General features: G+C 34.1%; 6 protein-coding genes across 11 annotated transcripts in view; 2 read left to right on the top strand and 4 right to left on the bottom strand.

The window, feature by feature from the left end:
• The first annotated feature begins 1590 nt into the window (after positions 1-1590).
• On the top strand, positions 1591-4147 carry GPAT1 (glycerol-3-phosphate acyltransferase 1). Its single transcript, XM_079026396.1, has 2 exons — positions 1591-2492; positions 3114-4147. Exons 1-2 carry the CDS (start codon positions 1737-1739, stop codon positions 4020-4022), a joined length of 1665 nt encoding a protein of 554 aa, XP_078882522.1. The 5' UTR covers positions 1591-1736; the 3' UTR covers positions 4023-4147.
• Positions 4148-36480: 32333 nt separating this feature from the next.
• On the bottom strand, positions 36481-37041 carry LOC145089967 (uncharacterized). The gene has a single exon (XM_079028339.1). It carries the CDS (start codon positions 37039-37041, stop codon positions 36481-36483), a length of 561 nt encoding a protein of 186 aa, XP_078884465.1.
• A 7503-nt stretch (positions 37042-44544) lies between these two features.
• Positions 44545-50241, bottom strand: PKDM7D (Transcription factor jumonji (jmj) family protein / zinc finger (C5HC2 type) family protein). 6 transcript variants are annotated; one of them, XM_079026400.1, is made up of 14 exons: positions 49687-50068; positions 49302-49447; positions 49101-49187; positions 48609-48973; positions 48461-48532; positions 48281-48358; positions 47701-48192; positions 47396-47617; positions 47149-47310; positions 46692-47060; positions 45658-46609; positions 45405-45508; positions 45121-45318; positions 44545-45046 (listed from the first exon to the last, which is right to left on the bottom strand). In XM_079026400.1, the coding sequence occupies exons 4-14, from the start codon at positions 48903-48905 to the stop codon at positions 44741-44743; spliced, it is 3252 nt and encodes a 1083-aa protein (XP_078882526.1). In that variant the 5' UTR covers positions 48906-48973; positions 49101-49187; positions 49302-49447; positions 49687-50068; the 3' UTR covers positions 44545-44740. The 6 variants fall into 6 exon arrangements, with proteins under 6 accessions (XP_078882526.1, XP_078882524.1, XP_078882525.1 ...); XM_079026398.1 differs by having other exon boundaries at positions 49292-49447; XM_079026399.1 differs by lacking the exons at positions 49302-49447; positions 49687-50068 and adding an exon at positions 50090-50241.
• Positions 50242-50976: 735 nt separating this feature from the next.
• LOC145089968 (uncharacterized) lies at positions 50977-51945 on the bottom strand. The gene has a single exon (XM_079028340.1). The coding sequence runs from the start codon at positions 51943-51945 to the stop codon at positions 50977-50979; it is 969 nt and encodes a 322-aa protein (XP_078884466.1).
• Positions 51946-56380: 4435 nt separating this feature from the next.
• On the top strand, positions 56381-58322 carry LOC145088171 (uncharacterized). Its single transcript, XM_079026404.1, has 6 exons — positions 56381-56846; positions 57016-57150; positions 57319-57397; positions 57486-57580; positions 57686-57853; positions 57929-58322. Exons 1-6 carry the CDS (start codon positions 56483-56485, stop codon positions 58087-58089), a joined length of 1002 nt encoding a protein of 333 aa, XP_078882530.1. The 5' UTR covers positions 56381-56482; the 3' UTR covers positions 58090-58322.
• A 12174-nt stretch (positions 58323-70496) lies between these two features.
• The window catches only part of LOC145088172 (uncharacterized), a 2082-nt gene continuing 489 nt past the window's right edge, over positions 70497-72089 (bottom strand). Inside the window, exons 3-4 of the mRNA XM_079026405.1 lie at positions 70829-71972; positions 70497-70750 (exon numbers count right to left, since the gene is read on the bottom strand). Coding sequence (XP_078882531.1) covers positions 70676-70750; positions 70829-71972 — 1219 coding nt within the window. The 3' untranslated portion in view covers positions 70497-70675. The remainder of the gene's footprint in view (positions 70751-70828; positions 71973-72089) is intronic.

The following is a 72089-nucleotide window of genomic DNA, read 5'->3' on the forward strand; positions in this document are numbered from 1 at the left end:
TGAAGCCCATAGTTTTCACAAGGATCAAAACAATGTTTCATATTCTTTATATTACATGTACTTATATAAAAGTCATTTTTTTAATTTACCTGAGTATAATATATGGTTTCATAAATTACGGTCCGATTTTTTAATTATATAAAAACAAAGAGGAAACTCATGTAATAAATCGAGAATTGAATTGAAGCGTATTTTATACTTGCACACATTTAAGACACGGATTAAGAAGGTGGTCACCTAACAAGTTGGTAAGCTAGGAAGAAAGCACTACATTAATCACGGTGGTCGGTATTCTTCAACCTAATTAATATGTATGGAGTTTAACGAATTGGTCGTCGAAAACTTGTTTTCAGGTATGTATTATCGAGATTCTATGTCAAAAGAGTGGAATATATATATATATATATATATATATATATATATATATATATATATATATATATATATATATGTGGTGAGTTGGGTGTAGGGCGTTTGAGTTGATCAATCAATAAAGTGTACAAATTGGTATTAATTAAAATAGTATAAATCTGAATAGTCGGTCTGAATCAACTAAATTATAATTTAATTGCATATTTTTCACAATTCGGTTTTAAAAGCTGGGACATTACAAAATATAAATATCTTTAACGTTACCAAACTTGAGTTGTCAAGTTAAATCCACAAATTATTCAATCATATGTCATCTTACTCAACTCTAGTAAAATATAAAAACAAATAGTTTAGTTATGACAACAAAGTATATTAGTACAAGCTTTTTATTTGGGAACCAATTAATAATTTAATATATAAATTATAAATAAATAAATGCACCGTTGTTATTAAGTTTGTTTGGACTGTTCGATTTTTATTTTAGTATCGAAAATCTATATACTAATAGTTCGAGTTTGGTTCAAACTAATCCACAAATCCAAATATATTATACTCATCAGATCAATACAAATTATCTGATTGAATACTTCGGTTTTATCCGAGTAACTGATAACCCTAATCGGTGAAACTAAGGCTTAACAAAATTATTTTGGTGTTCAATTAAAATTTAACTACATATATGGTGTAACTTTTATGTTGCTTTATTTGTATGTTTCACTTTCATGTGGCCATTGTTAATTTACTGCCCTTGATAATATATATATATATATATATATATATATATATATATATATATATATATATATATATATATATATATATATATATATATATATATCCTGTCAGGGTGGTTTGTTTTTTCCTTTTCTTTGTCTATATAAGCTTGATAATGTTGATTTTGAAATAAAATGTTTTTTGTTGTGTTTTACTAAAAGTCAATATAAGAAAACAAATCATTAATAAGATATAGTATAGAAAGTCAAACGCCAGAGAGTAAATCAAGATTATATTGAGCTAGCTAGCAAGCAATTAATGTTACTGGTATGGGTAACCAACTAACCATTATCCTGCATCTTTTAATTTAATTTTATATTAAAAGAAGAAAATTAATCAAGAAAACGTAAAACTAACTTCTTTTGTCAACTGCCCTTTGCACCCTTCTAATTAATAAGTACTCCTATAAATTATCCTCTTCATCTCTTCCTACGTTCCCTCATCACATTCACAACATACCTCCTTCTCTCTCTCTCTCTCTCTCTCTCTCTCTCTCTCTCTCTCTCTCTCTCTCTCTCTCTCTCTCTCTCTCTCTCTCTCTCTCTCTCTCTCTCTCTCTCTCAAGAAAACACACACACACACACAGATCGATGGATTTCCTTATGGTGTTTCTCAGGTTAGCAGACTGGGCTGTATACCAGCTGCTAGCTAACTCATGTTACAGAGCCGCAATGAAAGTTAAAAACCATGGCTTTTTCTTATTAAGAAACCACCCACCTCAAAAATCACCACACCACCAGTTTCCATTGTTCCCTAGCTTCACATCATGTTGTTTTAAAAAAGATCAACAACAAACCATAGTCTGTGACATTCAAAACACCATACTCTTAAACTCAAAGTCTTTCTTTCCATACTTCATGTTGGTTGCTTTTGAAGGTGGTAGCATACTCAGGGCATTCATCTTGTTGTTATCGTATCCTTTGTTATTTGTTCTAGATCATGAGCTAGGTCTAAGGCTAATGATATTCATCACCTTTTGTGGGCTTAAGTTGAAGGACATGGAGAACGCAGGGAGGGCAGTTTTGCCCAAGTTTTACCTTGAGAACTTGAACCTGCAAGTTCATGAGTTCTTTGTGTCAGCGAGAAGGTTTGAAAGTAGGGTAATGATCTTTACGAGGGTGCCAAGAGTGATGGTTGAAGGATTTTGTAAAGAATATTTGAGTGTTGATGATGTGAGGGGGACCGAGTTGCATAGTGTTGGGAAATATTTTAGTGGTTTTGTGTCAAGTTCGGGTGTACTTGTAAAGCATAAGGCGGTGAAAGAATTGTTTCAAAATGAGAAAAAACCGGATATTGGTATTGGAAGTAGTGGTCTTCATGATCAACTCTTTATCTCCCAATGCAAGGTATGTGTGATTTCTTGAATTATTAACTCAAACCAATTTTATTCAAACTATTCTTGATCAAAGTCTCTATTGCTTTCTTTTTATTTTTCAATCTTTTCATGAATGGTAAGTTTCTCATTCATAAGTTTACTGATCAATTAATAATACTTTTGCCAAATGACCCTACCATATTAATTTTACCACATTAATTATGCATTTTCTATGTGTCGAAATCTTGGAGGTTATACTTTTAGGCTTTAAATATCACTTTCTATATGAAAGTTGCCTTAACTTTATGAAGTCTTTTGTGAAAAAGTTGCAACTTTTTATTTACGTATTTTCTATTTAGGTTGTTGACAAGAAAAATCGAATAATACGTTAATTACATTCTATCTTGAACCTTCAAAATCCTTTTCTTACCCTAACCTTTTTGATAAAAGACCGTCACGGTTTTCTTTTAACCAAACTTTTTATTCATGAAGTCTTTTGATTTAACGATTGTCGGTTTGAGATTTGCCGATCCCCAAAAGCCAAAAAAAAAAAAATACTAGTAATAATTATAAATTAGTTATAGCCAATTGTGCTACCGAATTCTTGGCTTGAAGCGATATCCATTAACCTTTTTACAACAACTGATCACAGGAAGCTTATGTGGTGACAAAAGAAGATGGAAAGAAGAGTGCAAGAACAATTATGCCAAGAGAAAAGTACCCGAAGCCTTTAGTCTTCCATGATGGAAGGCTAGCCTTCTTCCCAACACCATTAGCGACCTTATGCATGTTTCTATGGTTTCCTCTTGGCATTCTGCTTGCAATTGTCAGGCTTTGTGCAGGCATCTACTTGCCTTACCACATCGCACGCATCATAGGAGGTTCAACAGGCGTAAATATAAAGATTGAAGGTTGTGATTACTCATGGGAAAAGAAAAACAAACGAAACGGTGTTCTCTTTGTTTGCACACATCGAACCCTTTTGGACCCTGTCTTCTTAACAATGACCATCGGAAAGCCGTTGACAGCTGTTACTTACAGCCTAAGCAAGATGTCGGAGATGATTTCACCGATAAAAACTGTTAGGTTAACAAGAGACAGAAAGATAGACGGAGAAACCATGCACAAGCTACTGAGCGAAGGTGATTTGGTTGTTTGCCCTGAAGGGACAACTTGTAGGGAGCCTTATTTGTTGAGGTTCAGCTCATTGTTCGCAGAGTTAACCGATGAGATTGTGCCAGTTGCGATGAACACACATGTGACCATGTTCTATGGGACAACGGCTAGTGGGCTCAAGTGTTTGGACCCTATTTTCTTTCTGATGAACCCTAGGCCAACCTACCATGTTCAAGTGCTTGGAAAATTGGCTAAGGAACTTACATGTGGTGCTGGAGGTAAGTCTAGCCATGAAGTGGCTAACTATATTCAGAAAAAACTTGCAGGTGCTTTGGGGTTTGAATGTACAAATCTTACTAGAAGAGATAAGTATTTGATGTTGGCTGGAAATCAAGGGATCGTTGAAGATCATAATAGTAAAAGTACAAAATGCCCATCTAGTTAATTAGTATCTTAGTATTTTCAAGATCAGTCTTTTGGTGTTCCCATTAATTATTATTTTGAATATATTTATTTGAAACACTGTTTTTATGTTCAACCTCTCATGTATTATAAAATTTTTTCTTTTTATTTTCCTTCGTTACACTAATTTATGTGTGGAGCAGTCACAAAATTATCAAAATTTATGGGCCCATTTAAGCCTAGAGGGGTGATGGTCAAAATTTATTTTCTTTCGTTAGCATGTCCTGTCAGAATTTCACGTCATCAAAACTGACACGTCATCATTTCACGTCAGCAAGTAACCGGGTTGACCGGTCAAGTGGTCAAAATTGTAATAAATTAGAATACACAATGTCAAATTTGAGACAAAAATAACACAATGTCAAATTTGAATTTTGATGTAAACTTGGTGTATTTTGAGTTATTTATCCCCTTATAATTTGTATTAATTTTATTAAAATTTTTATATTAATGTTATTAATTTAATGTAAGTAGAGTGAGCAATTAAATTTTGAAATTTTAAATGGTGAATAAACTTGTTGACAAGTGGCATTACATTAATTATGATATCTAATATGATGACACATGAAAAAAGGAAAATAAATCTAATCTTTTATTAAAATACTAGTTGTGAGACCCATATATTACATGAGTTTATTAAAAAAAATAAACATGAAGATCTAAAAATTTAGAAAATTTAAGAAAAAGAGAAAAATATTTAACTATCAAAATTGAAGTGTTTATTTATCTTTTAATTTGAACTAATAATTTAAATAAATATACAACTAAAATAATTTGATTCAATTTAGAAATTTAGAAATTATAAGGAAAGTTGCATTAATGAATTGGATATATATTTATTATTTCATATATTACTTTTAAGTATTAATATGAAATTTAATAAAATAGAAAAAACAAAAAAATGACACATAAATATAATTTAATATAAAATTATCACGAAATTACATGTGACATAATATATAAGAGGATGACAAATGGCAAAATTATTTTTATTTATTAAAGACGATATATATATATATATATATATATATATATATATATATATATATACACACACACACACACCCCTTAATAGGCGTTTAGCCTCAAATGATGAATTTTAATTAAAAGGTACAAAGCTTTATGCAATATTTACACTCATTTTATGCATTAAAATCTTATTTAGTCAACAAAAATCAAATAGTCAAATACTAAAATTTAAGTAGTACAAATGATAAAAACATAAAGTACAATTCTATAATACATGGTCTCATTTTATCGCTTAGATATTGCACCTAACTCACATTCATCAAATTAAATCAGTCAAAATAAAGACTTATTCAAAATTTGTTCCTTGATACGATGCATGAAATTGGGGATTTGAGTCCTTTTTCTCATGTTTCTCTTCTGTTTATAAAGAAACGTTGCAACCACTTACAAAAACAATTCTAACAAATCGTGAATTGTTTCTCATGGTTCTCTCTCGGTCTCTCTCTTTCTGTTTCTCTGCTCAAAACGACCATTGCCATATTCTCTTCCTCATCTCCCTTCCTGTACATCAACATTGCTACCCACCGGACCACTCACCACACCACTCGGACCTCACATCTGATCAAAGCACCACATCCCCGATTCAGTGCATATCCGTCAATCTATTCATCCGTTGTATTTCCTCTGTACGGAAATGTTTATACTCAAGGGTGAGAAGTACTAATTACTTTTAGTTTATGATGTTACGTGAATCACTTCATCTCTACCTTCATAGTTTATCATTTGGTTTATCGATTCAGATCCACCGCTTATACATGTTGTTTCTTATATTAGGTCAAGGTAAGTTGAAAAATCTTTATGTGTATAGCCATGATATTTGGTATTCTTAACTTAGGATTTTAAAGACTACCTTTGATGTTGATTCTTATATTTACAGTTTTAGCCTACCATGTGCCCGATGAAATGTTTAAGATATTTTTTTTATTAAACTCGGTTGGGTTCTGATTTTCGTCTTTTGTATGGTATATACCATGAAATCACATAAATTTTCACTTGAATTTACCTTCTTAATTTTTTGTAGGTTATTGTTGTAGCCTCTTGTGTTCGTGACTCATGACATGTTCTTGTTCTTACTTAATCTTCATTATGGCTTCAATGGGCTTCTGCCAATATTCTTTTTTTAATTGTTCATTTCTAAGAATTGTTGTGATTTTTATTTGCATCTGCGTTTTTCTGATTACAATTGGTTAAACAAGGGTGGGTTCAAAATAACAAGATCAAACACGAAAGGAGATATAAGTCTTGATGGGGTGTTCAACATTGTATCATATAAGGATGTGCCCAAGCTTCAAGTTAGTCTTCATTTTTTAAGGTAATCCCACATGATTCCAAGACTTCCAATTGCAATATTTTTCTGTTATGATTATATTAAATGGTCGATGTTTGATGATCATATTTATGTATACAAAGGGGATTGTGTACCACATGATAGTGTTGGCTACTTTGTAGTTTCTATGTGGAATTTTCCAAGATAAAACATATTGTAGCAATATTACCATAATTAAGAGTTTGTGATCATATTAAAAATGTGTTTGTTTGATAAATACATATTTAAGAAAAATAAGTAACATGTGCATATCTATTCGCTTTGCATCCCTTGGGATTTTGTCTTTTACAACTTTTTGTTAATAATGATTTCTTCATGCACGTTATGATTGCGGATGACTCATACTTCTTGAAGAATGCCCAAACAACAAAAATTTTTGCGTCTCTTCGTATATTATAGTTCTCTCTCTCTCTCATACACTCTTACACACGCTCTTACTGATGTGTTTGTTATTTTCATAAATGCGGAAATATAATTGTACTTTTTTGTGGTGACTTGGAATGCAAACAACAAATTTTAGCAACAAAATGCAAAGTTGAGACCAAAAGAATGCTAGAAACACCAAAATGCAAAGTTGAGACAGAAATTGAAAAAAAAGGGGACTGAGACCAAAAGTAACATAGATTTCACTAATCTAGGAACTCAAGCACAAGAAGGGCCTTTCATGTTAGGTGTTGGGTGTCATAAAGGATGAGTTTCTTTGAATGTATGCTCATTCTATTGATTCCTTTTTACCTAAAACACCTAATGTTTCAATGTTTTTTCCATTATCAAAGATATATTATTAGTATTGATTGAATGTTGGTTTTTCTTACATGTTGTGCAGAAACTTGCAACCCTACATGTTAACTGTGAAAACCAGAGAAAAATCAATGAAACAGAGAATAGATGAATTGGGAAGAAGCAGGTCATCCCCCTGGCTAGTGTTACAGGTAAATCACTATTGCTGCTATATGGATTTATTATTTGTTATCTACTATATATTTGTTTAATGAATAATTTGTATTATTATTTGTTATCTACTATATATTTGTTTAATGAATAATTTGTAAATTGAAAATTTTCTATTATCTCGGTGAAGAACACGTCAAAAGTAACAAATACGATCTATAATATTTATCAACTATGCTAAAGGTACGCTTTGATTTCATGTATCTACTTCTCGCCACTTTCTCATCCACCTGAAACTCATTTGTCTGGGTATCTATGTGTCTTTGACATTATGTATTGGAACTGATTTGGCTGGAAAAAGTTTATATCTGAATCTGAGGTGAATTTCAAGCTTAGCAGATCTAGATAAGTTTCATGTCCCTTTGAAATTATTTTTCAAAGCAAAGCATTTTCTAAACAATATTTGTGTGTATGTGTGCATCTGTGTGTTTTTTGGGTTTTAAACCAATAAGAAATGTGATATTGATAAAATTATATTTTTTTTAATCTTTTGGCTTCTTTTTTTTTTGCATTGCCTCTGTATCTCTTCAATTAATTATATCATTGATTTATTTCTTGTTTGATCTATGCAGTGATCACAATTCAAACAGTTTGTACCCTTATCTAGAAGTATGTACACTATGTTTGCAAATTATTCTTATTGTTATTATCACTTATATTAATTTTTGGTTAATTTAATTTTTCTACAAGATTGATGTTAACAATGATAGATGGTAAGAAGACACAATTGATTCTGCAATAAGATATTATTATATTAGGTGTAAGACTCATATATTATATGAGTTCATTTTAAAGAAAAAATATGAAATTCTAAACATTTGAAAAGTTTGAATTTATAAGAAAAAAATAGAAAAATATTGAATTAAAATTAAATTGTTTGTTTTTCTTTTAAATTAAACAAATAATTTAGATAAATAAACAAAGGAAACTAATGAAACTTTAATTTAGAACATTTGAAATTAGAATTGTAATACCCGTAGATCCGGGCTAGACAATTTAGAGGCAATAAGTGTCGAAAATGAATTTTTGAAAAAGTATTATTTAGAATAAATAATATTAACCAAGTTGTAGAACATGTCTCAGGGTTTCTGTAGATATAAAGAACGCCGAAATCCGAGTTATAACGAAGAAGTTATGGTCCGTCGAAGTTTCGCGGCAAAACCAGCATGGCACCGGGAAGCGTAAATAGTGAATTTATGATAGAAGACTTTTTTACTTTAGTAATCTAAACAAAAGTTGTAGTGTACGTTAAACCGAGAACATACAAAAAAGATCGCCCAAATCTGACTTCGTATGAGGAAGTTATCAATTTTATAAGATTTGGCTTAGTAATGCACGACCCGAAACTCGAATTTTAGTTCGAACTGTTTTTGGCTTACGTGACATAAATAAGAGTTGAATATCTCATTAATAGGAACTCAACGGTAAAAAGACAGACGAAAACGGAGTCCGTATGAAGGAGTTATGAATTCTTCAAGGTCATTTAACAGTCTAATCTTCTCGTACTGTTAAATTTAAGATTGGTTGAGAATTAGCTGACGGAGTCAAAACGAAAGTTGTAGATCTTGTTTTTACCTACATGTGGAAAAAAAAGAACGTCGAAAATGGAGCTCGTATGCAAAAGTTATGAATTTTTGAAAATTGGCTGATTTTCACCCTGTGTGCGATGCCACGTGTCAGCACTAGGTTGCGCCTGGCTGTAGCCAGCCTGGCTCACGACGTGAATATAAAAAATTCACGATGTGAACCTTCCTCCAGCCCCTCTAAATAAGTGGTGAGGCCTCCATTCATTCTCACACTTTCCTACTTCTTCCTCTCTCTCTAGAACCTCTCTCTAGCCCCCGAAACCCCCCGAAAAGCCTAGGAAACCTCCCTAGCACGAGGCGGAAGCCCCAGAGCGCTTTATGGCTCCGAGAAGAAGAGCATTTCGGCTCGGGAACGCTGCTCCAGCGGAGCCTGGTTTTGAGAAAAACCCGTTGTTAGTGAGCTGCGTCTACCCTAACTTTAGTATAGCTTATATTTCAATATAGTAAAGTTATTAGGAACTTATAATAAGTACTTAGGCTATTAATATGGGTTATATAAGTATCATATAATATCTTTTTAACCACTCGCGGTACGGGGGTTCCGGTTTGGAGGGCTGCTTGGGTTGTTGGATTTAGAAGTGTTTATATGAAAAAATGATCCTGCCCTCCGGTGTTCCATGTCTGGCCTCGTCTGTATATAGTGGGTGAAAAGTATTGTGTTAACGCTTATATAATAGTAATAATAGTAGACTATTAAATTAGTCACAGTTAACGTCAGACTAAACCCTAGTGATATTGATACTAGGTTTTGTCGAGGAAATTGTTTTAAGAATAACGAAGTGTTGTCCGAGTGCGGAGTCACCACCTTACCAGGTGAGTGCATAGTTACTTTCATCTTACACATAGATATGAAGTATTTAATATAAACTACGTGCTATGTGTGCAAATTGTCTGAATACTTGTTGTCTATGCTGATGAAAATTTTTTATACATGTTTTAAATGATTTAAACTATATACTTATTTTATATCTACAAATATGTTAGGTATAACATGGGTAGATGAATGACGAGAGATGAAAGATGATGTGAGTAAACATTGGCAGCTATAAATTTAGTATCCAATAACATTGGCGGCTATGGACTTAGTGCATATTGGACAAACGATGGTAGCTATGGACTTAGTACCTGATATATATATATATATATATATATATATATATATATATATATATATATATATATATGTTGGTAGCTATGGACTTAGTACCTACACTAGTAGCTATGGATTTAGTACCCGATGAATGAACTTTGGCAACTATGGAATTAGTGTATTGGAAGCCATGGACTTAGTGACTGTCTTATAAACCCTGGAAGCACAGGACTTCAGAATGAACGAATAGATGACTCTTAGGGTAGACCCTTGAGAGTAAGGAAGATAATAGGGATGGGTAAATGGGGTTGATTGTTTGTTGTTTAAATATAATAATTATATTATTATGGGTTGAAAACCTTATGTATTCACCAGGTTTTCCAACCTGATCCACTCCATCTTATTTGTATCACATGTATCGATACGAAGCTACTTTGCACCGAGAGATTTAAAAGAGATGTAGATCATTAGTGTAAATAAATGTAAGTTCTGTTTATGCTTATGTTCATGTATTGACGATGACATCCCAAAGTTTTAAAATGAATAAAAATACATTTCTTCGGAAATGCTTTGATAACGCAATTATCATGTTTTTCTAGGAACAAATTCCGCAACATTTTTATTAAAAGAGGTACTCTGATTTTTATAAAGCATAAACAAAATCGGTCTTTTCTGGCTGTGAAAATGAGGATGTCACAAGAATGAAGTTAATTAATGAAATTGATATGCATTTATTATTACATTTATTGCAATTATTACATTTAAAAATTATGTGGAAATTAATAAAATGAAAAAAAAACAACAAATGCCATGTGGAAAATTAATTGAAAATAACCACAAAATGACATATGGTCAAATCAATTAGAATGTAACATTGGGCAAAAAGTTCTTTATTTATTATTAAGGATGATTCCATTCCAGAAAGTGTTTGGTTGTTGAATGAATGAAAACTTTCAAAACTCGTGTTTGATGGCTCACCATTCCTAAAGTAAGGGTTGATTGGCTAAAACATAAATATGATGAAAATATAAGTAATTTTTTATAACTTCTACCCGTAACAAGTTATGCGTTCAATATCTATCTCTAAGACTTCGTAAAACAACAACACTCATGAGTGCATAACAAAATAGGTTTTTTTTTTCTATTACTTTCCACAGTCATTATTTATGGGCTTATATTTTATTATTTATGGTGCACAACATTATACGTTACATATGAAGAAGAAATCATTTTTTTTCTTTTTTTGATGTAGTCGTTACAGCCCCAAAAACCGAAATATGTGTTTTCTATAACCGTTTTTTTAAACCGATCCAGTGAAATCCTAACTGGCGGTTTAATATAGGTTTTTCAAAAACTTAAAACCTTTTTTTTTTCAGTTTTTCTAAAAAAACCCGATTTCTTTAACCAAGAAAAACATATTTTTTTGACATAATTTCACTTCTTAAAAACCCAAACTAATTATAACCGAATCCAGTTTTACTATAACATGCTTTTTTTTTTTAATTTGGTTTTCAGAATAACCAAATATGTGTAAACCGGTATTTATGTACCTCTAGGTATTGGAGGGGCTTTTGAAGGAGGGGTTGTTTGAATAACAATGTACTTATTTACTACTAGCACTATTGTGATTTTGGTCCATGTTTAAAGTGTTATGCCCTGACCGGCTAAATGTAAGAATAGCAATTTACATACATTTTTTGTGTAATATAACATCATATTTTAATTACTTCGCTTAAACTTTTTTAAATTAGTTTTCATTTTTTTTTAAAAATTGTACTTTAATTTCAATTTTAGCCGTGCAGTACAATCATAAGTAGGATGCTATAAAAAAACATATTAACTTCGTTGCCATTTCTTGCATTTTTCCACACTTTTAGAACCTAAAGTGTCCCCCGAAAAGAAGACAATCGCAAAAAAAAAAAAAAAAAAAAAAAAAAAAAAAAAAAAAAACAATTTCCTGAAACGATAATCGTATGCGCCATCCGACTCCGTCTCACATTAAATATATTTTTTTGTCAAACTAAAAGATACATTTCCATCATCAAATTTCATATTTCAAATAAACATTCTCAATAAAAAAAACTAATTGACGAAACAAACTATTCATCACCCACTGTTTAGCACAATTAATAACGACAATAAAGTCTATCCATCACATGTGGCGTATAAATAAGTATTGGACAATTAATAATGCACAATCAATTATATGTTCATGTACATTTGTAAATAATTATAACTTTTCATTTTTAATTATTATTGATTTCGAATTTGTTAACATGACTTTTATTGATAATTGTTTAAATGTAGGAATGTATTTGTTCAAAAATAGTAATCGCCTCTAAGAACTAATTTCTGAAAGAAATTATTCGTATCCATCGCTTAGCGCGGGTAAACGGATAATATATATATATATATATATATATATATATATATATATATATATATATATATAGAGAGAGAGAGAGAGAGAGAGAGAGAGAGAGAGATGTGAGTTCAATTGAGAAAATAAAAAAGGTTGAGAATGGGGGAATCATTCTCAGCCACTCATTTAATTTAAGCATAAAAAGACACGATAGCAAACTTGTAAATATGATATAATAGTCTTTAATCACAAATACGTAAGTGTAGAGAATTAGATAATAATTGAAATTCATTCTAATCGATCGTTATCATCCAAATTTCTCCTCCAACCTTCAACAATCATCCAGATTTCTTCAATTAAATCATCGATCAACGTCATCCTGTGTTAATCAATAATCGATCTTCGTCAATAACATGTTTATCAACAGCATTCAACAGTTGACAACAAAAATTCGTTTTTTGCTCTTTCAATCCAACCTTCAATTCTGCTTGAATACGAGCATATCTTCAACATCTATGATTAATTATACTTCCAACATCATTAGATCAACATCATCAATAATCAACAAAAAATTCAATTCATATCATTCATTCAACATCGATCATCAAATATAACATCGAAATTAAGGTTAGAAAAAGATCAAATCATTTTTTGTTTGAAAATTTTCATATATTTCTCTACCAATCTACTATTTTGTAAGATTTAAATAGTCAAAATATCATATTTATCACATTTTTAAAAAAGTTAACTTGTATGCACTCCAACTGTTTGATGAAATGCATAAACTAAATTACCACGTTATATTCATATATGAATATGTTTTCTCACCTGAATCAATATGTGATTATTAAAACACAAAACAAATATGCAAGTATGTATGTTATTCATATGTGAATAACATATAAAAATTATATATTTCTGAAAACACCTTCTAATATTCATATATGAATATACTGTGCAATATTCACATATGAATATATTGTGCAATATTCACATATGAATATACCAACTATTATTCATAAGTGAATATACGATCTAATATTCACAAGTGAATATACTATGTACTATTCTCATGTGATACACCATGTAATACTATGTAATATTCACATATGAAAATATCATCTAATATTCATAAGTGAATATACCATCTAACATTCACAAGTGAATATACTATGTAATATTCACAAGTGAATGCATCGTCTAATATTTAAATATGAATATACTATGTTTAGTATATGTTATATTCATATATGAATGATACTTAAATTGTAAAAAAAAATAATCATAGTTTTTATTCATAACTGAATAACGAATGTATTGTAGTAAAAACCTGATTCATTTTTATTCACTTGTAAATAATGATAGCTGAAAATATAAAAAAAATAAATTTTTTATTTTATCTTAAAACTATATCAATATGGATGTCTATTTGTAGAGAATAAAAAATCATGAATTTTGGTATATTTAAAATTATTTTTCGATAAAAATAGCTTCTTAAAAATTAAAAAAAAAAACGAAAAAATCTATGTTTTTGTATATATTAAGGTAATGTTTAACATAGTTTAAGGAAACATGTTTTGTTGGAAAACACATGTGCATTCGTTTCTCATTTCCGCTAGTACGTTAGAGGCTTTTGCGGAAAAAATAAATGATTGGTTAAGAATGATTTCCCCATTCTCAACATTTTTTTTTCTCAATTGAACCCTCCTCTCTCTCTCTCTCTCTCTCTCTCTCTCTATATATATATATATATATATATATATATATATATATATATATATATATATATGGTGATGTTCAATATAGAACCATAAGGAACCAAAGAACCAATATTTTTTTCAACTTTTATAACTTATTTTTTATCAAAAAAAAACTAAAAACAAATAAATTCATAACTTTTTATCATTTTCCCAATGATATCAAATTCGATTTTTTTTACGTCAAATTCACAATGTGAATCCGAAAAATATTTTTCACATTCACAATGTTAATATATGAATTTAGATATTTTTAGATTTTTTTTCGATAGAGAATAAGCTCTAGAAAAAAAAATTGGTTCCTTGAAAACCAATAATTATGTTTCTTTATTATATATATATATATATATATATATATATATATATATATATATATATATATATATATATATATATTATCCGTTTACCCACGCTAAGCGATGAGTACGAATAATTTCTTTCATATATTAGTTCTTAAAGGCGATCACTATTTTTGAGCAAATACATTCCTACATTTAAACAATTAACAATAAAAGTCATGTTAATAAATTTGAAATCAATAATAATTAAAAATGAAAAGTTATGATACCGGATTATACCAAAAAATTCACATTTTTATCAAAAAAACTCACCTCTTTTTTCATTTAAAATTCTTTTAGGCCATATTTTTTTTTATCAAAAAAAACCGACTATAACGTTGTTCTCAATTTTCGTCATCTTTCCATAGAGATTCATATTGATATATAAAAAACGATTTTTTTTCGAAAAGTACCCATTTCATTTTGCTAGTTTTTTTTAATATTTACGTTTATTTTTATAAAAAAAACTAATTATACCAAAAATATTAATTTTTTGTACTCTATTAATAAAAATCAACACCGACAAAAAAAAAACCTCGAACGGTGTGGATTCACACTGTGAATCTAAACTGTAAATATTTCAATTTTCAACATTCACAATATAAAAAGCTTGATCAGTTCAGATTCACATTGTGAATCTGACTTACTATTATACACACTATAAATATGAGGAAGTTCAAAAAATAAATAAATAAATAAATAACCTTGACCAGTGTAGATTCACACTGTGAATCTAAACTGTAATATTTCAAATTTAACATTTACAATGTGAAAAAGCTCGATCAGTTCAGATTCACACTGTGAATCTGACCTGCTATTATGCACACTATGAATCTGAAATGGTTCACAATATGAATCTGAACAGGTTCACAATATGAATCTGAACTAAAACATAGTTTTTTTTACTCGAATATGAATCTATGTTTAAAATGTATAAAAAAAACATGAACTTTGATATATTTATTATTTTTTTCTATATATCATCATTGATCTCTTTGGAAAGAGGAAGAAAAATCGTGAACAACGGTATCCTCGAGTTTTTTTTCGATAAAAAACATGGCCTAAAAAAATTTTTAAAGGAAAAAAAGGAAGTGGGTTTTGTTATAATCTGGTGCATGTGCGTCTATTGTAAAAGTTTAGAACCATTCCTCTTGCCGTTGATCGCTTTAAATTTCGACGTTTTGGATTAGTTCCTTGGTTTTCTGATTAATAATGGTTCTCAATTGAACTTTTTCATATATATATGATTACACTTTAGGTTTTATATTTATTTAACCTTATTAACCAACTTATATCATTATTAGAAATAAATTGAAAAGTCATGGGAGTTTCAAATGAATGTGGTGAAAGAAAAAATGCTAGCTTTATAAGCATATAATGATATATATATATATATATATATATATATATATATATATATATATATATATATATATCACTCTACTATAAATATCACTCAAAAGTCTCTTAATAATGATTAACAATTCAAAGGTTTTATAACTTATAAAATATATTTAATAAACAATTAATAGATACTCTACTATAAAAAGGTCAATCTTTTTTAGTAGATACATAAATACAAATCACATATAAAATTCACAAAGAAAACAAGTTTAAAGTTTTTTGTGTTGGTTTGAGGGCTTTAAACAATGTTTTAAGCCATGTTATTATGTTGAAGTTTTTAATTTGTAAGTTTGTTATATACTAATTCTTTTTTGTATTTTCTTGATTTAAGTATTCTTTTAAGAATATCATTGTATGTTGTGGTTGAAATTTTAATTTAAATTAGATTAAATTCATGTTATCAATCATAAGTTATGGAATGTGATATATATAATATTTAATTAGCTATTGTATACATGTTTGTATGCTCATGTTGCTTCAAAACAATAATTAATTAAAAATCATGGATATGACATATTATCCATATTATGTATATTTTTTAAAATGCAAATTGTCTATCTTATCACTTTATATTTTAGTATATGTTTAACATTTTAATTATAATAATAAGTGTTTTTTAAAAGTTTCTTTCGCTTATTAATAATAACAAGTGGTTTTAAAATTAATAAGCAATAATTATAAATAATAAAATCAAATTACATGGATATGGCGTATTATCCATGCAAGTTTCTTTTGAAATTCAAATTGTCTATCTTATCACTTTATTATTTAGTGTATGTTTCACATTTTAATAACAATATTAAGTGTTTCTTAAAAGTCTTCTTTAACTTATTATTAATAATAAGTGGTTTAAAACTAATGAATAACAATTTTAAATGATAATAACATCAAATTATAAATTACATTAGTTATAAACAAATTGTATTTTAAATGAACATCATTATTGAAATTAGAAAATAATCGCATAAGTGAAAATATAATTAATCAATAATAATAATTGTTAAAAATAATACTAAATAGATAATTATATTTAATTCTATTAATTAATGAGGAATGTGGGTTGATGTCAATGAATATTATTGTTCACAATAATAGAGATTATATATATATATATATATATATGTGTGTGTGTGTGTGTGTGTAAAAATATTATCTCAAAATAATGTCAATAACATAACCATTTTAAACATATATTTTTCAATATTTTAACAATATAATTTTAATCTTTGTTGCGCAACGCACGAGAATTCGTCTAGTATACTTATAAAGCTAGCATTTTTTCTTTCACCACATTCATTTAAAACTCCCATGACTTTTCAATTTCTTTCTAATAATGATATAAGTTGGTTAATAAGGTTAAATAAATATAAAACCTAAAGTGTAATCATATACAAACTAAATTTAAATATTAAAAGAATATATTTTTATCTAGTTATAAAGTTATGTTTTTAACTTTTAACATATTATATTTAATTTATTAGGTCTAATATGTTGTTGTATGTAAACCATTATCATTTTAAAGCTACAACTTTTGAACAATTTGTATAAAATACTTAAATTGTTAATTTAAATATAACCTTACAGTATCAACTTAAATATAAATTTTAGTTCAACTTAAACAATCTAAAGGATATTTTGTAAATAGTTAAAAGTGATAAATTATAGTGTCTTTCTAATAATGATTATAAGTTGGTTAATAAGGTTAAATAAGTATCAAACCTAAAGTGTAATCATAAATAGACTAAATTTCAATATTAAAATAATATTTTCACTTCTAATTATAAAGTTATGTATTTAACTTTCAACATATTATACTTAATTTATTAGATTTAATATGTTGTTGTATGTAAACCATTATCAATTTAAAGCTACAACTTTTGGACAGTTTGGACAAAATACTTAAATTGTTAATTTAAATATAACATTACAATGTCAACTTCAATATCAATTTTCATTCCACTTAAAAAATCTAAACAATATTTTGTGAATAGTTAAAAATGATAAATTATAGTGTTAAATGCAAAAACTAAATTGTAATATTAATTTAACTAAAATATTTCCTAAAGATATTCTTATAATCGTTAAAAATTTTCAAATAATTAGCTTTAAATAACTTACAATAACAATAGTTAAAAATAACTCTATATAAATGATTATATTTGTAGCACTTGGGTCTTGGTACGTATTTCTTTCTAAGTATTTTGTATTTTTGGCCTTGGACTCTGCGAGTTGAAGGACCAACTCGCCGAGTAGAAGTGGCACGGGACGCGGGATTTAAGTGATGGACTCGACGAGTAGACCCTGTCTGGACAAAAACCCTAATCCGAAGGTTTGCACCCCTATTTAAACAATGTTATGACGGCCACAACATCCCTTATGCTCCCAGAACACCTCTCACTAAAACCCTAGTCGTTATTGAAGCAATCTAAGCCTTCTTGGTGGATTTTGGTGCTTGTGGTCTTAAGAAGGAAGGAGAAAATCTTGAGGAAGCAAGTAAAGACCAAGGGAACCCGAGTTTGTGCACCTTCTACAGTTCATTGAAGGCAAAAAGTTGTAACCTTGCTCTTTCTTTTGTTATATCCCTTTTTGGCGTGATTTAGGGCTTTTATAAGCCATTTTTGATGGCCAACCAAGGTTGCAAACATGGTTGGGGGTTAGAGCTTCTGAATCACGTCATTAAGGGAGTCACAAGGCAGTTGGGAACTGCTTTTGCACCCATGAAAGGTCCCATGCATCATAAGAACTTGTTTTATGTCCTTTTGAGCTCAAAGTCCCATGCAAGCACGTAAAGTTTGTAACTTTACGTGCTAGATCTATTGTAGAAGCTTGGATCTATCTTTTGATCAAAGGTTGTACACTAGAAATCGAGGATTTAGAGTGTGGACGTGACCGACTCGGCGAGTCCGTTCCTGGGACTTGACGAGTCCAAGGTTTTGAGTCCCATATCTGTTGAAGATCAAACGAACTCAGTTGAGTGTTAGAAGGGTTGTAACCGGACAGAAAGAGTGACCCAACGCATTGGACGTAATTTTAGACCTGGAGTTCATGGGACTCGACGAGTACTATAACAGACTCGGCGAGTCCAAGGCAATCTTTTTAAGTTTGAATATGAACTCGACGAGTTGTTCATGCAACTCGGCGAGTCGAGGACAGGACTTGTTCATCAAAAGAAGGTGGACTCGATGAGTGTTCATACAAATCGTCGAGTCGGATGAGTTACATGTGATGTTCATACAAGAGAGGAACTCGTCGAGTCAATGCCAAACTCGACGAGTCAAGACGTGGATAAGGACAAGTAAAGGGTTAGGAACTCGATGAGTTGACGACCCAACTCGGCGAGTCGAGTCAACTTGAAGTTGAGTTTGACTGGACTTGGACTAACCATGTTTAGGGTTGCACGTGTTGTGTGTTGACTTGAAGGCTGTCGTGTAGGAATCGAGGAGTCGAAGGGAGTCGACTTGTGCGCCGAGGATAATTCAAACATTGCATGACATTAAGGTGATTTACCTTCCAGTAGGGGTGGGTCTAAGGCCACAATGTCAACCCAACAAAAAGGGGTATTTAGAAGATAATGGTCTTTGTGATAATTATCTTGGTCTGGTTATGTGTTTTAGTCATGAGATTTATCTGTATGGTATGTTATGTGTATAGTAGGGATTAGTTTCCCTGACAGTGGTCCTTAGGACCAAAGGGTAGGTCAGTGTGACATCCCCAATTTCACGGCCAGAAAAGATCGATTTGTTTATGCTTTGTTTTTAAAATCAGAGTAATCGTTTAAAGAAAACTGTTGCGGAATTTGTTCCCAAAAACAAAAATATGATAACCATTTATCCAAACATTTCTTAAAGAGAATGTATTTTTCATTAAATAATAAAACCTTGGGATGTCATGTTCGATACAGACCAAAAGCATAAACAATATAAAATAGACCTTACAATAGTTATTTAACTACTGATCTATAATCCAAAATCTCTCGTCAAGTCCACTAACTTATACCCTTGTGCCATTACATGTAATGAAAATAAAACTGAGTGGGTCAGGCTTGGGAGCCTGGTGAGCATATAGGGTTTTCAACCCACAATAATATAATTATTATATTTAATCAGCAAACGATCAACCCAATTACCCATCCCCATTATCTTCTTAAGGTTTTACCCTAAGAACCAACTGTCCTTCATTCATTTATTCTTAAGGAATTGGCACGAAATCCATTGCTGCCAAAGTTTATTTATCAAGTACTAAATCCATAGTTATCAGGCGCTAACTCCATAGTCACCAAGGTTCACTTAGCAAGCGCTAACTCCATAGTCGCCAAGGTTCACTTAACAAGTGTTAACTCCATAGTCGCCAAGGTTCATCAAATAGGCACGAAGTCACATCGTCGCCAAGGTTTGTACAATAGGCGCTAACTCCATAGTCACCAACTATCCCATCTACCCAAGTTCTACCCAACATTTTCGTAGATATAAATACTTACACAGTTTAAATCATTTAACAGTTGTATAAAACATCAATTCCACGCCCATCTCAAATAGACAAATAATATATAAACACATAGCACGTATTTCATAGCAAATACTTCATATTTATGTGTTAGAAGAAAGTAACTACACACTCACGCATATAAACAACAATATACTTAATACACTCAAACCATACTTGTATTATTATCGTGTTTATGAAATGTAGTATACACTCACTTGATCAGAAGATGATCGGACATCACTACGGCTTATAGTAGTATTCTTCGGTAGATCTGGAAGATCTCCACAAAAAATCGAACTTCTCGCGAGCAAAGCTTCGGCTCGGGAATCTTACATTTCGGGATCTTCAGGACCTCGGGACTTGCTTCGGGGCTCGGGAATGATATCGGGGCTTCGGGGTACTTCTGGCACGCAAAATGATGCAAAACGGGAGAGAGAAGAGAGAAAAAGAGCAAATGAGCCGGCTGTGACATCCCCAAAATCTCGGCCAGAAAAGACCGATTTTCATTTATGCTTTTAAATATTTTCAGAGTAAATCCTTTTGATTTGAAAGAGTTGCGGAATTCGTTCCCAAAAACAAAACATGATAAAACATTGTTTACCGAAGCATTTCATAAAAGAAATGTATTTTCATTATAATCAAAACTCGGGGTGTCATGTTCCGATACAGACCAATAAGCATGAACGAATACATTACAAGTCATATAACAAATATAAACATATGCAGACTTGTAAACAAAACAACTTGATGGTTCATCCATCTCATGCCCTTCCGCCACTTCCTGTAATACAATTTAAAACTGAGTGGGTCAGGCTTGGGAGCCTGGTGAGCATATAGGGTTTTCAACCCACAATAAACATCATATTTAATTTTCACCAACCAACAATAACCCAATTACCCATTCCCGTTATTCTCACTTTAATGTCCCTAAAACAACTAACATAAGGGACCTAGTCTAAGAATATTTCATCGGGGCGACAACACATGCTTCGGGGGTACCTCAGCAATATAAGTCAAATAAGGCAACCATGAGGGGGATGGAGTACAGCGAATGAACACCCAAGTTCATTAACACCTACAGGTGGCGAACCTGCTAATGTTTCCACAAGACTGTCTAGAATAGCCAGTGGTCGTCATCTAAACTCCGCTAGATGACTCAATCAAACAACAACGAGGCCTCTCATTTGTTTATTACACACCAACTGTCTACCCATGTTCTACCCAACATATTAGTAGATAAAAATATACATTTGTATACATAGTTTAAAGAAAACCTGTATAGCATGCTTTAATCAACACATATATCACATAACAGATGAGGCACACACACACATAACACATATCTCATAAAGAAATAAGCAGATCTATAAGATAGAAGAGAGTGAATACTCATTCACACATAACACAACCAAATATATACACATAGCACGTATTTTATATATAATACTTCGTATTATTGTATTTGGAAAGAAAATAACTACACACTCACCTGATCAGAAGATGATCCGACAGCACTACGGCTTATAGAAGTAGTAATCCACAGCAGATCTAAAAGATCTTCACAAAAATCGAACTTCTCGCGGGCAGAGCTTCGACTCGGGAACCGCACTTCTCGGGATCTTCGGGATCTCGGGACTTGCCTCGGGGCTAGAGTATGATACCGGGGCTTCGGGGTATTTCTGGCACGCAAAACGATGCAAAACGGGAGAGAGAAGAGAAGAAATTGGCAATTGGGTCGGCTGCCTTCGGTTCCTATTTATAGGAGGCTGGAGCCTCGGAGTACGCGGGGCGTACTGCGTTACGCGGGGCATATTGCCCAAAACGTCATTGCTTACGTATCCGAAGTGCTCGAGTGCGAGTGTCGACATCCCTCGGAGTACGCGGGGCGTACCTCGGATCAGATCGGTGACTCCTTCGGATAATGCTTCCGAATTTTGATTTAAATTTAAATACAAAATGATTAATAAACTTCGGAAATTCATAACTTCTTCATACGAACTCCGTTTTCGACGTTCTTTATATCCACGCGAAGGTGAGACTACGCTCTACAACTTTCGTTTAGACTCCGTCGGCTAATTTCGACTTTATTTTTATTATTTATTTTTAATAGGCCGCGACAGAAAAACTTCGTTATAAATTCATAACTTCTTCGTTTGACGTCCGTTCTCGCCTAACTTTTTATCGCTTCGATACCAACAATGAGATCTTCGATTCTCATTTAGATTGCTTCGGCTAAAAACCCCTCGATCTTAAATCGAGTAAAACAGGTTGCACACCGCTAAGCCGAAACTTCGATAAATCATAACTTCCTCATACGAAGTCAGATTTGGGCGTTCTATATATATTCGGAAACCTCGTTTCAATTACTACAACATTAACCAAAGATATTAAGTTTATTTTACACTTAAATTTTGACGCTTATTTTTATTCTTAATTAATCAAACCACATAATTAAGCAATTAAGCACAAAACACATAATACTCAAATAATACAATCTTATTATTTCAAAACGGGTTACAAAGGTTAACCTAGACCATTACATTGCTAAAAATGGCAAGCCCGGAAACACAGGCGTTACAATTCTCTCCACCTTAGAATGATTCTGTCCCCGGAATCACACATCAACAAACAAATGCGGATAGCGACTCAACATGTCACTCTCCGTCTCCCAGGTGAGATTCGGCCCATTCGTGTGTTTCCATCGGACAAGCACTAACCCAACCATTTTGCGTCGCAACTTCTTAGTCTTTCGGTCAACAATTGCCTCTGGTTCTTCAATCAACCTTTTGTTCTCATCAATTCTCAATTCAGAAATTGGAATTATATCGGGAACTTCTCCCGTGAACTTCCTTAAATAACACACATGAAAAGTGTTGTGAATTCCATTCAGTTCTTCGGGTAATTCGAGCTTGTAAGCTTGGTTCCCAATCCTCTGAAGGACTTTAAACGGTCCAATAAACCTTGGACTCAACTTTCCCCTTTTTCCAAATCTTATAAGTCCCTTCCACGGCGAGACTTTAAGCAAAACCGAATCTCCAACCTCAAAAGTCATCGGTCTTCGCTTCTTGTCAGCATAGCTCTTTTGACGATCTTGAGCTGCTAACATTCTTTCCCTAATTATTTTCAACTTTTCAGCAGTTTGATGAACCATCTCCGGTCCCATAAACTGCTTTTCCCCAGCCTCAAGCCAACAAGACGGCGTACGACACTTCTGTCCATACAAAGCTTGATAAGGTGTCATCTTAATGCTCGAGTGAAAACTATTATTATAGGAAAATTCTACCAACGGTAAATGTTCATCCCAATTACCTAGGAATTCCAAGGTACATGCTCTCAGCATATCTTCAAGTGTTTGTATTGTTCTTTCACTCTGACCATCAGTCTGCGGATGGTAAGCTGTGCTTAAACATAACTTGGTACCCATTTCCTCTTGTAGACTTTTCCAAAACCTTGAGGTGAAACGGCTATCACGATCCGATACAATCGTTAACGGAACACCGTGAAGCCTCACAATTTCCTTCACGTAAGAATTCGCAAGCTTTTCCATAGACCATTTCTCCCTGGCCGCTATGAAATGCGCACTCTTAGTGAATCGATCAACGACCACCCAAATCATGTCGTGACCATTCTTTGTTCTGGGCAGTTTAGTGACAAAATCCATAGCAATGTCTTCCCACTTACCCATAGGCACAGGCAATGGTTCTAAACTCCCGTAAGGTTTCTGATGTTGTGTCTTGACTCTCGCACAAGTCACACACTCGACCACATACTTTGCAACATCAAGCTTCATCGTCGGCCACCAGTAGTAGGGTTTCAGGTCCCTATACATTTTAGTGCTACCCGGATGAATTGAGTACATGGTTTTGTGAGCTTCTTCCATCAGAAGATCCCTAATTCCTCCTGACTTAGGTACCCAAATACGATCTTGGAATACCTTCAGTCCATGACCGTTAGTACCAAACACCAACGTTTTACCCAAACGTTCCTCCTTTCGATCATTTTTCTCAGAAGCTTCCTCTTGAGCTTTCTTTATACTTTCCACAATAGTCGAGACAACTTCAATTCTCAACGCTCTTGGCCTTTTCCTTTCAAGATTGACTTTCCGACTGAGAGCATCAGCAACAACATTAGCTTTACCGGGGTGGTAAAGTATCCCACAGTCGTAGTCTTTAAGTAATTCTAGCCAGCGTCGTTGCCTCATATTCAATTCTTTCTGATTAAAGAGGTATTGGAGACTCTTATGATCAGTGAAAAGTTTGCACTTCGTGCCATAGAGGTAATGCCTCCATATTTTTAGAGCGAAAACTACCGCTGCCAACTCCAAATCATGAGTCGGGTAATTCTTTTCATGCTCTTTCAGCTGTCGAGACGCATATGCTATCACCTTTTCTCTTTGGGTCAAAACACAACCCAATCCAACCCCAGACGCATCGCTATAAACAGCGAAGTCTTCAACTCCATCGGGTAGAGAAAGTATCGGTGCCTCACATAGCTTCTTCTTTAACTTCTCGAATGCTTCTCTATGCTTATCACTCCAAGCATAAGTAGCTCCTTTGTGGGTCAAAGCTGTCAATGGAGTAGCAATCGAAGAAAAGCCTTGGATAAACCTTCGGTAATATCCGGCTAATCCTAAAAAGCTTCGAATCTCCGTGGGACTTTTCGGTTGTTCCCACTTCATCACAGCCTCAATCTTCGCTGGATCAACCATTATCCCTTCTTGGTTGACCACGTGACCCAAGAATTGGACTTCACGAATCCAAAAATCACATTTGGAGAACTTTGCATACAACTTCTCCTTCTTCAAGACTTCTAACACTTCTCGCAAGTGTCTGCCATGCTCCTCCTGGCTTTTCGAGTAGATCAGAATGTCGTCTATGAACACTATCACGGATTTATCAAGGAAAGGATTACAAACCCTATTCATCAAATCCATGAACGTTGCTGGAGCATTGGTTAGTCCAAACGACATAACCAAGAACTCGTAGTGTCCATATCTAGTTCTGAATGCAGTCTTCTCGATATCTTGCTCTCTTACTTTCAGCTGATGATATCCTGACCTTAGGTCGATCTTCGAGAAATAGCTCGAACCTTGCAATTGATCAAACAGGTCATCAATCCTCGGCAACGGATATCTATTCTTTATTGTTGCCTTGTTCAACTCTCTGTAATCGATGCACATTCTCATACTTCCATCTTTCTTCTTTACAAATAACACCGGAGCTCCCCAGGGCGATGAACTAGGTCTAATGAAACCTTTGTCCAATAACTCCTGAAGTTGCATCATTAGCTCCTTCATCTCCGTCGGTGCTAATCGATAAGGTGCTTTTGCTATTGGCGTGGTTCCTGGTAACAAGTCTATTCTGAACTCCACTTGTCTATCAGGTGGTAATCCAGGAAGATCTTCGGGAAATACTTCCGGATAATCACACACCATTGGAATGCTCTGCATCACCTTCTTTTCCTTCTTAGCATCAATCACAAATGCTAAATATGATGTACATCCCTTAGTCAAACACTTTCTGGCTTTCATTAGAGAAATGATCCCAGAATTCACTCGTCGTTTGTCCCCATACACCATAAACGAATCTTTTCCAGGCGGGTTTACTTTAACTATCTTTTTCTTGCACAAAATTTCGGCATCATTGGCGCTAAGCCAATCCATTCCCAACACGATGTCGAAACCATTTAGTTCGATAGGCAATAATTCCTCGTGAAACTTATTCCCATTCAGATCAATTAAGATGCTTTTCATACGATGACTAACAGGTACAAACTTGCCACTAGCTACTTCGACTAATAAAGCATCATCTAGTCTATCAATAGGCAAAGCGAGCTTTCTACCAAACTCATGCGAAATAAAGGAGTAGTTGGCTCCAGAATCAAACAATATTTGAGCAGGTAAATCATTTACGAGAAAGGTACCTGAAGCGACATCAGCTTCATCTTTCGCAGCCTCAAGTGTCATCTGGAAGGCTCTCGCCTTCGGCTTTGGTGGAATGTTGGGCTTCGCTGCCTCCTTCTTCTTCGGACAGTCTTTCAAAATATGCCCCTCTTCATTACACCCAAAACACATCCTTTTGTTGTTCGGACATTCATTGGCAAAATGTCCAACCTTTCCACACTTGTAGCAGGTCACATCCTCGCTACATTTCCCAAAGTGCTTTTTCCTACACTTATCACACCACTTTGCTTCGCCTCCTTTTCCTCCAAACTTTTTCGAATCGGATTTCGAAAATTTGCTCTTCTTACTGGAACCAGATGTTCCTTCAAACTTCCTTTTCTCACCAACCTCAAACTTGATGGTGGTTCTCCCCTTGATCATGTTCTCCACAGACTTGGCAGCCCAGATAGCTGCCTCTAGAGTAAGTGCCTGACGTACTAGCACCTCGTACTCCCATGGAAGTCCCTTCGCATACCGATCCACCTTTGTCAGCTCGTCTGGAACGATACGTAAGGCAAACTCCATCTTATCGGTGAAGTTATTGGTGTATTCATCAACTGACATGCTACCCTTCGTCAATGTCAAAAACTTATTCTCCAACTCCAACAGATTTTGAGCCGAGCAGAACTTGCGCTTAAACTGCACCAAGAACTCTGCCCATGACAATTGCAGTGGCTCATTAGGGCTCAAAGTCTTCCCTAGGGTGTTCCACCAACGAACGGCTCCACCTCGGAACTGACGCACTGCATAGATAGTTTGCAACTTACCTCTGCAGCCACACGTCATGAAGGCTAGCTCCATTTCGGAGATCCAATCCATAACCCCAATCGGATCCTCCTTTCCATTGAAGGTCGATGGTTTGCAAGTCAAAAAGTCCTTGTACTTGCATCCCATTCCATCATTCCTTCCATCGCGGTTATCTTGCCTAACTATCGGTGGGTTGGCTTGACCAATAGACCCACTGAAGTTTCCACCTTCCGAGTGCCCTTCATTCAGTTCAGGCTCTTCCACACGAATCGACAGTTCTTCACGATTCTGTTGAAGCAACCGTCTAGTTTCATCCATCTGACGATCCAACATCGTCTGAATCATCAATTGCACACCAGCCATGGTTATTGGCTCAGGTGCTGCTGCTACGACAGGTATTGGCTCAATCACTGGTGGTTGATTCCTGTTTTCGTTAGCATTTCCAACTCCACTTCTTGTTCTCACCATTTTGATCTACACACCAAATAAGGTGAAATTAGATCCTCAATCATGATAGATATTCAAATCATCCTTATCACTCCGAAACGTTTACATGCTAGTTCGAATATCGTAGACGTACGCTTAGAATCCTACACACATAAGGTTTCTAGATCCGGTCGGCAACAGACCATAGATCCGAACAAATAATATCATATATGGCAACATATAACATTTAGCACATAAAACATTTTAGGCATCTTTCCTAAAATAAACTAGTGCTCGTGTCTAAAACATAACAGACACGCATCTCAAAACTTCACTTAGCATTCTAAGTTTAAGTCTAGAAATCCAACAAATTCCTAGTTCGCTTAAACTAATGCTCTGATACCAACTGTGACATCCCTAAAATCTCGGCCAGAAAAGACCGATTTTCATTTATGCTTTTAAATATTTTCAGAGTAAATCCTTTTGATTTGAAAGAGTTGCGGAATTCGTTCCCAAAAACAAAACATGATAAAACATTGTTTACCGAAGCATTTCATAAAAGAAATGTATTTTCATTATAATCAAAACTCGGGGTGTCATGTTCCGATACAGACCAATAAGCATAAACGAATACATTACAACGCGCGGGCATTCGCCTAATATATATATATATATATATATATATATATATATATATATATATATATATATATATATATATATATATATATATATATATATATATATATATATATATATATATATATATATATATACACACACGGTTTTGAGATTTAGCTCAAACAAATCTAGCAACTCTAATTATTCTACAACCAGTGAAGGAAAAGTCTATGATTATTAAACGCCTTTCGCATTACCCTATAGACGGCAAACCCGTCTCACAATTTAATATGTATTTATTATGTGGGGGTAAATAACAACGCATTAGAAATATTTAAGGCGCAATGTTTGAACATTGAATCATTTTTATAAAATTTTGCAGTGAACTATTAGGCTCACATCTGGGGTTACTAGCCTTTGCAGCCCCGGTCCCAATGGTAGGCAATACGGTCGGTCGTTTAGGCTCATGTTTCTAAGAGGCCCAAAATTCCTAAAGTATATGATATATATTTAAAGAGAGAAAAATTATCTTATCTAAAAAAATACTAGGAAAAATATATTATTTTTTTTAAATTAGTTGTTTTGGTAATGTTGTTGCAATATTTATGTTCTTTAATATTAATTGTGAACTTTATGATTTTTTTTTTTGTATTTTTTTCATTTGGTTTCCCGAGCCTTAGATATGAGTCAAAAGAGGAGAAGAGGACAACATCAAGAACTTTGCAACTCAAAGAGGACTTTACAGCCAAGTTATTTATTAACTTTGAGATTTAAAGGGATTAACCGGAATTTTATATCACAAAGACCGTGCAACTTACTAACCTGTAACAAAACCTCCGAATGAAACCTCCGATACAAAAGTAGAAGATGTTAGGGGACTAGGAGGTGTTCGACTTCTTCAAAATTAAACAGTGATACACAACGAAAAAAGTAGTTGAATTAACTCCATGACCTCTTTTTTGAAGATCAACTAGAGTTGGGATTCTCTCGAAGCTTTCTCGCCGAACAAAATTGTTATCCTTAATTGGGATATAGTTTTTCTACCTAAAGCAATTAGCATATGATGTTTAGATTAATATGATGTGTATCGTTTTCGGTATCTATCATTTACATTCTTTGTTGATTAAAAATGTATGGCTTTGTGTAATATGTTAAACTTTTATTAACAAATAAACTATTTATAGAAAATTCTAAAATATAACTATAAACTAACCGTTGTTATATAGTATAACATTTAGTTGTAATGCACCAATAGCCTATTTTGCTTTAAACAAATTATACAAATCGTAGGTGCCAAACTTTTTAGAATGCTTAAACAATGGTTGGCATATTTTGTTTTTGGAATTTTTAGTTTGTCATATTTGGAAAGCAAAAAGGTTGTTCATAAGTTCGTATTTTTAAAAGCTACATGGGGTGGTTTTTCAACTAGATTATAGAGCTTCTTTTAAGTTCTTTCAAAAATACCCTTTATCAATTATAATAAATATATTTTTCCACATGCCCTTATATATCATTTTACATTTTCCAATTAATTTTTACCAAACAATATTTTACTAGCTGTAACGACCCAATTTTTCAAAAGAAAATTTTCATTTTTAAATAGTCAAAAACATTTCCAGTACGCCATAAAATCTTAAGTACATTTGTTTTCAAATTCATAACATCAACAATATTATTCCAAACATCAGAGTTTCCCAGAGCATACCCCACACAATCCACATAATCACATAATCATATTAGCTATAAAAGCTATATAATCCATGCATACAACATATATGGATGTCGTGGGCTCGTCCCCAGGGTCTTACTCCAGAATGTCATGGGCTCCCCACATGGTCTTACACCTAAGTGTCATGGGCTCTCCCATGGTCTTTAATAGGAAAGCCATGGGCTCTCCACATGGTCTTACATCCGGGTGTCATGGGCTCTCCCATGATCTTTAATGGGAAAGTCATGGCCTCTCCACATGGTCTTACATCCAGGTGTCATGGGCTCTCCCATGGTCTTCCATACAAGCATACCACATATACAACTAGCATACTTCCTAGCACATAACCAACTATCATGCCACATAATACAACTTCAGCTAGTGTACCACATATCATAAAATGGGTCGGTCTTGGTGCCTTCGACCCATTGGTATGGTGAAGAGACTCACCTCTCAAGAATGTTGAACTGCTAAGATCAGATAAGTCCCAACACGCAACTCCAACTCAACTGCCTATAACCAATATGTGATTAACTTATCAAATCCCGAAATACCATAAATTCCCTCACAGTCAAACTTGGTTAACCCTGGTCAAAGTCATGGTCAACGGTCCATGTTGACCCAACTACTCGAGTGTATCTAGCAACTCGTCGAGTTCCTTCATGGTCCATAAAACTGAAATCCCGAGTCAACTCGTCGAGTTACCCGAGTAACTTGTTGAGTTCTTTAGTGTCCAAGGGCCGGAAACTCTAAGCCGAAATCTCTACTCCGAAACCCCTAATCAGCTCACCGAGATCACTCAGGATCCCGAAAACGGGTGAACCTTGCTCGACTCATCGAGTTGGCTAAACAACTCGTCGAGTCCTTTCACTCATTTTCGTGTTCAGTCCTTTCCAGTGGGATTCAAGACTCCAAACTACAGATCCAAGCCCTTAGGGTGTATTTTCCACGTAAAGTTGCCAACTTTACGTGCATGCAAGGCCTTAAGAGGCTAAAACACTCAAAACTAAGGTTTATACAAAGTTTAGGGCATGGAGAAAGGCTAAGGTTAGATAAAGTGAGCAACTTTATGTCCATAGAGGTCTAGGGATGTCCAGATTTTAAACCCTATCCTCATAACAATATCCAATCCAAAAACGACACCGTTATGCATCAAAGGTGACCATTTACTTCCATGAAATGAGATCTAAGCAACTAAAGGTCAAGATAGCGACGTTATACCTCAAGATGGTCACCAACATATAGTAGATGTCGAATCTACTGCTCCTCTCTTTACTCCTTCTTTAAGCTTTAAAATCCTTCACAACCACACCAAAATCACTCTCAAAAGCTCTCTCTCACACTCAAGAAGGTATAAGGATCGAACTAGGGTTTTCTCTAGCTGTAAGAACGATGAAAGAGGCTACAAATGAGCCATAAGTTCTTTAAATAAGGTACTGTTAGGCGTGTCAGAACCAACAAATAACGGGGTACGATATACTCCAAAAGAATCCCACTATATTGCACTAAAAGGTAGTACAAGGCAAGCAGGGTCGATCCACAGAGACACGGGATAATTAGTGTATACCTCTTTGCACAAGGTACTATGGTCACCAACAGTAAAAAGGGGGGTTTTAGAGTGCAATGACTAAACAAACAAATTAAAAACACAAGCAATCAGCTAAATGAGTGAATTAAATTCAGATTTTGTAAGGACTCCAACTTCATGTATGACAACTTAGCAATGTGACTCAAAGATGACACAATATTCGTTCAATTCTATCTAAGTTGGTACTTGAAAGTGCTAATAAGCTCTAACACTTCCCATTCACCACATTAATTACCAAAACAAGCTCTTTGATTAACCCTAATCTTATTAACCTAATCTAAACAAGCTCTTAGAATTAGATTATAAGATTGCATGAAGCTTTATGTGAATGTTCCCAACAACACCCAATACTCCTCATAAGCTCGGGAGTGTAGAAGTGTATGAATAAGATTTACACTAAATTCATTCAATAGAGATCAATTTAATGCTTGTTACTTGTTCAATTTCACAAAAAAATTACGGATTTTGTAAAAGAGATAACTTGAATGACCTAACCCTAATTCAAATGGCCAATAAGAATCACAATTAGAATCAAACATTCGATTGAAGCAAAATCAAATTCATTAGATAGAAATTAAGAACAAACATCATGTTATATGATTGAAGTCACTACCAAGAAGTCAAAACATGAAATTGGAGAAAATAGGGTTCTAGCCACACATGGCTAGAACAAGATCACAAGAATAAAAGATGGAAATAATGTGCAATTACAACTTACAAATAAGAGAAATAATGTTTCCAAATGATAAATGATCAAATCCTTGCAAAAACCTTCGAAATCCCATCTCAAAATGTGCTCTGCTATGTTGTGTGTCCTCCAAAATGACCCAATTTCCCATAATATGAAAAATAGAAAAACTGCCAAAAGTTAGTTTTCTTGGGTCGAACACGGCCCGTGTTCAACATAGGGCAAAAAGGGCACGGCCCGTGTTCAGCTTAGTCAACAGCTTTCATTTTTGGTCAACACGGCCCGTGTTGATTTTGCAGTGTAAATCCAACACGGCCCGTGTACCTCTCTGACTCCAATTCCAAACTTGATTTTTTCGATTTTTTTGTTCTTCGCCCGATCGTCCCGAAATCTTTACCAATGCTTCCCGGTATCTCCCAAAGCGCATTCCAAGCTCCGGTTTACCTGAAAAAGACATGAAAGTGTGAAAATAAGGTTGTTCTAGAGACTAACATGAATATGATGAAATGTAAGAAAAAGGAAAGAACAATTATACTAAATAGATGCATGAAATGTGACTAAAAGGTGTGCAAAAAGGTGCACAAAATGCACCTAACAGGTACAAATCCCTGAAAATTAGGGTTTCTCTTTACAACGTCTACTCGTCAAGTTGGGGCCTTCCAACTCGTTGAGTAGACCCTATGTCCCACGTCCAAAATCGATCTCTACTCGTCGAGTCGGGCTACCCAACTCGTCGAGTCCTAGCACAAAACCCTAAAAAGTTAGAAAATTAAATGATATTTGGAATAGGCGTTACACTAGCTATCGAATAGCTTTTTCAACAACTATTTCAAATCGTCTTAGTTCCATATGATAACACTATAAAGTTTTTGAACAATAATAAGATTATAATCACATGCCTTTCATGAATATCGTATAAGGTGTATTTATATAAATGATAAGCTTATTTATAAGGAAAGAATCTAGTTAGGATACATACATTAACAAGGATAAATACAATAATGTGAAATAACATTATATATATATATATATATATATATATATATATATATATATATATATATATATATATATATATGTCTCTTGTAGTCGAAACTGGAGGAGTTGGGCTAGAGCATGGATAGAGCCAGTGATTAAGAACTTGAGATGTTACTGAAATTAATTTGATATTTGTTTGGCTAAGATATGGGATAGAAGGTGGTGGGGGTTGTTTTGGACTAGACTTGTGGTGCTCGATGGGCCATGCAGTAGGCTAGAAGGAGGTGGACGATATTGAGAAGGGTTAGGTGTTGAAGGTTAAACATGAACCGACCTAATAGCATTGTGTGATGGCACAAAAACACTAGGTTGGGCTTGTTTTGGTGTGGGCTCGGCTAGAAACAATATACGGTGGGTTGTTAGAGTATGCTTGGTAAGGGTGGCGAGGGTGGTGTTGGGCAAGCATAAGGTGTATTTAGTAGGGTGCAGACTTTTTGAATGGGGAAAATGTCTCATTGAATAAGACATAATAGGAAATACAAGACTTTATGGGTGTTTAAATTGTAGCACCTGAAACCACAATGTGTGTGGAAACCAAGGAATATGCATGGTGTTGAACAGGGTTGGACATTATAGATTATAAAGGAGAGAATAAGGAAGTAACAAATGCACACTAAACACATAATTATTGGTAAGAGGGGATATAATTGTAAAGTGTTAGGGTAGGGGATATGTAGTTTGGAATTTGGCTAAGAAGAATGTTTAGTAGGTAGGTTGCCATTTGGAGGGCGTGGTGCTAAAAGTTGGATGGGAGGTTTGCATGTGACAAGAAGGTATGAATGATGTTATTTAGGCATAATTTTCTTTGTTCGGATTTTTTATTTACAAAGAGTTTTGAGGGAAAAAGAAGCAAAATGCCATGTCATTATTTGAAAAAGATGAAAAGATGAATTGTTGTATTCTGTACCATTGTCGTATTCAAAGGATTTAATGTTTTTGAAAAAAATGAGTGTTTATGAGTTTAGGGAAGGAAAGAAAGGTAGCAAAGACTTGAGATATTTTTTTTCTTGTGGAAAATTCCAAAGAAATCTAAAAATCATTAAGAATGACCACTTAATAGCGATGTCCTCCGGAAAAATGGTAGATGTTCACAAATCATTATGTATAGTGTCAAATAGAAATAAAGTAGATGGCATAGAATCATAAAAAGATAGTTGAATATGCTTACCAAAAACACATGATTAACATAAAAATATACTTATTGTACGATTACAATGAATGAAAATTTTATTACTAAGAGAACAAAAAATGGAAGCACACAGACGGACTAGGTCGTGGTGCCATAGGTCTTTAGAAACAACAACAAAGGTGGAATGATTGTGAAGGTTGGCGTAGTTAGGAAGCAATGAAGGGGTAAAGATTGACTAAACATTTGCATCTCATAGTGATGTCCTCAATAGGAAGGCCTTCACAGTAAAACCAAATTGGTCAAAATCAATAAAGATGTTATTATCAATAACAAAGCATCAGACGTAAATAAAATTTTAACTGGCTGTGGAGAACGAATAATATTTTAAAATAAAAAGGAGGATATGGTGGTGGAAATTTTTTGTGTCTATATGCAAAAATTGGAATTTTGTGATGATGAGGGGTGGTTGTCAAGGAACGAGTAAGAAGGTGGGTTTTCGGTGGTCATAGATTGGAAAGGGAATGAGGTTTCATCGAAAGTCACATGTCTGGAGATAATTATTTTTCGAGTGTGAAGGTCTAGACACCGGAACCCATGATGTTGTAATGGATATCCAAGAAATACACATGGTATGGAGCGAGGTTGAAGTTTGTGAGAAGTGGGTATTAAAGGGTAGCAGAGGCATCCGAAGACACGAAGATGAGAGCAGGATGGATTTTTTTGAAAAAGTTTGGTGAATGCGATCTCATTGTTAATGGTTGTGGAAGGGGTGATATTTAGAAGGTGGCATGTCATGTGTAGGGCCTCAACCCAATATGTTATTGGTATATGTGCATGAAAGAGAAGGGTACGCATGACATTATTAATTGACCGAATCATGCATTCTGACCAACCATTCTGTTGAGATGTGCGGGGACATGAGAAACGGAATTGTATGCCATTCTGGTCAAAGAGCGAGTGAAATTGGTGATTATCAAATTCACCACCATGGTCACACTGAAAAGATTGGATGTCTCATTTGAATTGAGTCTTAACATAGGCCCGAAAGTAGAGAAATTTGCTATAGACATCAGATTTCTTACGAAGCGGGTATACCCATAAGAAATGAGAAAAATTGTCAAGAAAAAGGATGTAATATTTTTATGCCACTAGTGCTAACAATGGGTGAATTTCATAAATTAGAATGCACAATTCCAAACAACTCAGTGGCATGATTATTACATGAAACAAAAGGTAAACGAGAGTGCTTGCCAAGGCGACAAGCATTACAAGAAAACGAAACATTGTTTTTATTACATGAAATGAAATGACTAGAAATTAAAAATTGAAGAACACGGGGACCGGGATGTCCCAAGCGTTGATGCCATAGAGATGCTTGATTAGTGAGTAAGGCGACTGCTGAAGAGGTGACTGGGTAGAGGTCGTCGGTACTGTCGCATCTAAGAAGGGTCTGCTTGGTCGGGAAATCCTTCACAGAAAAAAACATATGGATCAAATTCAATGGCAGCAAGATTATCAGTAGTAAATTTGCGCACAGAATTAAGGTTTTTGATAATATCGGGTGTTACAAGGACATTGTTCAAATGTAACGGGCGATTGGTTGAGTGGATAACTTTATGTCCTATTTAGGTAACGGGAATAATGAAACCATTGCCAACAAAAACCGAATTGTGTGTACGCTTATTACTAAGTGAAGATAGAATACCTGCATTAGACGCGAGATGAGATGTCGCCCTCGTATCCATATACTAGTTTACATCTTCCGGTTATGTGAGTGTTATTGTGTTGTATGCAGCAGGGAGATTGGTTGGTTGATCAGATGTCATAGGAGGAAACCATTTCTAAGGAGGAAGGAGTGAGGACTGATCAGTAGTAGTAGTGTGAAACGCTCCCTGGGAAGTAGAGGAACCTGGTTGGGCTGATGGGTGTCGTCCAAGAATGTCGTTTGCGGGTAGTTGTCGATGGTGTTGTTGTGGTTGAGGAGCCAAATAAGGGCATGGAACAACCTACGATGGAGAGGAAGGCCAGCCATACGCCGCCCAATGATAGTAATATGGAGGAGTCACTGTTGTGCCGATTGGAGGAAGATTTGTTGTGCTGAGACCGCCTGGTGTCGGGCTTGTTGTTGTTGACGATGAGAATTGTAGGAGAGGAGCCATGATCATAACGAGGTAAGTGTGTTGGGGTGTGGTTCCTGTTGACATGGAACTCTTCAGAAACAAGAGTTCAACATGCTTCAAGGAATGAAAGTGGGGGATCTTTGTGACGGATGAGCATGGAAACACTTTCAAACTTCGGGTTTAAACCATTAAGCAGGTATGAAACTAGTGTCTTTTCAGGGACTGGTGCATCAATGTTGGCTAGGAGATCGGAAATAACTTTGATTTTCTGGAAGTATTCGGTTATAGAGCGATCGCCTTGGACTAGAGTATGCAACTCATTGTCCAGTTCAATTGCTCTAGAGTGTTTATTGTCTCTGAAAAGGGCTTCAATGGCTTCCCAGATAGAGTTGGCTATTGATTTGGGTTTGAGGATCATGGTGAGTAATAATTGTGTCATTGTACCATAGAGCCAGGACATGACAAGATTGTCAAGGTTGTCCCGATTGGTGTCTGATGCGTCTTTGGGTTTGTTTGTGCTGTCAAGAAAACCATGGACACCATAGGCGCGACAATGAGTGAGAAAGAGTTCCCGCCATGCATCGTAATTTAATTCGTTTAGATCAAGAATAAGAGAAACATAGGACTTGATAATGATGCAGGTGAAGGGTTTATTTTTATCATCCATGTCTGATAGATAAGAAGAACAAAATAGAGAAGAAGGAGAAGATTGACAGGATCGAGAATGAGAAGGTAGGGTCGGCTGGTGTATGGGTACCAAGGTTAAAGAGTCTTTGATACCATATTGAAGAACGATTTCCCTTAAATAACTTCATTAATCAATTGAATACTGTATACATAAAGTAATGGGCTTATACGTACATACAAAAGGCAAATCTAATGGGCTAAATACAAGATACATAACATACTATACATTAATAATTGTTTCTGAAAATTATGTTTTTATGTAAATTGCCTATATTGAAATAAGAAGAGAGTTAACCTTACGAGTCCATCATGTAGGATGAGGCACCTGTATCCATGTACTAATTTTTTTCTAAGTTGTAAAGTGGCATTTCTTGTACAAGATTAGTAGAATAGTAAGTTGATGTTGAGTTTTGAATAGTATTGTAAGCTTGTTTGTAGCACCTGGTTCTTGGTACGTATCCTCTTGTTGTATGCCTTGCATTATGGCCTTGGAGTCGGCGAGTTGAAGGTCCAACTCGCCGAGTAGAAGCGCGAAGAGACACGTGACTTAAACGGTGAACTCGGCGAGTCGGGTCCCGGACTCGGCGAGTAGACCCTGTTTGGGCAAAAACCCTAATTCGAGGGTTTGCACCCTATTTAAACACTCTAACTCGGCCTCCCTTGTCCCTAACACTTCCAGAGAGATGTAGAGCGAAACCCTAGCCCACATATTGTTCTTGTGAGTGATTTTTTGGCTTTATGAAGGGAGTTTGGAGCTTAGAAGAAGAAGGAGGAGGTTGAAGAGTGCAAGGAGGGGAAGTAGATCCGAAATCTACACTATAAGAGGCTTCCATTCAGGTAGAAAAGTTCCTACCTTGATCACTAGTTCATTAGATCCCCTTTTGTCCCTAATTGGTGGTTTTCAAGCCCTAAAACCTCAAACTCCATGTGTTTATGCTCTATGTTCTGAAAGGACTTCAGATCTGGACCTTATGGACACCTTAGAAGTGTAAAGTCTCTATGGTTGAAGTGATTGAGGTCCCTATTGAGTGTATGACCTCATAAAGAGCTTGGAATTACCTTTTGGAGCTCATAGGGCCATGCATGCACGTAAAGTTTGCAACTTTACGTGATAAGCATGCCCTAGGAGCTTAGATCTATGGTTTGGAACCGTTGCATGTCTCAAATTTGGTATGTATGGGAGGAGAGTTGAAGAGACTCGGCGAGTTCCAAAGTGGAATCGGTGAGCTCTATGAAGATGGTCTTAGACTCGACGAGTTGGATGAACAACTCGGCGAGTCCTATGAAGATTGCCTGGAACTCGACGAGTTGTTCTTCAAACTCGGCGAGTCATATGAACTGTTATTGAGTTAAGAAGGGTTTAAGTGTAGAAGGTCCAACCCTTCGTAGCTGCACGCGGAGTTAGCAATTTAATGTGTAGCAATAGTCCCAGAAACCCAAATCCTCAAGATGGATGCTCTGGTGAGGATTTGGAAGCGAGTAAGAGATCTGCTCGTGGGACTCGACGAGTCGGACCGCGGGTCAGTCTAATCGTCCCAAGAAGTGAGTTAAGGGTGACTCAGTGAGTGGGAAAAGGGACTTGATGAGTTAGTACTGGGTTAGTAGGAGAGGGACTCGACGAGTCTGTGCCATGACTCGGCGAGTCCAGTCAACTGGAAGTTGACTTTGACCAAGGAGTTGACCTTGGACTAGGGGTAGGTCAGTCATTTGACCTAAGGTATTTATGAGTGACTAATCTATGTTTATGGAATTATAGTCGAAGGATTACCGGTGCAGCAGTCAGACGTCTAGCAAGCAGACTTTCACTAGCTACTTTTCGAGGTGAGTTTCCTTCCAGTAGGAACGGGTCTAAGGCACCAAGGTCGGCCCGTATAAACGATATGATAGTATCGGAGTGTGGGCAGAGCCCGTATCTCATAGTTGAGTTTGATGATGATATATGCTAGTGTGGTAGAATTGTTTATACTCGTTGTTTGTGTGATACTTGTATGTTATGGTTTAGTAGCTGAGTGTGGGCGAGGCCCGTATTTCTCAGATAGCTGAGTGTAGGCGAGGCCCGTATCTCTCGGATAGCGGAGTGTGGGCGAGGCCTGTATCTCTCGGATAGCGGAGTGTGGACAAGGCCCGTATCTCCCAGCTAGCGGAGTGTGGGCGAGGCCCGTATCTCCATGAGTGTGGGCGAGGCCCGTATCTCCTAGCTATTCATTATATGATTGTATGGTATGTGGTATTATGGGAGAAACTCACTAAGCTTCATGCTTACAGTTTACAGTTTCGGTTTCAGGTACCTCTTCAGCTAGGGGGAAGGAGCTGGCGCGGTAGCGGCATATCATACACACATACTCTTGTTTTTCCGCATTATGGATTTTCTAGGATGTACTCTGACATATTATTATGATGTGGCTGGTTTTCAGACATGAAGCATTATTATGAAACTTTTATATCGAAGTTTTTATGAATTGACCTACTTAAAAATGAAATTTTTGGTCTGTATTTTTGGGATGTTACATTGTTAAGGATCATATTTCAAATCATCTGGGTAAGAGGTTCAGGTTATGGGTGGTAAAGTTTTGGTTTGTTATATTTTTGGCAATAGGTCGAGCTCATAATGAGGTAGGGTAAGGACATGGGGAAAATATGACTATTGCGGGCCCCAAACCAAAAGAGAGTAAGTGGATCATGGAGACTAGCCTTGGCGTTGTTCAAAGGTGGCTGTTAAGCCTGCCATGCAATCAAGTGTCTAAGAATTGGTTCTCAAGGTAGATGTATCCAGAGTTTTTTGTTGTCTTGAAAGATATATTATAAACATTCTCAAGCTTCTTCTGTAGTGAAATCATGATTGAGAATCGTGTGTAGCAAGTCGTTGGAGATGGAGTCATACACCGAAGAATTATGGCATTGGAGACGAAATCAAGTTTCTTTACATGCGGTGGTGGCATATGCGCCAGGAGTGGTGGGAGGAGTAGGAAGGAGAATGTGATCGATAAAATGGTAGGCACAACAATGGATCTTGAAGAGTTCGGATCACGAGGAATTTTATGAATGCAATTAAATTATTTATGTTGGATACTATAATAGTTGAATAGTATTTATTCTTTGTAGCCATGAGAAAATGTGGCACGAGAAAAAAAAAATAACTTTTATGAGAGAGAGATCGACATAAGAAAGAAATAAGGGTGGCGATTATGCCGTCATCTAGATCGACGACGAAAAGAAAGAAAAAAGACTAGATAGGCTAGGAAAATCGATGTAATAAAGAAGGTAGATTTGGCTAGGCTTGTGTGGCTGATACCATGTAAGATTGTAGGATATAGTAATTTTGTGCTTTTATTAATCTATATATAAGTGATAATATAATCTAGTTAGGATATCTTATATTAACAGCCATAAATACAATAATGTGAAACAACATAAGATAATATCTACGTATTAGATTTCGTTCCGGCAAGTGTTATTGGTTAGCTTGTTCCAACTTCCATGTGATAGACCATGCCACCACTTTTACATTGAAAGCTTTCTTGCTTTTGCATTAATGCTACTATCACCAAATATGCATCCCATCATTTAAAACACATTGTACGAATCCATGTCAATCTAGGAAGCTGTCGATTTCGAAATTAAGTTGAAAAAGAAATCCGTAATTGATGAAATAAAATGCCAAAAAGTGTTATTGTCGATACCTATATGTGGCCAAGTGGCCAACTTAATTAGTAAATAGGGATGTGTATCTGTGGAATACGTTGCTTTGGATGGTGACGATGGTCTCACCAAAGTGGTGACTAAGCATGCACTTTTACACTTTTTGTTTGAAAATTTAAGTGCATGGGTCAATAGGTGTACTTGTTAACTCTGCGAACAAATGCACTTTTCCTTTTTGCATGTAAGTATTTTATTTCCATTGCAAATCAAAATATAGTATCGCTAAAAAGTTGTTTTTCCTACATCATTTTAATAAAAAAATGTCGGAATTGTTGGTTGTTTGTGACAATGACAAATTGATATATCGTTCATATTTTCAATCAAACCAAAGATATTAAATATTGTCTTATCTTGAAATTTAATGCATCGTCATAACATTTTAAATCACACAAGGAGATACATTTTATAATTTTACTTTAAATATGTTAATATTGGATTTATCAAAAACCTATTCAAACCAAAATAAAGTAATCAAAACTCGAAATTAGCTTAATACCTTGAAATTAAGAGGCTATGCAAAGATGTTGTTTTATGTGCATTCCAATTTGTCATGTATGCAAGTAAATTTAATAACCTAAACATAATGTATGGAAACTTAAACTTTAGATGTTAGATCTTGAATTTTGTTAAAAATAAATATAAAAAAAAGTAAGATTACATATATGCTTCTATTGATATCTTTGGATTGATAGACAATCTTGATTTCCCAGTTAATCTTAAAAAAATTATAAAATAAAATATCTAAACCCCTTAGCAAAAAAATTCACAAAGTTTTTGTTTCTTATATATGTCCATAGTAAAACTATAAATATTTATACCAAATATTCCAATAATATATACATTTAATGTATGTGGTCCAAAAATATCTAACAATGTATTGATACTCTTGAAATATGTTTGTAAGAGTAAAAGCATAGATCACAAAAAACAACAAAGTAAAATAAAACCCATAATCTCTCAAAGAACAACCGATCATACAAAACAAACACTTAACATAATGATTATACTAAACAAACTCGTAATCTAATGATTCTAAACAACACTGAAGAATTAAAGCTGAAATATAAACAAGTACAAAGATAAACAAGACGATTATCTCTAAGAATCATTAGCAGAACAATGGAGATAGATGAGAGCAAATTAGGGTGTTCTTAGTGACGAATGATGAAAATATAATTCAATATCTTCACATTCAACCCTTCGAGAATCCTGATAGTCATTCAACACCCTTGTTCAACAACAATGCACTTCCAGTCCTTACCCGCTCATAATCTAAGGTGTTGTTTGTTTTTCTGAAGCAAAAATTCATGAAGTATGCGGACCACCTCTTCAACCCTCTACAGTAAAATATGTGGACCAAATGGCTACAGACTGTAATAAGAAGCTTGTGTATTTTTTTAACATCTGTATGTTGCTCCAGATATTAAAAAATTAAAATAAATTGATTTTATAAACCAAAAATAGTTTTTTTAAACCGAAAATATAATAATGTATGACGTTTGAGCAAGAATTTATAATATTTCAATAAAAAAATAAAGATATTTTGCTATTTTAGCAAAAAAATGATGATACTTCATCAAGAAAATATTATTATTCAGTATAAAAAAAATATAATTACCTTAACCTGAAGAATGACAATGCCCCCTTTGTGCGCTGTGGACCTGTGGTCGTGTGCTTCAACATATTTAAATCTAAAGCCCATTCTTGTTCGGGTTCTTTTTCAAATTTAAGCCTGGTCCAGTGCAAAATATGAAAATGGTTTGCTTTTGTTTTTACATTAATTGAACTTTGAAGTACGTATTTTAAAGAGGAAAATAAAGAGAGTTTTCACAAAGTAAGTATTTTTATTTTTTACTTCCTTTTTCTGTTAAAATGGCCATCAATTTCATGTTGGTGTATGCGACATCAATATTTGCTGAAAAATAGTCCCAGCACCCATTCTTTAAGTCATTTTTTTGTTTGGGTTTTTTCTTATTGTTACTTTATTTATTGGCAAAATTCTCTATCAATCTAAAAATCTATTTAACTTTTTTTATTATCTTTTTTTTTGTGTTTAATATTTTATTTTTGTTTTTTTCTTAATATTATTTGATGTATTCATTATTATCATTATTATTAGAAAAGTATTATAAATAATAATAATAATAATAATAATAATAATAAAGCAAAATTCGTCTTTATTAACTAATTGTTTGAGTATTATAGTTGCATTGTGCATTATATGTATTATGCGGAAGATAAGCATTCAGTCAAACATTATACATGGTTTCCCATATAGCAGAATGTTACAATTTGTACGTATGTCAATATAAAAAATAGTATATATTGGATACGTTTCTTATAAATCAATCATCACATAATGGTCACCGTGAACGTGAACAATCACAACAGATGCATGATTTAAGATGTCCTACGCGCCATAACAAAGAGAAAACCATGTTGTAGAATCTTCTATGCTCAGACAATGAATGATGATACTATATATATATATATATATATATATATATATATATATATATATATATATATATATATATATATATATATATATAATGTCTCACATAATCAATATTCATATGTCATATAACTCAATCCAAAGAAATTCAACCAGTGACTCATTTTGTTAAAATATTCACCATAGATCATTGCATACTCTTGATGGTGTGTTAATAAAACTTGTATAAATGTGACTGAATCTATTGCCAATAATCTTCACTATGACTATAACCAAGAAAAACGGTAATAACCTGGAATCCACAACTGAGACGTTGTGATTCATTCACACAATTAAATGGTTCCTAAAATCATGCCGTAAATTACAGTGGTGTCGACGAATTTTTTTTTTATTCCTTTTCATTCAAGAAGTGAATAGATGAATCTAATGGACACAAATAATTAAATATTGCATATCTAGCCCTTGTATTTAAAGCACTCAAATAATTAAATATTGCATATCTAGCCCTTGTATTTAAAGCATATTCTCAATTTTTTTTTTTTTTACTTTTTATATTTGAATGAATAACGTAACTATTTTACAAAAATGGTCTTGATTTTTAAGTATTCTACTCAAACAATTTCTAATAATTATAATATTTATTAATATTACTAAAATCTAATACTAAAAAAAGACAAAAAAAAAATCATATATGGATGCAATAAGTAAAATTAAATAAAAAAATGATTTGATGTAACACTAATTGATTTTTTTTTTTTTAGTTTTTATATTTGAATGAATAACGTAACGATTTTACAATAAGGGGTACCAATAGCACCTTAATATAAATAATTTCACGAAGAAAAAATTTTACATCGCAGAATTATAGGAAGAAATGTTTGCAATATGTTAAAAAATTAGTTTTTAAATATATTTTTTGTGGGGTTATAAAAAGCAAATGTTCTAGCGTATAGTCCTAGGGCTCTATTGTAAATTTGGTGTTGTTTAAGTAAAATGTCAGAAAAAAAATTTATTATTTTGGGGTTATAAAAAGCAAATTTTGTCAAAATGGTAAGCTCATCAAACAATGTGTTTTTACTGGTATCAAATCTTAGCTCTTAATCTCAAAACGTTCAAGTTGTGGCTATAATTTGGGAACATTTTGATATTGTCTCTCAATTGATGGGAAACTTTTCCCCGGATGAAATTTCAAAATATTTATTTTGACTATAGTTTTGATTATTTGGCTATCTAATAACTCTGAAAGGTGACTACTGATTCTCACATGTTTAGATAAGAGGTACGGAGTCAAGAAGAAGGCCTTCATGTAACATGTTGAGAATAATAAGATGATGATAGAAACTTATGAAATGAATCTGTTAAAATGAATGTTAATCCCAAAAACAAATAATTCTCTCAACAGTTTTCCAGTTTAGCTCTACATTAAACCCTACCAAAAAATAAAATAAAAAAAACCCGAAACTCTACTAGTCCCAGTATAATAGCTACTATAAAGATGAAAGAATTTACAAATCTTTGCCAATTGTCATCTAGATCGTTTACCAATCTCTTCATTTAAAAGCCTCATTAACTTTCCCTTTCCTTTATCACCACTCGAATCATCATTACCCAAAACATTCAAGAAGGAATTTAGCTCCTCTAAATTCGCCTTTTTAAACAGACCCGATACAATATCATCAGAATCTGTAGTCAAACCGTTGTTTTTGTTGCAATCAGGAATATCTGATTCCTGAATCTTTGAGTTCTCACCTTCATTGTGGGATTGAGACAGAAAAGGTCGCGATCCCCAATACTCTTTGCATACACGATTCCTATCCATTGACTGTATACCCTATCAAAACCAAATCATATCAATCTGTTAAGATGCATTTAAGATTATGTCATGTCAAATCATGTCAAGTTTACCTGCAAGATTGAAGGTGAGGAAAAACCAAACATTTCCATGCCATCAAGACTTCCGGGAGGCTGCAAAGGTTGAAGATTTAATATTCTTGACTTATGTTGCTTTGAGATCTCATTGTTAACTCTCTCTCTAATCATTTCCCAACATCTTGCTGCAGATAAATGTACAAATACTTCATTTGGATTATTCTCCAACGAAACCTGAGAGAATATAAGTGCATTTTTATCACCTCATGCACCAAAATACAAAATACACGTCTTTTATATCCATAAAGATTTTTAATTACCATAAATAACGGTCTATTCTTTCCCACATCAAGAATTTCCGAAACATAATAGCACATATCCGTAGGATTTAAAACATTTATGTACTTAACCCGACTCCGAAAACCTGCACAAAAAAATAATAATAATTCAAATTTATGTCTTCCATGGAACAATCATTTGGGATGTAAATCAGGTACACAACAGCGAGATGCTCGCCAGTCCACATTGGAATTGAAACTGACAGACTGTTAGTGTGTAATTAATGTATTGTACCTTTAGGGTAAATGGCGCGACTATCGCACCAAAACTTTCCCGATTGGACCACACCGTATTCCAAAGGCTCCACATGACAATTTATCCTTCTAACAACTTTCGCCATGCGGGGCCCTTTTTGGCGGGGGTTTGTTTGGGTGCATGACGGACTTCCAGAAGCAGCATTTTGTACATTGTTTCCCGGCCTTGTATTTGCGTATAATCCAATAATTACAATTTTCTCCTCGTTATTTTGTATTCCACTCCCACATTTCGGTATTTGCTGAGATAACACACTCGTATTTTTTTCCCCATTGCTGGACTCTTTAACACTTGAAAGATCCTGTGGTTTGTTGGTGGGACCCGTGTCTTTTGACAAAACTCTATGGCAAGAAAGGTTTTCCGGGTGCGACCCATTGGCTTCCTTTTTCACTTGAGCTTCACCCCCGGTGCACCCTGAAACCGAATCGGTCCGAACCGGTTTATTGTCACCTTCATCATCACTAACCAGAATAACAACATTCTCATTGGGCTTATTCAAGATTTCTTGGACCCTCTCTTGTCCTTTTTGCTCTTTCACCTCTTTGTCATTGGGCCCATTAAGCCCCAAGGGTCGTGAGGTATCTTTAGATACGTATGAAGTCAAAGAAAGTCCAAGATCGAGTTTTGCCCATCTGTATATAGCACTTAATTTGCCCTCTAAAGCCTCAACCAAAATGGTTAAATCTTTAATGTCATAACGAAGAAGAAAAAACTTTGAAGCCCAAGCACACGAGCAAAACTGTTTTGCATGATTTAAACATGAATACTTTTCAGGTGAACAATTGTGACAACCTGCAGCCGATAAATGCAAGTCAAAATAGCAAATGCTGCATTCTCTCTCATTTGTCGCATCAAAAGTTGCCTCCATTTTTAAAGCTTGAGAAGTGTTGCAAAGAAAGTCCCTCCTTACACGCTCAATTTCCACACGTGCCTAAACAAAAACAACAGATTAAATTGTTTTCTTTTTTACTTTAATACATAAAGAATGACTTAACAGGTACAAAAGAATGTACCTTTAGGGTTTGGGATAGGATCCCATCTTTCCCACAAACAACCTTCCATCTTAAGTTATCAGGTGTGTTCTTTCTAAGCAGATTAAGTTCCCAATGAGCTTTTACAGCATCTCTTGCAGCTCCAAGTAACAATTTATCATGAGAAATTGAGGTTTTTCGAGCCTGTTCACGATAAAGCTCAATGGCATTATGCCCATGTGGCAACCAGTCAACTGGGGCTACATTGACTGCTTCTGCACAATTGAACCCACAGTTGAATCCTGAATGATATGCTCGTGGAAAAGTCAAAATAAATTCTCCTGGATTTTGAACACATCGGAAAACTGGAACTCCTTCGGATTTTAATATGGAAGGTGAAAGCTGTGTCACCTGAATACATATAACAAAAAGTTGATAAGAATCTCCATAATTTTGACAACATTGTTCAAGAATCAGAATCTTGAATTAAAAATCTTACAAGTTTGTGAAGCAAGTCGGGTTGTTCTGCAAAAAGGTTAGGTAAATGCTTTTTCATGGCTGCTTCCAATTTAATGGCGTCTTTTCCTGGTACACCATACCACATCTTTGAAGCACCAAAATGCATGTAATTCATTGAATATAGATGATGATCTTCAACATGCTGTATTTATTTATTTTTTTTAATGTTAATATTCGTGAAGAAAGAGACAACAAGAAAAAGAAGTAAATCAAGATCTTCCACTCACCCAACAGAATGATGAAAAGCACATTCCAATGTACAACCATGGGACAAGAACACCAGATATATCACTGCTTTCATAAGAAAGTAAAGATCCAGGAAGCCTTGGAAAGTTATTCAAGTTCCAACCGGATCTAACATACTTTTCATCTGACCCGGATACTTGACACGGATCTTTTGGAAACCCGCTACCAAATGTACCCGTTTCCAGGTCAGCACCATAAAGAACCTACAATTTCACAAGAAAAAAAAAACATAAATTTTTATTTGATAAATGCAAAAAAAATAAAATGCTTTTAGAAAGATAGACACCTCGATTTCTTTACTAGGTCGTTCTACCATACGCCAATATTCGCCCTCTATGTTTTCTAAAGATGGGTCCCACGAATCTTGATTTGTATTCATTTCGTTTCTTCTGAAATACTGAGTCTTGAAATCATCCGCATACTTTTGAAACTCATTAAGTGTGAAGCGTGGACCAGGTTCAAACCCAAAACAAGGTTCAGGAACCATTGGGTCAACAGGGTCTGACCCATGAGTCTTTTGGTCAAACTCTGTTTTCACACATCTTCTTTTTTTCGCTTTCTTATGGTAATTAGGAGTCAACATTTTGGTCAATGAATCACGGTTTTGAAGCTTATCAACTCTTTGGATACGAGTAGCAAAAGTTGAATTTTCCCATACGGTTTTTTCCTTGAGAGGACATGGAGGCTTCCATGATGAAGGTGGTACTATTCGACAAATTCCATATGCTTCAGCTTTTTCTCTTATGCTTGAAATGTACTTCAGAGTATCTTCAAACTCCTGATAAACCAAGTAATGATTTATATTCAGACAGTTCATTCAGCCAAAAAGGAAATAAGTCATTAAAGATAATGGTATTGGTAGATACCTCTTCACTTGGGTAAAACACAGGAGCTTCAAGAAGATCAGGGATTCGAGCTTCTTCTGGACGCCATTTTGCAATAACCTGATAAAATTGGTTTTTTTTTTTTAAATTGGGTATATGTATACACAATAATTCAAATTTCAAAGTACAAAGTGTAATATTAAATTATGTTAAGTTATTAACCTTTTGGCAGTTGCTACATTTTTCACATCCACGAATAACCCCTTTAGAGATCGGATTGCTTGAAGTTTGGTTCTGCATTAATACCATTCAGTCAAGAAATGTCATACAGACACTGTAATTAATTAAAAAACAATATTTGACGACATACCTTTTCAGATTCAGATTCATCCCCTGAATTGCTATCAAAACGGCCATAGTTTATCCAAGGTCTAGGTCTAACAGATCTCTTAATCTTTTCATCATCATCATCATCATCATCATTGTGCTCGATCCCTGATTCGTTCTTGACTGGATGTTGTTCAGAAGCACTCATGGGGACAGAAACTTTGTTGTCCTCAACTCTTTTTAGAGAAAAGGCTGTAATCGATTCAAACCCTGGTGGAATTGATGGAATATCCATGGTTTCTTCTTTGACATGATGCCTGATGAGTTCTGTCCCCATCATGAAATTGTTTTCACAAAAGTTCTTGTTCAAGATTCTCTGATTTTATGAATAATACTTTATCAGTTTATCTGCATCATAATTTGCAAGTATATGGAGATATTAGTAACAAAGAAAAGTCTCATGGATTGGATCGATGGTTGATATATACATCTACATAGATGATATAAAAGTTCAAAGAACATGAGTATTGATTACCCCAAAACAAAAGAGAGATGCAGTCTTCGTTGGCCAAATGCAGTTCAAGCCCAGGTGTTAAAATATGGGTGTAAACTTCAATGAAACCTAAGAATTAAATAAAACTACAGATGATTAAAAATTTACTTAAAAAGGAATGATCAAGTTAAAGATTAATAAATTGAGAACAGAATCAACAGATCTGATCTAACCTGGCCTTACCCAGATTGTCAAAGTTACCCAGAGCACATCAATCAATTAATTTAGGATTTACAGAACAATAACTGATAAAAAAACAAAGCAAAAGCAGGACTGACTCAGAACCCACTTGCAATAAAAACAATATGCGATTGACCTGGTCAAAATCCCTAAAAAGTGCAAGAAAAAGGGGGATCAGAAAAGAAGGGAAAAAAACCCTGGATACACAAACCAGATGAACACAAGATTTGGATTGCATGTTGAAGAAAAAACAATACCCAATATAAATTCAACCTTGAAAAGCATCTGGATGAATAAAAACACAAACAGTAATATTATAGGCTAGCCCTAGATAAACATCACAAGAAATCTTGATGATCCAAAACTGTACAAATCTGGTAGTGAATACCTGTATAGGATTAATAAGAACACGGTTTTTGTTGGATGATATCAAGAACAGGAATATGGTAGGAAAATTTGAGGTGGATTTGGATTTGGATTTGGATTTTTATTTTCTTAGGGAAAATAGTAAATATTTTTACAAGGAGACTGGTCCAACCAACTTAAAGTTTTGTAGGGAAAAACATTGGCTTAATTAGATCTTTAATTACAATATTATTGTGTTTGTAGAGGTGGAGGACCATGGATATGTTCGTTGATCAAGAAAGAAAAGTCATGCGTGAGGCGAGAAGTTGGGGAGAAATTGGATTGAATTGAATTGAATGGAATGGAATCTTCTTTTAATTGCTTCTGTTTTTATATTTATTTACTGTTTTGTTGTTGTTTTATTATTTGGGAAGTTTTTGGTTTACCTGTGTGTTGTGATTATGAAGACGAAGTGAGATTGATGCCCGAATGAGGGAGGAATTGGATCTTTCTTGTGAGTTTTGTTGAATAAAAAGCATGAGACAATACTCCTTTTGTTATTGTTACCCCTTTTTTCTCTTGAACGGTCAGGATGGAGACACACTTGCAGTTCCAAAATCCAAATGTATTTCAACAACCTAATTAGGTGTACAGTCTAGGCTCATGCAATACCATGGGCTATATTAGAACATCCATTATACCCACCACATACCACATATGTGGTGGGTGTCACATCAGCACCACATTCCATTACCACTAACATGGGATACTTACCACTATCACACCACTCCACATCATTATTTTTATTTTTTTTTAATTCAAAAATACAATAAAATAACTTTTTTTTTTAATTCAAAAATACAATAACATTACTTTTTTTTAATCCAAAAATTAAAATAAAATTACAATTTTTAAAAGTAAAAAGCATTTATTTTTTTAAAACTATTTTTTCATTAATTATAAAAATAAAATAACAATTTTAAACTACATTACTTGGTTAATCTAGAAAACAAACATTACATTAATAAGAAAACGAACAAACATACATATAAAAATCCTAATCGTCGTTCATGCTATGTTGGTACAAATGTTCCGCGACATCTTCTCGAAGATTGAAACACGTTTCACTGTTATGGATTTCGACAACTCGCTCCAAAAAAGCATTCGTTCCGGGTACGAACTCCTCAATTGGAACGACAACGTCGTTCGGATCATACGTGCAAATCGCTCGACCTTCATTTTCAATAATCATATTATGCATTATAATACATGCTAGGACCATTCGCTTAATTCTTTCTTTATCCCAAAGTCGTGTAGCATATTTAACTACATGTCATGTTTGCTTAAGGACTCCAAATGCCCTCTCGATATCCTTTCTCGCTGATTCCTGTTTTTTTGTAAACAATTTTGCTTTTTCACTTCGAGGAACTGAGTATGCATTCATCAATGTAGAATAATCCGGGTATATCCCATCACCAAGGTAGTAACCATATTTGTACGCGTGCCCGTTTACTGTGAACGTCATATCAGGTGCTTTGCCGGTCCAAATATCGTTGAAAAGTGGAGACTGACCAAGAACATTAAGGTCGTTGTTGGACCCCGCTACTCCAAAAAAGGCATGCCATATCCACAAATCTTGAGATGCAACAGCTTCTAGGATGATAGTTGGTTCACCTATATCTCCTCGAGTGAACTGACCACGCCATGCAGTTGGACATTTTTCCCAAGCCACATGCGTACAATCTAGACTGCCAAGCATACCGGGAAATCCATGCCTCTCTTCATGAGCCGAATATAATCTCTCAATATCACGTTGAGTAGGTTTACGCAAATATTCTTCGTGAAAAACCTCATAAACACATGCAGAAAACCAATCTACACATTCAACCGCGGTCCTCTCGGATATTTTCAAGTATTCGTCAGATGCATCAAATGCTATACCGTATCCCAAATACCTAAGAGCAGCCGCACATTTTTGTATACTACTAAAACCCATTCTTCCTCTAGCGTCGGGTTTTTGTTTGAAAAAATCATAACGATATTCTAAAGCATTACTAATACGTAAAAATATAGCCTTATTCAGACGAAAACGACGTTCGAACGAGTCGTCATTATAAAGACAATTATCGGCAAAGTAATCACGTACCAATAAGTCGTGTGCGGCTTGGCAATCACGATTGACGACCGTCCTTGTACGCGCTGCATTCGAACTTTCTTCGGCGTGAACGTGTTGCACAACATTGAAGAATGTCTCGACGAATTCTACGTCGTCATCCGAGTCAAAAAATTTTAAAAATTCCATATTTATCGAGGGATCCATAGGTGTAATTGAGTGTAGAATGTATATGTATGTGTATGTGTTTTGGTATTGAGTTTTTATAGTTGAGTTTGAAAAAAAAAAAAAAAAAAAAAAGGAACGGCCACAAAATAGCCGTTCAACGGCTCAAAATATTCGACCAATAGCAATCCTCGTTTCATTTCGTTGTCCCGAGCACATTTTGCAACGACCACGGTCGACCACGAACCACCGGGACGGTGTGCACGTCCGTGGTTCGTGGCCAACTAGACCACGGACGCATTCGTGATACCCACACCGGTTGGCCTTATATAATGTTTTGAGTCTTTCTAAGATGATGCTTAAATTCTTTTTAAGAATACATTATTGTTTTCTCCTAAAATTATACAAAAGTAAATCAGAGTTTTAGTCCCTTTGGTTCATACGGATATGTGTTTTTAGTCTAAGTTTTGTATTTTTGACACCACTCATTCTTATTGTTTCAAAAGTTGCAATCTAAATGAGCCTTTTTTTTAATATACTCGTCACCTACTAGTGAGTCGGAAAGCTTAGGAACGCCTCTCATCCCTCTTCTCTCATTTGACAACCGTATCTCGTCTTTGTAGCCAGTCGATTGGCTTGAATCTCTTTTTTTTTTAGTCGTAAGCTATTATCAATGTATGCATAAAACCAAATTAATTATTTTTCTCTAACCAATTATCCTTGAAACTATCTCACTTGCTATCTATTAAATATATGTAAATTATCATTGTATCATTTTCATTTTTATTATAATATTAATAACTTTAAGGACCAAATGTGTAAAATACTAAGAAAAAAAAACTCGAAAAGATTTTCAATCATTGAACCGTTCACACAGTCACCTATACATTTCCTTTCTTGGTAGCTCTAACATCGACAACAACTTGTCGGACTCCACCTTGTTCTACCTTGGGTACTGACGTCAATGCTCTCTTTCCAACCTAAAAGCTTGGGTCACTCTTCCACCATTTCCCCGGTCTCTATCGCTTTCTACAAAATAAAAGTTGTTGATAACTCATTTGGTTTGCCATAGGATGTAAGTAATTTTGGAAAGTTGAGTCATGTGGAGGGCCCACATATGTTAATCGTTTTCCCTATAGAGGTCGTCGTCAATGAACAACTACATCCCCCCTCTAATTCTCCTCTCACATGCATCGGTCTAGGACCAAAAATCAAAGTGGTGATTGCTCAAGGAGGAGCAGTGGAGTGTTTATGGCATTTGGAGATGGTAGATTATCAGATGACGAGTGGACGACGTCAACATGCTTAAGAGGCGTGAAGTGAATTAGTGCCCCGGTTATCGAACAAAGGTCATATTTATGGGATTTAGGTGTTGATGCGGTGTGATGTTTTGTTCCGATTATTACTATTCCAATGGTTAGAGGGAGGAAATGGGAGGTGTTTACAGTGGGGATGTTCTGAAGGTTGCATGCAATCTTTACCTCCATCGTTGCGACTCAACCATTGTCACCCTCCTCCTTTATTTTTGTCTTCTTTTCCTCACATCACTACTCAACCAACTCTACAACTTGTAGTAGCTAAAGTTTCTCATGTGGTAAAATCTAAGAGTGGGACTTGGATGTCTTATAATATGTAATTTTAGTTTTAATAGGTTTTCTGAGCTGATTAATGTCGAGTTTCTTAATTGATTGTGTATTATGAGTTTAAACTCATTAGTTTCATCATGTATAAGTTTGGTTCTTTTTTCCAGCCGAGTTTTCTATTTTTTCGATGACATTTTGTAGGTTTATTTTTCCGACGAGATATAAGTGGTCATGGTGGTGGCTGTTGGTATAGTGATTGTCGAATGTTGAGTTTTATGGGCCAATTTTTACTGTGGCAGTTGGATAGTGGTGATGATGATGTGATGTATTGATGTTGGTATTAATGATGGTGGCGGTAGTGATTGGTAATTGGGTGATGTGTTGATGTTCGTATTAGTGATGGTGGTAATGATCGATGGTGTAGTGGTCCTTTTATTTGAAACTTAAAAGAGGAAAAAACAAGGCTATTTTCGTAATTTCACATATACCAAACAAAGCATTTTAGACGGTAATAATCTTGGGGCTACAAGTGTAGCTTTTAAAAAACCATAAGAACGAGTCATTTCAAAAATTCAAAAGTTATACTAAAAATGCAAATAAGTGTAAACCACAAGGACCAAATATGTATTTCAGTAGTTTTTGTTATTTATATATTTAAGACAAAATTATATAAATGGTCCAAATATATATATAATGACTTTTGCTCTTTTTTAATTTCTATTATTTTTTAAAACAAATTTAATTATTAAACATACGAAAAAATTAATAAACCTCTATCGACCCTACCACCACCCCTAGCTCCATCTTCCCCCTTCTTTTGGTACTTGTTTCCTTATCTTCTATCTTCTTTCACTTACTCTTATTTCCTTCACCGATAATCGGCATCCCCGTCTAACACCACCACGATTTGAGTATGATAAGAAATAGATGACGAAACAAATAGATTGAGGAGTAGATATGACATGACGTCGCTAACAAAAGGAAGGCAACACGATGATGGTCCAGTGGAAGGCTATGGTGATGATGAGCCCTACTAATAATGGTAGATCGTTCGTTTATGAAAAATTCACATTCAAACTAAAATTTATGTTCTCTTATGATTTCGTGTTTAGTTTAAGTGACTAACGTTCAAATTATATAAAAGAACCCAAGTTGGTGGTCATTTTAGAGTTCTAAAGCTCAATTTGATGTTGGAATTAATGACCCTTTTAATTAATAATTTAACTAAGTCAATGGTGTTACAAGGGTGATATCTCATGTTTAGTTTAAATTTTGAACCCATTATAATCAACTCAGTCATTGAAGCAAACAAGCTTGAGAAAGTTGTGACATGCACTTAGTTAACTTGGGGTTTGGACTTTGGTTCCATAATATGCATTAAACATATTACACTATTTCTTATGTTATAAACAATGTATGAGTTATGATGTTTATGATTTTATGGGTTATGTTTATGTTATAAACAATGTATTACATTTCTATAATGTTTTCTCCAAACTTTGAGTTAAAGAGTTTTATTTAGTTTAAAGACATACGATGGTACTATTTTGGCATGTACTGATATTAATATTATTAAGATTTCATTGGTGAAGCTTGGGAGATTGAAGAACACTTGGGATTTAGAATTCCCATTAAATTGTGATACACTCATACATTTTAAACAAATTATTTATGGTTGATTTGATCGGCAATAAATACTTAGATGGTTTTAAATTTGAATTTTAAATTAATATTTTAGATTATCCATAGTATGTGTGTTTCATAAATTGGTAATGTGTTTTCACCATTGAAACAACTATACAAAATTATACATCTCCGTTATAAATTGAAAAATACTTTCCATATATGATTGTATTATGTTCATTATTAGATTTTACTATTTCATTAACGTTGTTTATGTTAATCCATCAAATGAATCAATATATGTCTAAGACCTAACAATTCATTTATTATACATAACATAAAGCTATTATATGTTTGATTATAGAGTCAGGTCTTCCATTTGACCTCATTGTTGTTATATAGACCTAGCAATAAGCCATGTTCATACAATCTGTGGTGTTGCGAACACAAGGCATGTGATGCTCGAGCTAATGTATGTGGTGCTTGATGACAAGGTTTGCGGTATACAGATCATATGACTTGTTCAGTTGATGCCATTTGTGCTTGATATAAACAATATTTAGGTCAAATTGTTATTATAAATAGATCTTTTTGTACCTCTGTAACCTAAATAGAAATTCACATATGGATTAGTCGATCACTCTAATTATGTGAACTAGGTTAATTCATCATGTGTTTTATTTCGTTGTACTTTTATAAATCATGAAAACACTTTTTAGATCTTTTTAATTTAAGATAATATTCATACACATGAACCAATATATATAAATCAAATTATTGTGGCCTTTCAAAGACAATTGTGGGTAAAAATGGATATAAGATGGAAGAAAAGCATGTGTACATGAATAACACATGTTGATATATGATGGAAGAATAGATGCTCTTCCTTGAAGACGGCGGATGACATTCAATTTGTGGCCTTTAATTGGATTAAGTTTCGTTCTAATTATATTTTTCTATGTTTGTTTAAGTGGTGTATTTCTCCGTTAAATGGTTGTAATTTGTAACTTTTGTTGGCTTCTTGCTAGTCTTTAATGCACTCGCCGTTCAAATAAATGCATAAAATAATAAGAAAAATAGATTATGTATCTAATAGTTATCTTGTTTTCATTCCTAACTACAGACCTTAAATGAAAACCGTTTTCTTTAATAGTTTTGACTTTTATAATTGAGAAAAAAGATGGAAGGCCTTTTATGATAAAATGGAAGTAAAAGGGACTTAAATGTAATTTTTTCATGATCGCACCACGCTGCCGGACACATTGGGTGCTCTAAAACCCCACAGACGTTTTAATCTCCTCCGTCGGCCGTCGCGTAGCCGTGAGGCAAATCCAAAATTCGGTTAATCGGTAAAAATGAGGCGAGCTTCTACTCTCGCTGCTTCCACAGCCTTATCCCGAGTCCTTCTGGCATCTTCAGAACAACAACGATACACCAGGCTCTTTCAGGTCACATCCTTTTACGGCGGCATCAATGCCGGTTCTCCCCGGCGATCATTTTCAACATCCATGAGATCCATATCTCGAGGCGTCTACTCGGATACTGCTAAGTTTTTTCTGTCCTTAGGTGGTCTTGCCGCCGCTTCCGTCGCTGCTGGTGCCTCGTCATTGTTGGTGGAAGAAGAGGCTTATGCCAAAGAACTTCTTAAGCCTGATCTAGTCCCGAAGGACGTTGTGCTCTACCAATTCGAAGCTTGCCCTTTCTGTAACAAGGTTAAAGGTAATGTCTCATTCTCATGCTCTCCAAATCGAGAATCCTGTACATATCAATCAGTATCACAATTACTTTTATAGCCATGATAATAGGCAAATACATAATTTTAGCATCTACAGACATCAATGATTCAATATTCTTAAGGCATTTGTATTTATGTTGCTTTCTCGATCAGCATTCCTTGATTACTACGATGTTCCATACAAAGTCGTGGAGGTGAATCCATTCAGTAAGAAGGAAATCAAATGGTCCGAGTATAAGAAGGTGCCCATATTGATGGTGGATGGTGAACCACTGGTGGATTCATCAGGTATTTCCTTCAACTTATTCAAAATTTAACTGCCGCTTCTTGTTTCTTAAATCTCTTACTTCAACCTAAATAAACTATGTTGGATATTAATCTCAACCAGACAAGACTTATTTTACATTCAGTAAGGTAATTTATCTCCTTTGAAGACGCAATGATTCTTTCTTGCAGCTATTATTGATCAGATGGGGAACAAGATCATTCGTGCAAAATCTTCATCAGCTGATGATGAAGAGAAGAAATGGCGCAGGTTTGTAATTCATATCAATGTTTATCAGTAAAGAATGTTCTGAAACAAGTCTTTTGAGTTGTTGATGGACCATGTATCATGTATGCAGGTGGGTTGATGATCATTTGGTGCATATGCTATCACCAAACATCTACCGCAACACTTCTGAGGCTCTAGAATCCTTTGATTATATTGCTAGCAATGGTAAAAGCTATATGTGTTCTTTTGTAGTTGACATATATGTGGATAATGTATACAAATAGAAAGTATATAATCATTCATCATGACAATGATGATTATAAATTTCAGGTAACTTCAGCTTCTCTGAGAAATATACAGTGAAATACGCAGGGGCTGCTGCTATGTATTTTGTGTCCAAGAAACTGAAGAAAAAGTATAACATTACTGATGAAAGAGCAGCTTTGTATGAATCAGCAGAAACATGGGTCAATGCACTTAATGGCAGAGATTTTCTAGGTCAGCTTTCCATCAAAATCAGACTTTGGACTTTTCCCATTTCAGATTTTGACTTTGTGTTTGTTGTTAATTCAGGGGGTTTGAAGCCAAATTTGGCGGATTTAGCAGTGTTTGGGGTGTTGAGGCCTATTCGATATTTAAAATCAGGTAAAGATATGGTGGAAAACACAAGAATTGGTGATTGGTACTCAAGAATGGAGATTGCAGTTGGAGAATCTTCAAGAATAAAAGCATAGATTCTTAAAAACTTCAAGGCTAACCATTCTTATTATTCATATAAATTTTTTTTGAGTGAATTTAATTCTAAAAGATGGAATTAACATTGATACCAGATATGAGATGTGTAGGTAGGCATACAATAAAAATAGATCAATAAGACAAACATGTTGCTGTTTGCTTCCCTACAGTTTTGAATTGCATTTTTGTTATTGATTAAATGAATATAAATATAATACACAGTTACACATCATTTGGTAATTGGTAGTACATCAATGTTATTTAGTATGAAAAGTTATTACTATGTTATAAATGTGATCTTCATGTATGGTCTATTGAATGAGAAAAAGAAAAAGTTAAGTGTTAGATAATAGATATAAGAGAAATCAAATATCCTCCTACTATTTTCGTCCTACCATCTTTCTATACATTTAAGATAGTAACATTTATCATATTTAATAAAATTAATATCTAAAAGTGATAGGAAGATAGATGGGAATAAAAAGTAGAAGAGTTTCTAATTTTTCTAGATATAATTCATTACCATACCGGAAGAAAATTGGTTATGTGAATTAAAATGTTGGGACAATTTCATTAGATAGTAACTAAGGCATTGTGGAATGGTTACCATGGCCATGGTTGTGGTTTCCTTCCGGCTCAACAAATAACACCACCATGACAACGAAGTCACAAGGATGTCGTGCATGGTCGTGCTCGTTGCCAACATGGCCACCATGAGCCTCCATAGGGCCTAAATGTTATTAAAACAATATTAATAAGATGACATTGAAAAAAACTTTTTGATAATTTAAAACTATATTGTCTTTTATATTTAACTAAACCTAATAAAAAGTCTAAATCAAATTTAATATAATCTATTTTTTATTTTTATTTTGTAATATCTATATTATTAATTTTACATATTTGATTATTTAACTATTTTAATATTATTTTTTAACTTTTATTTTTATACATTTAAGTTTCAGTTTTTTTCTATCCTTTGTTTTTAAAGTTATCTTTTTGGTAGTTTTTTTGCATTTGTTACTGTTTTCTCTCTTTGGTGTCGTTTATTTTTTTGGTCCATTTTTGTTTCAAAATCAATGTACGCTAAATATTTATATAACGCTCATCAAAACTAGGTAAATGGTTGTTTAAATTATGATTATATATGATTTCTTTTTGCTGAATGTTGTTTTAAAAGAAAATTTGAAGGATAAATGAAATATATATATATATATATATATATATATATATATATATATATATATATATATATATATATATATATATATAAATGGGATGGGAATGTGAATTCTATGTAAATGAGAAATGAAAAATGCACTCGAGAGAAATCTAACATGGTCTCTTGTACCACCATCTCAAGCCCAAAATTTGATTGGTGTTGCAAGTAGGTTTGCAGACAATATTTTTTGTTTTATTAATTGAACAATCTTCCTTGTCACATGTGAGTACATTCAATTTTTTTTTACTTCTAATGCGAAAAAATAGACATATAACTAACCATGAATGAAGACGCGCCTATGCAAGTATAATCTGACATTGGATAATGATTGTCCTTGAAATCCTATGCAAGTAAAAATATAACTCCTATTGAAATCCTCCACTTGAATTGACCATATTAGCAATATTATCAAGGACAATCATTATCCAATGTCAGATTATACTTGCATAGGCGCGTCTTCACTCATGGTCAGTTATATGTCCATTTTTTCGCATTAGAAGTAAACAAACAATTGAAGGTACTCACATGTGACAAGGACGATTGTCCAATTTATAAAACAAAAAATATTGTCTGCAAACCTACTTGCAACCAATCAAATTTTGGGCTTGAGATGGTGGTACAAGAGACCATGTTAGATTTCTCTCGAGTGCATTAAACTCTTCTTGCATGGCAGAACACCATGAAGGATGTTTGAGTGTTTAGGATATAGTGTTTGGTTCAGTGGGATATGAAGGTGCAGTTTATAGTTGAAAATCATAGTTGAAGTATTTTGGGTTAGGTTTGGAATTGGGTCGAGTGGTCATTTTATAAGGGGGAGGAGTATCATCAATGTTGAGAGGAGGAGGAGATTGGATATGTGAGGGAGCGAGAGGAGAAAGTAGGGATGTAAGGCAGGGTATGGCAGAATTGGATGTGGATAGAGTATCATCTTGATGTTGCAAAGTATGTATATCTGTGGAGTTGGTTGGGGAAGAATCATATGTAATAGAAATTGAGAAGGGAAACCATGGATTTTGATCAGGTGCATTTGGAGGTGGGTTGTTGCTGAATTTTGAAAACGGAAACTCTTCTTCAACAAAATGACATGGCGGGAAGTGTAGAGTTTGTAGGATTTTGGATCATATGTATAATAGGTACTCTGAGTTGGTGGGTATCCAAAAAAGACACAAGGAGTAGATCTAGGATGAAGTTTATGTGGGGATTAGGGTCTTAGCCAGGGATAGCATAAACCGCCAAAACATTTTAGTTTTAGATAATTTGGTTCTTTTTGGAATAGGCATTGGAAAGGAGACAAGTTATGGAGAGTGGATATTGGTAAACAATTGATTAGATAGGCAACAATAGTGAAAGAGAAAGGCCAAAATGTAACAAGGATGTTAGCATGAGAGAGGAGTGCTAGTTCAATTTCAACAATGTGTCTATGTATTCTTTCAGCATATCCATTATGCTCGGGTGTATTTGGTGGTGATGTGAGGTGGGTGATACCAGATGAGGAAAAATGATCTCGCATATTTATGTATTCTTCACCTTTATCAGAGAAAAACCGCTTGATTTTGGTGTTAAAAAAATTCTCTACCAATGATTGGAAACGAATGAATATGTCAAGTGAATCAGATTGCCTTTTTATTGGATACAACTAGAATATATTTGGTAAAATAATCAACAAAGATAAGATAATATTTGAAGTGATCAATGTATTCTACAGGGGAGCACCATACATCAGAAAATAAAAGATCTAATAGAGCGCGAGATGCGAGAGAGATGAGGCATGAAAGGGTAAGCGATGACTTTTATTGATTTGACAAAAGTTACAATTTTCAATAGTACTAGAATTAAACAAAAGTAAAGAAGATAATTGCTTAATGACTTTATGTTGAGGGTGCCTCAATCGATGGTGCCATGTAGATGTAGTAGTACGGTAGATACTGAAGATTTGAGGTGATATGGAGGAACACAGTTCATACATTCCCTTGGTTGTTGTTCCTTTGAAAAAAGGGGTTTTGGATACCAGATCCTTAATAACAAAGACAAAGGAGTAGAATCTGATTAGAAACTTGTTATCTTTTCAAAAACGAGATATAGAAATAACGTTGTGGGATAAAGTAGGAACATATAAGACATTTATAAGGATTAGAGGGGTGTGTGTGGTGTGAAGAGTTACTGAGCCAATGTAAGAGATTTTTAAACACGAACCATTTACAATAACTAATTCTTCCGTTCCATTGTATGGCGCATGAATGGAAAGATTGTTGAGATCATTTGTAGCATGAAAGCTTGCTCCGCTGTCAAATAACCAATTTGTTGTAGTATGTGCATGATGTGGACTAATTATATGGGCTTGTGCAGTTTGAACATGCATGTTATGGTTAGGAGTAAGCACATAAATATTTGGAAAAACATTCTTAAATGTAGAGAATTTTCTTAATGAGTGTCCTTTTTGATGGCACAATTGACATTTGCATAGAAATGGACGTTGCCTAGTAGTTTGGGGGGAAGGCTGTGATAGTGTTAGAAGTAGTCCACTAGAGGTGTTATTTTGGCGAGGAGGCCAAAACTTCTTCGTGGGATGATGATGTGTATAGAATGCAGTGATCGGTTGATGAACTCTAGTGACCTGCGTTTGTTGAGCTAGAGCCAATTCTTGATTGATTAGTTTTTCATGTAGCTCGTTAAATGTGACAGTGGAGTCTCTTGCATGAATGGCATCAAGAATAGGTTTTTAGGCATTTTGATCCAACCCATTGAGAAAACACCAACAATGGCTTCTTGATCCAGTTTCTTTCTAAGAATGACGAGTTCATCCACCACAATCTTAACAGTTTGCATGTAGTCTGTGATTGTTTGTTTAGAGGTTTTAGCAATTTTCTTAAGTCGGTATTGAAGTTGTTTGATGTGTCCACGTGATAGAGATGCATAGGTTCCAGCCATTTTTTCCAGGCTTCATGAGAAGAAGATGCATTTGTGACAAGAGGAACGATTTGTGGGGATAGGCTTCCTATTAGAGCATCAAAGAGAAGTCAATCTTGTCGAAACCATTTGGAGAAATCAACATGAGGTGTAATGGTGTCGTCTGGTGTAATTGTTGGTTATGGAGGGGATAGGTTCCATCTATTAATCGATAGAGATCAAGTCCCTGCAACAATGCTTCAATTTGAGTTTTCCACCCCAGGTAATTGGTTGAAGCAAGCTTGAGTGTGGCAGGGAAATTGACAACAGTCGTGTTGTCGTTTGCGAAGATGTGCTAATTAGGGAAGATTTTGTGCCATTAGTCATTGACGCTTGCTTAGGTGAAGAAGAAGAAGAAGGTGTATCAAAGGGAGAACTAGGCTTTGATACCATATGAAGATATGAACAATACGTGAAGAAGAATAGATTACAATTGTGTTACTTCTGATACAAAGAACATACAAGGGTATTTATAGTACATATTCAGCTAACTATTGAGAGATAGTAGGAATTATACAACATAATTTGACTATGCAAATTCATGTGACAACTATGATAAAATAAGTTGATATATATATATATATATATATATATATATATATATATATATATATATATCGGGTTATATCTTGATAATAGCATTGAGTAAGTACATTATAGAAGCAGAAATAATTTCCGGAAGTAATATAGCAAACCGCACGTTTATTCCAAAAATGTCATCGACGCCTTGGGATAAAAGGATTCATTTCACATTTCAAAGAAGACAATTCCACTGGTTGTATGCTTTGCAATGACAATAAAAACAAAATCAAGGACAATCGCTAACAAAAATGTGCTTGTTTTTAAGACAACCAATGTTTAGTCAAGAGCAGTTGTATATTGCATTGTGAGTTAAAAGGAGAGATAAATTGAAAATATTAATTTTAGATAATAACATGAACCTTACCAATAAGGCATCTAACATTGTATTTGAAATTTTTTTTATTCAATAGAATTATTTACAATATGTCAGTACTTATTTTTATTACTTTTGATTCATTTACATACTTATTCATCAAAGTGTTTATATATATATAAATAAAACTATTACTTAAAAAATTGCTTAAGGTTTACAAGAAAATATTATTATTTTTTATAAACCCGTATACTACATGAGTCTCACACCTAGTTTTCAAATATTCGATTCTTAAATTCTTATAAACGTACAAACACTTTTGAATTAATAATTTCATCATTCTAAAGTTGTACAATATCACTCAAACATTCGATTGAACTATTTCAAATATAGCATAATGTCACTCAGCCAATTATATCATTATATATCTCTATATGTATTATAAACATTTATTTCTCCCAATGATCTTAATGATCTTTCTTTGGGACCACTTAGAGAAAATTTTCATTAGTTTGGGAATTCATGTGATAAGGTATTTTTACTTTCTAGTTATTATGATATTTTGTTTATGTATAGTTGATTATATATATATATATATATATATATATATATATATATATATATATATATATATATATATTGTTTGTTTGTTTAGGAGGATAATTTATATTGAGATGCAAGTCAAGGATATAAAATTAAGGAATATCTTAATTCTTTACCAATATATCACATGTGCATTCTATTTTTATACTTTTTATTTTTTTATATTACTAGTTGATAACATATTCAACGTCCAAGTTTTGTTTTGATGAATGCTCTTGATATAATCTATAAAGAATTTGAACGGTCTAAATTTGTTAGTTTTTATTCTATGGGAGTAGTTGTCAAGTGCGTAATTACTATAAGTTACCATGTATGCATAAACAACACAATATTTTAATGATTGTCAATTTATTCCACTTAGTTCAATTGATAGATTTTAGAAAGAACTTGAGATAACATCATGCATTCATATAATATGAAGATCTTGATGGTGAAAATGAACTCCTAAATTTCAATCAAACATTTAAAAAATAGTAAAAACCTAGTAAGTGTACTCTTTTAAAGAAGTTAAAATGTATGCACAAACAACTCCAATTTATGAACATGTTCACAAGTCCATTCATGAGTGTCTCTCTTGAAGGATAAACAGTTCAATAAAACTATTTTACTTCCCCAACAACCATTTATACTAAGTTGTTCAAAAATGCCTAAATTTATTGATCCACATGTTTTATGTTATAAGGAACAAACAAGACATGATTTCCATTTTGAGAATAAATTAAATTGTTCAATTATACACATTAATCGAGTTCCAAAGTTATTTCAGCCAAACATTAGACAAATACAAGATGTGAAAATGGGAATTATGGTCTTGGTGGATACATGGTGTTTCCCATGACCTTCATCATCAGCTCGATTCACTACCTCATCGCTATGATCCTCATCAACGTTAGCTTAATATAGTTGGTCATCACCATCACCCTTATCAACGACACCTTCATCAAATCCTTCATCATCATTATCCTCATTTGGTAGTTGCCCATCCTTATTAATTCATGTTTTTGATAAAGATATTCAAGGTAAATAATGTGACAAATGTAGAATAGTTGAATAAATAAAAAAACAAGGATATTAGTATTACCATCTCAACTGGTGACAATGTTATCACATATAATTTGTATCCCTATTTACTTGTAGTTTCTTCTATTGTGTAGCCCAACTCTAGTTACATTATTAGTTCATCGTCATCTATTTTGACTACCCTATGGACAAAAATCTTATGTATTACCCTCATGTTCTACAATAATAGTTGTACTTTCATCACCCTTTGGTTGACTAACATCATTTATCCCATTTTAAGTCCCTTTATTAAGAATGTCTTTTATCCCATTTTCAACCTCATCAAGAATTTCATTTAGCCCATGATTAACCAATCATCATATACATGTTGACTTGCCATATGACCACCCCAACCATCTTCAATAACTTGATTTTCCTCATGATCATTCACTTAACTTCACTCATCAAACACAAATTTATCAACCAATTGAGCACTTTTTGTCCTTTATCAATATATTAATTCCCCAAGCAATTAACTAACCACATTATATCCCTTATAGTCAAGCACTTGTGTCTAAGGGGATGTCATACTAACTCTCTTACCACCTCTTTTTTCACACTTAGTTTCCTATTCTTTTCGGCAATCCTACAAGGATTTTTTTTTCTTGGCCTAGGTGTAGGTGCATTTGTATATGAATCACACAAAACTTTTATTTCTCCAAGTTATAATAGTAGATGGATCAAAAGGATTTTTTTTTCTTTTGATTTGGAATGATATTTATTTGTATATCCAAGCTTCATACAATCTAAATGGACATAAGTTCCCTTCCTTACTCTTTTCACATCTTACTATAATTTTCATAACCATTTGAGACTGCATAGTTGGTGACAGAAAATTTGAGTTGCGTAGGAAACTCAAATATGTCACCAACCATTGGTTTCATCTTGCTCCATTTGGTGGTTGGATCAGGAATCCTATATTTGGTAGTTATTTACTCCTCGTTCTACTCTTTAATTTGCTAAACAGTAACATGATAAACTTTGGCTCTAATTTTATGATCCATTGAAGCATTACATAGATTTTCATCATTCAACATAACTTTAGAAACGTGACCTTACTTATCAAGTGTTGTAACAAACTTTTCACCTGGTTTATGATCAACTTTGTTAAATCCAGAAAAGGCTCTTATAACTACCAAATGGGTCGTTGTTGTTTCTTCCTATGATGATGCCATTTTTAATATCTACACAACATTACACCAGCCAACACGTTTGATTAAACCATAAATGAAGAAAAAAAAATCAGAAATTACATCACAAAAGAACATACCATGTGCACGTTTTTCTTTAGCCAACACCTTCGATTAACAAATCTTTGCTCTAACTCTTGAAACTATACCCTAATTTACGTGATGATTTCTTGCAAATATCCAAGCTTTCTGGCTCCAATCAAGTACATAAAGTTGATATATAGGGACATATTTGCCTTCTCGACGCATATTGTGACTAAATCCCTCTATACGCGAACACGCTAATGGGACAAAAATGTTTTGGGAAAATGACTCTTGAGGGTAATTAACTTTTGCGTTTGTACTCATTTGGTCCTTTTTCTTTTTTTTGTATTCAATATACCATCGAACTTGTTGTTGGTGCTTACCATAGCCCTTTTGACCGGCTTTTGACCTGTGATAGCCGGTCAAAGGGTTATGGTGAACACAAACAACAAGTTCGATGGTATATTGAGTACAAAAAAAAAAGGAAAGGGACCAAATGAGAAAAAACGCAACAGTTGGTTACCCTCCTGATTCATTTTCTCTTTACTCATTTACAGCAAATCCTACATCATCTCCTACTGATATTAATGACTTTATGAGATTCATTCTTGTTTATCTTCAAAACATAACCTACCAAAGGACATTATTCATACATGTACAACTTTGTAATGCACTTAAATATTTATTAGGGAAATCTTGACTAAGCAGGCGCATTTCATGACTACATTTACATTTCCAATCAAATGATTTATCGTATCATGGATTCTAGACAAGTCTACAAACGAGTGGAATCACAAGTGCTGTGATTTTTGAGTTTACTTAGATTTAAGATCGAACTCATGGGATAAGATACACCATCAATATGTACAATATCATGCTGCTTTTGTAGACACATCACCATAATATTGTACATATTGATGTTGTATCTTATCCCATGAGTTCGATCTTAAAGCTAAGTAAACTCAAAAATCACAGCACTTGTGAATCCATTCGTTTGTAGACTTGTCTAGAATCCATGATACGATAAATCATTTGATTGGAAATGTAAATGTAGTCATGAAATGCGCCTGCTTAGTCAAGATTTCCCTAATAAATATTTAAGTACATTACAAAGTTGTACATGTATGAATAATGTCCTTTGGTAGGTTATGTTTTGAAGATAAACAAGAATGAATCTCATAAAGTCATTAATATCAGTAGGAGATGATGTGGGATTTGCTGTAAATGAGTAAAGAGAAAATGAATCAGGAGGGTAAGCAACTGTTGCGTTTTTTCTCATTTGGTCCCTTTCTTTTTTTTTGTACTCAATATACCATTGAACTTGTTGTTTGTGTTCACCATAACCCTTTGACCGGCTATCACAGGTCAAAAGCCGGTCAAAAGGGTTATGGTAAACACCAACAACAAGTTCGATGATATATTGAATACAAAAAAAAGAAAAGGGATCAAATGAGTACAAACGCAAAAGTTAATTACCCTCAAGAGTCATTTTCCCAAATGTTTTTAACAAGTATATTGGATGACACATGAGATAGGTTACGGACTATGAAAATTGAAAAGGATTACCCACATAAATGTCATGTTTAAGGCATCTACATATAAATGTTAAGGTAAAACCATCAATTTTTAACAAAATTAGATCTTTATATAATTTTCTCATTTTCCAAATCTCAAAATTTGTTCTGAAATTTTAGTGATTTACCGTTATAGTTAACAAATTGCTTTGATTCCGTAATTAATTTTGTAATTAATTAAAGATGAGGAAAAAGGTTCAATCTGTAGGAATAATATATACGTACACCGTCACGTCGAACACCCCAAACCAGTCTCTCTCGATTCAACAGACACCATCTTCCAAAATTCCTGCGATTTCTTCTCTTCAATCGGAGATTCAGAATCGCAACAAAAAGCCAGCTTAAAAATGCAAAGATCTTCCACCAATAACCCTTCTTATTCATCTTCTCCTACTCCTTCTTCATCTCCAAATTCACCATCTCATTCATCCATCACTGTTCATTCACACGTTGCATCATCCACAGACTCCTCTTCTTCCTTCCAATCATCATTCCCATCTTCTTCTCCTTCTCGCTGTTTTGGTCTCAACCTACTCGTTAAGGCAATCCATCAAGTTACAGCAGGATCGGTAGTTGGTGTTCCCTACATACAAAGAAGAATCCTAACCAGAAGAAGGAGACCCATCCAATTCAACAACCTTATTCTCACTACTACCGATTTACTATCCAAATCGAGATCCAAATCGATATCCAAATCAAAGCCAAAAGCGAAAAGACAGAGGAGAGTTAATATGACAATGCCCTCTAAGTACAGAGACTCTGTTCTTCAACCATTGACTCCCAAACGACGCTCAGAGAGATCGTCCGCAGTTAAGATCATCGGTGAACAGTTTCATTAGTTTTTGTTATTTGATGCTTTGCCATCGCAGATCTGTTCTGCTACAGTGATGAATCATATATTATTCTTTTGGGGTGAGTATTTTTTACTAGATTTTTTGTGATATCTGTACCTGATCTGATTAGTTTAGACTACGATCGATGATAAAACCTAGGGGTTTTGGGGAGTTGGTGGGTTTTACAATCATTATTAGTTGAGTTTTGTTTCGGCCAAGAGAGTATTTGGCCCCTTCGTCAGTTCCATGATGTTCTGTGCAATTTCTTTCAACATCTACGATCAAATTGTAGTAACATCAGTCATGATTCATGCTTGAATCTTTTCAATTCATCTGTAATTGCTTTGCTTCCTCCCCAATTAGCTTGGAAAACATCTTATATGATAAATTTTGTAATTTTTTTTATTGGTAAAGGTTTTGTTGGCAATTTGAGTAGCTTAAAGTTTGATTTTTTGCTCTGTAAGATGTTTAATCAATCAAGTTTAGTGTGTTCATAATTCCGATGCTTAATCAGTCAGATGTGCATTTCAGTGATTCAGTTCATGCACTTCATGAGTAGTCTTTGATCCAACAGGTACTTACTTATCAAGTCAAAGGTAGACACTTGATGGTTGGGATTTCTGAGAAAAGGCATAAATCTTTCATGTGTAAGAAAATATATTTTGCAAGAAATAGCAATGTACTATTTATGTGTCATATAACTTCCTACTTTTATTTCTTTCGGTTATAGCATTATACTTCAAATATTTTTCTTATTAAGCATTTCACTTTGAAAAACAATACTGAACTGTAACATTGTATTTTCATTTCTTTTCTTATTTTTATATTCTGAAAAATCTATTAATTATAACATTGTATTTTTTCTTTTTTTCTTATAAGGACAGTTTGAAAAATCTACCATTGAATAATTTTTTTGAATTACAATGCTGTAATAAAAAGAAATAAAACAAGGGGGTTTATGTTTTTCAACTTCTGGAATGATAATCTACATTTTTTTTTTGGAAAAAAATGACTTCTATCTCTATCGGCAAAAATTTTGGCCATAACATCATGATCACCATAAAACAATAAAATGATAAAATAACATACTACGTCAACTAGACAATTCATCTACATTTTTACTTAACATCAATGGTGTGGATAGAAACAATCTTCATGATCGGGAATGATATCTCATAAAAGTCAAATATACTTTCATGGAGTAACTACCAAATCTAGTCTTGTACCTAGGTTGTGAAGTATGTTCTTCTGTCTCACTTAGATTTGTAGACCCATTTGCTCTTTAAATATCTCTTTCCTTTAGGAAACTTTGCCAGCTCTTAAGTATTTTTCTCATGAAAGGAATTCATCTCATCTTACATGGCTCAACCCATTTTTTTATATCATTATATCTTTCAAAGTCCTATCTTCTTTGTATTATTTTAAACTTATTTTCAAACACTTGTAGCAAAACCCATTAACACCATGATGACTAATTAATACAAATGCATGGCCTGATGGCCGTGTGTTCACATCAATATTAGATGTATCATCTTTCATAATGGGCACAAAAGCCTTGCAGCAAGTTGCAACCAGAAACCCTTGAATGATCTAAACAAGGAAGACATCTTACTCTTTCAACCAGAGTCCTATTATTCATTTTCACAATTAAACCACTTAACCAAGGAATCTTTGGAGATGTTGAATGCCTTAGTTCCTGCAATACTTCTTGATGTGCCCTTATTGTTTATAATGATAACATTTAACACAAGAAGATAATCAATAACAAACCAACCTAATCAACAACAAACCAACCTAATTAGCTATAAATACCACTTTAATGGAGAAAACACCTCTTGTTTAGCAAGTTGAGCACACAACCTCAACAACACGTCCAAACTAACAATACATCCAAACAAGAAAGACTAAGCTTTACCTATAAAATGCACTTCTAACTTCATCCAAATGCACATTGTAATATGAACCATGCAAACTAGATGCATTTAGCCTCCAAGCACTATTAAATGAAAGAAGAACTCATATTTTAACAACTTTAAATCTATAATCTCCAAGAAGCAAAATTGAATTCAAAATCATAGTATGTATGTATGTATAAAACCAGAGTTTAGTATTCACAAGCACTAACAAATGGCATATACAATAGACTAGAGATGAAAACACCATCATCCCATTTATTCATCACTCAAAATCTAACACATAGTAAACACAAAAATAAGAGAATGTACTTTTTAAACTTAACTTAAACTGCATTCTTGTCCAATGCTCTCTCCAATCTTGCCTTAACAGGTGTAGAGTGACAGCTCAAGGCTTTCTTCTACAAAAGATAATACAATCGATTTAAAAACCCAAATAACTGAAAAAAATATTAAAATCCAAATTAGTTAAAACTTACTTGATTTCTTCTGGGCTTTCCTCCTAAGGGAGATGATGAGAAAGAGTGTGGAGAATCTGTATGATTCCAGTAACTCCCAACACTTCCTATGATTGGTGTGTCATCAAGGTCCCGACATGGTGACTTTCTTGGAGATGATCTTGCAGACACCTGTCTGACTTCATCAATGGTCCAAGCTCCTAAAATGGGTCGATCTTCAAAGCTCTTCCAAGAAGTTGCCCCATCAGAATATGAACACGAATTCCCTACAGAAAATTGACTATCATCTCCCATGCTTACTTCACCTGTCTTATTATCTGCTTCATTTTCAATCAACCAGCTTGAAAGGCTTGTAGTCACTTCTTCACTATTTTTTTTTTTAACTTTCCCATTTCGATCTGAAACTGAAGCTTTATACGGGATCTGGGTTTCTTGTTGTTGTTGTTGTTGTTGTAAATAGACATTTTCTTTTTCTTGGTGGTGATTTTGATTTTGATTGGAAGCAGGTATTGGTTTGGGAATCAATGTTTTCCATTGAGTAAGATTCTCAATTGGATTCAACAACGAATTATCAATGCTTTGGTTCTCATCATTCCTGATTGATTTTGCATTCAGCTCCGGTGAATGACTGGTTTTCAGTGGACTGTTGACCTCTTTATCATCCAAGTCAACTGGGCAAGACTTTGATAGTCTTCTCGGATTGATTGATAAAGAAAATAAGGATTCAGATGAATCCTCTTGAATCAATACATGATCTTCATCTTCGTTGATTACACAGTTATGGTATCTGTGCATCGGTGGATAAGATATATAGCTTGAAACACTAGAATCAGAGCAGGCTCGATTTTGAGCCTTGTTTTTATTATCTCTTTCATTCTCAAGTTCCACATGAATTCCTGAACTCTTACATTCTTCTTTCTTTTTCTCAATCTCTACAAGATTTCCCAATTCTTCGTTTTCCTTTTTCTCCCCCTTCTCCCTCTCAAGTTCCACAAGAACTCCTAATTTTCCAATCCCCGCTGTATTTTTCTCCGTATCCTCTTTACTTTCTACCGAAAGAAACTCAACCTTTTCAATGGGGATATCTGCATTGGCCTCAACATCTAAATCTATAGTGACTGGCTTATCGTCACTGTCATTGATCAGATGATCTTCGCTGCTATCCCTAGAAGAACCATAAGAAGAAAAATAAACCAAGCAGGCAAACTGTTTGATAAAATGCTTCAAAGAGAGAATCGCACAAACGACGCTAAAAAGATTATCACAGTGAAACCCGATGCCT

The sequence above is a fragment of the Lactuca serriola genome, chromosome 2, assembly GCF_051521515.1.
Source record: "Lactuca serriola cultivar US96UC23 chromosome 2, Lser_US96UC23_V15, whole genome shotgun sequence".
In the NCBI taxonomy this organism is placed as follows: Eukaryota; Viridiplantae; Streptophyta; class Magnoliopsida; order Asterales; family Asteraceae; genus Lactuca; species Lactuca serriola.

Excerpts from the sequence above, each read along its gene's own strand:
- GPAT1 (XM_079026396.1), top strand. The coding sequence starts at position 1,737 with ATGGATTTCCTTATGGTGTTTCTCAGGTTAGCAGACTGGGCTGTATAC. Across the intron at positions 2,493-3,113 it reads TCTTTATCTCCCAATGCAAG|GAAGCTTATGTGGTGACAAA; the intron begins GTATGTGTGATT and ends AACTGATCACAG.
- LOC145089967 (XM_079028339.1), bottom strand. The coding sequence starts at position 37,041 with ATGGATGATAAAAATAAACCCTTCACCTGCATCATTATCAAGTCCTAT.
- PKDM7D (XM_079026399.1), bottom strand. The coding sequence starts at position 48,905 with ATGATGGGGACAGAACTCATCAGGCATCATGTCAAAGAAGAAACCATG. Across the intron at positions 48,533-48,608 it reads ATGAATCTGAATCTGAAAAG|AACCAAACTTCAAGCAATCC; the intron begins GTATGTCGTCAA and ends GTATTAATGCAG. Across the intron at positions 46,610-46,691 it reads TCCTATCCCAAACCCTAAAG|GCACGTGTGGAAATTGAGCG; the intron begins GTACATTCTTTT and ends GTTTTTGTTTAG.
- LOC145089968 (XM_079028340.1), bottom strand. The coding sequence starts at position 51,945 with ATGGAATTTTTAAAATTTTTTGACTCGGATGACGACGTAGAATTCGTC.
- LOC145088171 (XM_079026404.1), top strand. The coding sequence starts at position 56,483 with ATGAGGCGAGCTTCTACTCTCGCTGCTTCCACAGCCTTATCCCGAGTC. Across the intron at positions 57,398-57,485 it reads GAAGAGAAGAAATGGCGCAG|GTGGGTTGATGATCATTTGG; the intron begins GTTTGTAATTCA and ends TCATGTATGCAG. Across the intron at positions 57,581-57,685 it reads TGATTATATTGCTAGCAATG|GTAACTTCAGCTTCTCTGAG; the intron begins GTAAAAGCTATA and ends TATAAATTTCAG.